Source organism: Rhodamnia argentea, chromosome 2 (genome assembly GCF_020921035.1).
Source record: "Rhodamnia argentea isolate NSW1041297 chromosome 2, ASM2092103v1, whole genome shotgun sequence".
Classification (NCBI taxonomy): Eukaryota; Viridiplantae; Streptophyta; class Magnoliopsida; order Myrtales; family Myrtaceae; genus Rhodamnia; species Rhodamnia argentea.
Genome location: NC_063151.1, coordinates 18,049,813 through 18,119,057, shown reverse-complemented (window position 1 = coordinate 18,119,057; position 69,245 = coordinate 18,049,813). Strand labels below are relative to the sequence as shown.

Here is a 69,245-nt window from a genome sequence, read left to right as displayed (position 1 = left end):
TAAAAACAAGACAAACAACTGTCGTTTTAACAAACAGGTTTAAATAGCAGGTGGAGGAGGTGGTTTTGTAGACGAAGAAGGGGCTTCCTTTGGCTCTTGATCATCCTTCTGCAGATCATCTTCAGCTTGGGTATGATTTCATCTTGAAGTTCTAGCTATAAGGTAGCAATGTCCTAAAAACTTCTAGTTGAGGATATTCACGAGATATTCTTTCATCTCGAATTAGCGTGTAAGTGTTCTAGCTTGTCATCTCAGTACAGAATAGGTGATAATACTAACCCAACATCTTTTGAAAATGATTTAGCTTTGTTTCCACCATCCTCTCAAGAGCATTCATCCTATGAAGTACTTCCATCTCAAGCTTCTCCATCTCTTTCTGGACAACATTCTAAGATGACTTTGTGTCTAGAAGTTCTTCAATAAAGGCATTCTGAGTTTCAGCTGGCATAAGTTTTCTTGCAGGAGTTGTGCTTGTGCCTTTGTCGACTACTTGTGCCTTGCCTTTATTAGAGAAGTCCGGAACCTTTTGTAGTTCAATCTTCCCTTGAATCTAAATAGGGTCTTCATCTAAGCATTAGCAGGCTCAACTACAAGTGGTTTTTTCTCTTTAGAAATCCCTTCTCTAACAACAGTAGTTGATTCCTTCAGCAAAGTTTGCTCCCCCTCAACATTTGCACCATCTTCGGTGGGTAGCATAATTTGATCAGTAGTTTGCTCCTTTGGAGCAGCAGATTCACTTTATTGTGGCTAGCGTTATCACCTAGAGGGCGGGTGAATAGGTGAATACATCATGTTTATCCCAAATCGATGCGGAATTTAAATCAAATAAACTTGCGGCTTGACCATCAGATGATGATCGCACTCAAACGTGGGATGTGCGTTGGATATGCTTGATTATCACAACATAAGTATATAAACAAGTAAGAGCAAGGGATGGAGAAAACTGCATAGAGGGTTTATAGTGATTCGGCTTTATTCAAGCCTATGTTCATTTCTTCAAGCTGGCAGCCAATCGGCTGGATTCTACTAGTGAATTGCTCAAAGGTTACAGCTTAGTGATCTCCCTTGAGATGCAGAACTCCACACCTAATGCTCAATACTCTCATGTATTCCTCTAAGAATTACAGTGAATAGATCAAGGATAAGATAAGAATTGGAGCTCTCTCGATCTTGAAATTTAGAACACTATTCCCTCTTTACACCAACCTTTTTTTCTCTTTGGCTTCGGGATATCTTTTATACTCCTCCACCTCCAACTATCTGTTGCAAGGCCTCTAGTGGATTGCTCTCCAAAACTACCCATTTGGATGAGACAGTATCCAAAAGAAGATTTCTTAGCCGTTGAGGACTGCCAAATGAAAATCTTCCCCGTTGGATCAAATCCCTCATACAATTATGATCCTGGGTGTCCATAGATAGATTTCTCCAATTAGAAATTTGCGCTCATCTCCTTAGATCCGTATCCTTGATTGATCTTTGTCACTGAAAATCTTTAAGAATGATCCAGCTCGATTACTAGCCGTTGTGATGATGTAATATATCAATTAAGTTATCTTTTAAATCTCTCTTGGAACTTTGGTTATTGCACGTGAAATGCTTTTCTCATAGCTTGAGCATCATTCCAACGTCCGAGCTCCCCCACTCAACGTCTAAGCTCCACACAGCATCTGAGTCTCTCAAAGTAACATCTGACCCATCTTTGGACAAATTCAATCCCGTGCATCCCCACACCTTTGGACAATCTGCAAAATAAGTATTTCACGGCATTATCCCAAACTAAGAGTTCATGGATTGTTTTGTTAATTTCAAAATTAGTTAGGGATTTTTCTCAACACACTTTGCCTCTGAACAATTGTTGAGGCTTCATATTCAACTCTCTTATCTTGAGTCTCTACTGTCTAAATAGAAATCACAGCAGCAACTTCCATACCAACTATTACAAACTCATCTGCCTTATTAACCTGCATGGCATTCTCAGACAATTTTGGACTTGGATAAGCACACCAATAGTTGTTGCATTTGCAAGTTCATTTCTCTGTGCATTTCCCAATACCTCATGCTGTTCATGAAAGAATTCATCTTCTTTTCCTTCTGTAGATTCTCCATCTGCAACTTCCTCAACCTACATCTCAATGTACTACTGTTCTTGAGCAAGTTTCCTTTCTTTTTCTATTTTCTCAGTAGAAGTTTCTTTCTCATCATCCACTTTGCCCTATTCATGAGTCTTATGAAGGTTATCTCCTTTGTCTTTAGGATCCTCCTGCTCATGTAAACTCCCGGGAACTCCAACTGCATTTGCTTTCCCCTTATAAAAAATGTTTGATCTGCAAATGAGACTAATGGAGTTGTTTCAGAATCTATGTCCTTTGAAATAACTTCTTCTTCTTCAGAGGTTTCTTCCTCTTCAACATTCTCTTTACCTTTCCTCGCAACTGTCTTTCTTCTCTTAGCAGAACTTTTTGCCTCTTCAGCCTTTTCTTCGAGTTCCACCTGATCTAGCTCTATGTTTTTATTCACCCATCCTTTGTCAGTCAATCTGAACCCTATCTTCTATTTCATGATTTCTCCAGCAACCATGATTTGACTTTGATTTTGAGCCAACTCATTCGGTATCTGCACTTTGTGGTAACTTAGGATTTGAGAGACTAACCCTACATATGGCATCTATCCCTTTGTATTCTGCACAGTTCTGTATATATGCAAGATAACAATATGAGCAAGAGAGAATTCATACCCAGTCGGCAGACCCCACATCAGCTTAGCCTCATATTTCAAAACATCTGTCTTTGAGGAGGCCTTTGATCGCAGACAGTCTATCACAACCTTGTGCATCGCAATGTGCTTTATGCAAAAGTCATTGTATGTAATCTGAGCCTTTGAATCTCTGGAGTAAATTTCTTTTCTAGTCAAGAAGCTATAAGTAGCTTCAACTTGTTTATCGATGGGGTTGAAATCTCTAACTTCAACATCTATCAACTTAGCCAATTCAGTAACATGCAGGTCATATTGAACATCTTCAATGGAGTAATATAGAGAATTAAAGTCTTCAAAGGACAAGGATGAATAGAAATATGCCACCATATCAGGAAAGATGAATCTTCTAGCAGTCACAAAATTTCCCAACTTCATCTCCTTGAGATATTTTCTAATAGAAATGCCAACACTATCAAAGTACTTTATATCAAGTACTCTGTGGGGCATTAGTCCTCTTTCCTTCAGAGACTCGTATCTCTCTAAATGCTTTTGGGACAAAAATAGTTTGCTCTTGAAACTTTTATCCCTGCCAAAACCTCTCCTTTTCTTAAAATCACTCACAATAACATCGTCATCGTCATCACTTCTTCCTCTGATTTCGACATCACTTTCCTCTACAGTACGTTCCTGAATGACAATTCCTTTTGAAGATGTCTTCTTTGGCTTGGGTAACCTTGACACTCCAACTTTCTCCTTACCCTTTTGTGACAGTTTCGGGCACTTCTACTGCAAGCGGTATCACAGTTTGCAAAGGTAGTACTAAAATTTCAAGAAAATATTTCTCATTAGCAAACTTGTGTATATTCAATAGCAACTTAATACTATCCCTTGCTCCAACCACCTTAAGAGAGTCATAGAGATGTTTAACAACAAAAGCCAAAGTAACTCTTTCATCGAACTCAAACTTAGACTAACCTAACTCCCTTTGAGCAACATTTTTCTCATCTTTGTGTTCTAAACCCGAAGTATCAACTGGTGTAGTATCACGAGATCTGGTCCCTTTTATCAGACGGGATGACTTCCTTCGTTACCTTCCACTTTCCTCAACAAATTTCCTTGTACAAGAGGATGATTTTGGAGCCATTAGACAAAAAAGTTTAGAACTTTGAAAGAAATGAAAGAGAATTTTTTGGAGAAAGGAAGGATTATTCTGAATATCGAAAGATTTAGGGCTCATAAAAGTGTAAGAGAGAGAGTTTCATATAAATAGAGGTTTTTGAGAGAGGTGATGGTTTGTGTCTCTTTGAAAATTCGAAAAGAAAAAACTGTAAAACGATTACTTTGTGAATAAAATCAATTTCAAATAAAATATATTAGGGAAATATATTATTAGCATAAATCAAATCAATCAAAAATATATGATAAGATTTTGAGTAAACTTACCTTAATTCCTCTTAATCAAATCATAGATACATATAACTGACCTTTTTTTCTAATCGTCATTCTATGGATTGTGCTTCCAGATTGTGCTTCTAAACACACCTTTCTGTGGATTGCATCAGAACTTTGCTTTTGAAATTTGACAGAGAACCTGTTCTTGAAAATTTCTCAAAGAGAAAGATTAGTAATAGCTAATTCATTTCTAATAAAATTAAAAGTCTCTTTACGTAAAGGTTTAGTAAATATATATGTGAGTTAATTCTTTGTATCAACATACTGAATGTGGACATCTCCATTCTGAATATAATTGTGAATGAAATGATGTTTAATCTCGATATATTTTGCCCTTGAGTGTAGAGTGGGATTCTTAGTGAGATTGATGGCACCTGTATTGTCGCATTTGATTTTCACATTGGCATCTTCAACTCCATAATCTCTTAGTTGTTGTTTTTAACCATAGAATCTGAGCACAACAATTTCCTAGAGATACATATTATGGTCCTACTGTACTAAGAGCAACTGTGCTTTGCTTCTTAGAATATCAAGAAATAAGCATATTACCCATAAGTTGATAGGTTCTAGAAGTACTCTTCTTGTCAATCTTACATCCGGCAAGATCTGCATCTGAATATCCCCTCAGAATGAAATCAAATTCTTTGGAATACCATAGCCCACATTTAGGATATGTTGCAATATACTTGATACTCCTTTTGATAGCTGAGAGATGCGATTCTCTTGGATTCTCTTGGACTAGATTGAAATCTTGCACATAAACAGACACTATATAATATATCAGGTCTTGAAGCTGTGAGATGAAGAAATGAACCAATCATGCTGCAATAAAGCTTAGGATCAACTTCTTTTCCTTGCTTATCTTTGCCAAGATAGGAGGAATGAGACATAGGAGTTTCTGTTCTTGTAGTTCTCCAAAACCAAACTTTTTAGCAATCTCTAGTGCGTACTTCTCCTTATGAATAAAAATTCTTTTCTCTATCCGATGTATCCCAAGTCCAAGGAAGAATTTCAATTCTCCCATCATACTCATTTCGAATTCATCATGCATCACTTTTGTAAACTTCTTGCACGAAAGTTCATTAGAAGAATCCAAAATAATATCATCAACGTAAATTTGAAGAAGAAGTATATCCTTACCTTGCTTCTGAACAAAGAGAGTGATATCAACATTACCTTTGCTAAACTTTCATACATATAGAAAGCAACTCAACCTCTCGTACCAAGCACGTAATGCTTGCTTTAATCCATATAACGCTTTCTTTAGTGCGTAGACTAAACCTTTTCTTCTAGGTTCTTCGAAACTAGGAGGTTGTTCAATGTAAAATTCTTCTTTGATGTATCCATTTAAGAAGGTGGTTTTCACATCCATCTGAAAAAGTTTAAAATCATTGTAACGTACATAAGCAAGAAGTAGCCTAATGGCTTCTAACCCGGCAACCAGTACATAGGTTTCATCGTAGTCTATTCCTTCTTCTTCGGAATAAATTTTAGCCACTAATCTTGCCTTCTTTCTGATAACCTTTTCTTTATCATCTAGGTTGTTTCTGAATACTCATTTTGTACCTATTACTAGACGATTCTTAGATCTTGATACTAGTTCCCATACATCATTAATCTTAAATTGATATAGTTTCTCTTACGTTGCATTGGTCCAATTTTCATCTGCAAATGCTTCTTTAATCCCTTTTGGTTCAGCTTCAGAAACAAAAGCTATGTTACTCATTGCTTGCTTGAAATTCGATCTGGTTTTGATGCCGTCATCCAAGCTTTCCATAATAAGTTCCTTATGGTGACTAGATTTGTGTTTCTAGTTTTTGTTAAACCTTTTATCTTGAGTAACACTTAGATCTTCAGGTTCATGTTGTATTTCCACTGGTGTTTCTAAAGTTTGAAGATCTGTTCTTGATTTTAAACATCTTCAGAAGCAACAATTTCTTCTGAGCCTTTATCCTCTTCAGATTTTCTTAATGGTTCTCAATTTTGAGGAAATATTAGAGCTTGAGCAGATTCAGATTGATCATTATGAAGGTTCTCATCAAATTTAGCATTCACGGATTCTTCAACCACGCGAGATTTTTTGTTGTAGACTCTGTAAGCTTTGCTCGTCATTGAATAACCTAAGAATATACCTTCATCGGACTTTTAGTCAAATTTGTCAATATGATTGTTAAAATTTTTCAAAATAAAGCATTTACATCCAAACACACGAAAGTATGCAACATCAGTTTTTCTTTCTTTGAAAAGCTCATGGGAGGGGGGGGTTTCTCAATAATTGGTCTTAAAAAAATATGATTTAGAATGTAGCAAACTGTTGAGACCGCTTACGCCCAAAAATGAGAAGTAATTTTGCTTTCAATCAGAAGAGTCCTTGCCATATCTTGCAAAGAGCGGTTTTTCCTTTCTTTCACCCCAATTTGTTGAGGTATGTAAGGAGTAGAAAAATTATGATGAATTCCAAACTCATCATAGAAATCTGAAAAACTTTGATTTTCAACTTCCCCCATGGTCTGTTTTTATGTAGGAAATAACATATCATTTTTCATTCCGAACCTTCTTTGTAAATTTTGAAAAGGATGAGAAAACATCATTTTTGTGCGTAAGAAATAAAACCCATATAAATTTCAAGTAATCATCAACAATTACAAGACAGTATTTCTTACTTCCAAGGCTTAAGGTTCCGTTAGGTACAAAGATATCCATATGAAGCAGCTACAAAGCTTGTTTAGTTGTAACTTGATTTATTGATTTAAAAGAGCTTCTTACATGCTTACCAAGAGTACATACTAAACAAAGTTCTGATTTTTCAAACTTTATTTGCGGCAAACCTCGAATCAGCTTCTTTGCAGATAGCTTTGATATGTGCTTGATACTGATATGGCCTAACTTTCTATGCCATAGTTCATATTCATCTTTGATAGAAATAAGACACTTCAAATCTTCAGAATCAACATCAAGGAGATAGATATTTCCGTGTCGTCGGCCACTAAAACTTTGCTTCTTGTCTTTGCTAGTACCCGAGCATTTTAAATCTTGAAAAAAGATGTGACAATCAGAGTTGCAAAGTTGACTTACAAAGATAAGATTGTAATTTAGTCTCTTGATTAAGGAAACATCATTTACTGTTAAATTTTCAATCCTCACAATTCCTTTGCGAATGACTTTTCTTTTGTTATTTCCCCCGAAGGACACACTTCTACTATTGTATTCTATAGATGAGTAAATTTTTATGGATTGCCAATCATGTGACTTGAGCATCCACTATCTAGAAACCATTTGTCCTTTCTCTTCTTTGGTACCTTCAAATAGAGAGTAACTCACTATTTCTTTGGTACTCAAACTTTCCTAGGTCCATCTGAGTTAGTCGTAATTGATAACTTTCTGTTAGCAGGTCTCCATACTTTCATACAATTATCTCCGATGTCATTAGGATCGCCACAGTTTACACAAGGTTGTTGCACATAAGATCTTGTAAACTATTTATGAAAATGCCGTCTGTATGCAGATCTGAAAGGTTTTCTAGAAATTCTATCATTTACTTTGAGAAATCTATTTTTCAGATCACTTTCCTTTTTGAGACCCAAACTAGATTTATCGTTAAGGGGAATATGATTGGAAGTAATATTTTCTAAATTTTTTAGCTCTGAGAAAACTTTTTGAAGTATTTTCAATTTCGACTTTCAAAGAATCATTTTCTCTTGAAATCAAACCACGATTTTCCTTCATTTGATGAAATTCTCTTTGCAAAAATTCAATCTTATCTTTTTGTGAAACATCTTGCTATTTCAAAGAGGAAATTTCCTTGTTTAAAATAGAAACCTTTTTAAGAGCTTCTTTGTAATTTTTGCATAATTCATCAATGTATTCTGCAACTTCATTAGGTAGTTCAGAAGGACATACCTCAATATTTGATTCTGAACTTGAGTCTGAGTCCGATTCTGAATCTGACTTTGCTATGAGGCATATATTTACATAGTCATCCTCATTGTCATCAGAGTCACTCAAAGTTTCTGCCTTCTGCGCCTTCTTGTATTTCTCGTACTTGATCTTATCTTTCTTCAGAAGAGGACAGGTTGAGTTTGATAAGTCCCGCCTTCTTACGGTGAAAACATATCACATCTTTTTTTTTTCCTATTTGTCATTGCTTGAGTGTCCGTGATCATTCTGTTTGAATGATTTCTTCTCTCTGTTCTTCGAGCTATTTTTATAAACTTCTTTATCATGAGTGCAAGCTCCTCATCATCTTCTTCTTCATTATCCGTGACATCCTATAATCCGGCTCGTTTTGAAGCCTTGAATAAATGAAAAGTCTCATCGATATACTTCAGTCGAATCTCACTCGGAACTGATCCCTCTCGAGTAGACTAACCAAATGGGAATGGCTAGCTAGGAAAATCAAGTACGTGGACCTAAGAACTTGGTCATGGACTGACTCTTTGGCCATGGAAATTGTCGAGGGAATATTTTGGACCAATATAGGCCGATCCTAGAATAATTAAGGAACGATTTGGATAATACCCAACGCTTGGATCACGGGTGATTCCGTTCGACCTCGTGTGGGTTCCAAACGTCCATGAATTATTTTCTAACGATCGTGTCCATCGGGACTAGTGATTGACCCTCGCAATTGATTGACAACCAAGGTCGCCATGGCTTGAGTAATTCTTAAACGTGATTTTAATCACGGGTCGATACGCGTAACTCCAAAAAGCCGCCCCGTTAGTTTGAGATACGCTGAAAATTCTATTGATCGAGATTGATCAAGAATCGAGCTTCAGAATTTGACGTCGGACCTTCAGGGGTTTCAATAAATAAAAATTTTGGACGTTTCCTCATCCTGTGTGAAATTCCTTTGCGGTTCGCCCCAAAGAGGTTCAGGAAAAGTATATTTGGACTGGGGATGGGAAAGGACCCATTTGCCCTCGAAAAATACCCCATCTTCCACTTGGAACGAAAGGTATTTTGGTCATTTCCCCTTTTGGCCGAGATTGACTAGCCAATGAGGGGAGATAATTATTTTTTTTCTCTTGATTTTGTGGGCATAATTAATTATTATTAACCTATATTAATTATTATATTGGCCCTCTTCTTCTTCATTATCCAAGAACCCTCTCTCTCTCTCTAGCTCACTTTCTCTCTACCTCACTCTCTCTCTCCCTCTCCCTCACTTGGCCGAACACCCTCTCTCTCACCCTCCATTGCCGAAAATTCTTCAAGCTCTCCCCGGAGTCGCTTTGGATAGCTTGAGGTTCCTAGATCGTCGACAAATCGCCGGCCGTGCAAAGATCGCCGGAACCGTCGCTTGGTTCGGGCTTTTCCTCAACCGTTCAATGGAGGTTTTTGCGAGTTTTTGAGGTAGGGTTGTTTCTAAACCTAAATTAGGTGACTAGGTTGCTAAAAGACCAAGGATTTGTGAGATTTTGATGAAGAAATTGGTGGAAATGAACTTGAATATGTGCTGGCCGAAAATTTGCAGAAATGGAGGAGAGAGAAAGCTTGTTCTTGCATGAATAGTAAAGTCAAGAAGATAATAGTGGTCAAAGTTTAACTATGGTTACTTTATGCCCTAACTAGAGTTACTTTATGCTATTTATTAATCATGGTTAGGTTAGTATTTGACTCTAGTTAATTTTTGAACCATGGTTAGTTATACATTAACTAGGGTTACTTTTATGTGACATAAAGTTGTTATGCCATGGTACCAATTAAATGTGGCATGATTACTATAGTTTAGTACCATAGTCGTAAATTAATTATATGTTAGAAAATTATTATTGTTCGGCCGTGATAAATTTCCACGTTAGTATAATTATAATGGCACGTGATTTATAAATTGCTACGTTAGTATAATATGGTCGCATGGCGTGGATTGGATACTATGATAGTATTAATTGTTCGGGTAGTCTGGATTAATCTTTGGATTAGTGTGAATTAATCGGGTGATCCCGAATTATTAATTCTCTAACGTGAGTAAATCACGTGGTCCCGAACGATTCTAAGAAAATGAGAAGGTCGTATTCAATCAAGTCGTCTGAGGCAAAAGTGAGCCGTATTCGTCCGATTGTCTAAGACCGAGGAAATGTGAGGGTCGTATTCAATCAAGTCGTCCGAGGCCAAAGTGAGCCGTATTCGTTTGATTGTCCGAGACCGAGAAAGTAAGAAAGTCGTGTTCAATTAAGTCGTCCGAGACCATAGTGAGTCGTGTTCGACTAATTGTCCGAGACTTGATCCGGTCGTGTTCCTATGTGTCCGAGACCGAGATCTGTGGGTCATATTCCTATGTGTCCGAGACCCTGGTATATGTATAGAGCCGTGTTCCATAAAGGTCCGAGGCTCAATGTTATGAACTTATTTGATGGCGGTGGAGTAACGTGGTATATTCTGCAGGAACGTGGAATATTTTTTGGAGTAACGTGGAATATTCCGGAGTGACGTGGAATATTTCTAGAGTAACGTGGAATATTCCGGAGGAACGTGAAATATTTTTGGAGTAACGTGGAATATTTTGGAGTGACGTGGAATATTTCTGGAGTAACGTGGAATATTCCGGAGAAACGTGGAATATTTTTGGAGTAACGTAGAAATTTTTGGAGTAATGTGGATATTTATATTATGGCCTGATGTGTTAAAAACGTGCCCTGGAGCACGTAGAATATTTTATTGTCAGATTGACGCGTGGAATGCCGAGAGGGGAGTAACGTAGAATATTTGAGAAGGTGTGAGAATTTTCGGAGAAAGAGTGGAATTTGCTGGAATTTAATTGTGGAATTTTTGGGTGAGAAAGAAAGAGTTGTTGGAAATTGTTGCTCTCCTAGATTGTGTGTGGAGGCACTAGCGGCCTGATTTATGGTTAGAGATTTTCCTACTGAGATTTTATCTCACCCCGTCGTGGGTTCGTTGTTTTTCGGACCCTCCGCCTCAGCCATGAGTGTTCCGCCCCCGCAGTTCGGGATTCCCGGGACATGGATACGCAAGTGACAGAGTATCTTGTCGGGGAAAATCAAGTTTATTATAGATATGCAACTACAGTTTGGGTAGATATCGGAGAGCTATATGGGAAGCCTCGGACCTACGTGGCATGGACTTATCGCCACGGGGACTTGACCACGGGACCATTGAGAGGTTTCGATGTTCCCTTTAATGGAGTCGGGGAGTACGATCCCGCGGATGCTGCACCCCCGGATGGAGAGGTGGTGAACCCCGATGTTGCACCTGAAGTTTTGGCGCCCGACCCCGTAGCCGTGGTACTCGCAGAAGTAGATGGTGAAGTTATGGAGCCTTCGGATGCCGATCGGTCTCCGTAGTTAGATGAGGCCGAGCTGGCAGCCCGATATGGGTTTGTCTTGGGTAGCGAGGACGAGGACGAGGATTAGATGGTTGGCCTCATAGTTTTGTGGCGTGTTGTATTTTGGTTGTATAGCGGGCTTCGACCACGTGTCTTTTGTTATAGGTGGTCACGAGCTTGTACAGTGGCCCCCTGAAGACCTAGGGTTGACAGTTTGTAACAACTATGTATATATGTACATATGTGTGTTTTTACCATCCCAAGTTATCGTAGTTTTGTTGGTTTTCTGTATGGGGATTGTTGTTGCTTCCGCATGTGTTGTTTAATTTTGTTGGCCTGAGGATCCTGGAGAACCGTATGCAAGCGAGGCCAGGTGGGATGTCAACGGTTTGTAAGGTTCGGGTCGTGACATCCTCGTTCGGGAGTGGTATCGAGCAAGGTCAGCTCGATCCAAGTTTGGAAGCGTTATGGAGTGATAAGGAGCGATAACTTTGGGATGGTTAGGTAGAGAGACCTTAGGTGTCTACGCAAACTAATCGCATTATGCAAGGCATTTGAAAATGCGCCCGTGATTTGCTTGATTGATTGTTTTCATGCTAAATTTTGGTTTTGTTTGTTGAATCGTTTACTAGAAACGATTATTAGCCTTGAGCTAATTGCTGTGTTAAGGTGTGTGAAACTGCTAGACTCAAGTGGGTGGTTTAGGTCTCTAATTCCTTGGCGGAATTATTTTGGTTCGGGTGTTGTGAAGAAAGTTGATAGAAATGGAAAATCAAGGTAGAGGTTCCAGAGGAAGTTCTAGAGGAGCATCTAGAGGAGGTTCTAGGAGAGCCTCTAGTTCAAGAACTACAGTTAGAGAAGATCCGAGAGTGGATGGAGTCCTTAGGGCTCTTGAGGAAATAGGAAATCTCATGGGTAGGCACACTCGAGAACGAGCCGCCGCTATTGCCCAAGCCGCCGAGGCTACTGTTGTTGCCCATGGAGGCAATGTTAATCGGGGAAATGACAATGGGAATAGGCAGATGCATCGGCTAGTAGAACAGTTCTTGAAGTTGAAACCGGCAAAATTCACTGGAAAGGGTGACCCAGAAGCTGCACCTCGTTGGATAGAAGATCCGGAGAAGGCATTTGAGGTTTTGGGTTGCACCGAGGAGGAGAAAGTAACCCCGGCAGTGTATCGGCTTCAAGACACGGCCAGTGATTGGTGGAAGGCCACCAAGGGAAGAGTTTTCCCGGAGGGTAAAGTACCGAATTGGACTATCTTCACCGAAGTCTTCAATGGGAAATACTTTTCAGAGACTGCTCAGGAGCGAAAGATGTTAGAATTTCAGCAGCTCCGCTAAAACCATATGACGATAGATCGGTATGAGGCTGAATTCTCGAGATTGTCAAAGTATGCACCGAGGATGGTAGAGAATCCACTGGATAGAGCGAGAAGGTTCCGGGATGGATTGAGGCCGGAACTTCGCAGTCGGTTGATCCCGCTGAACCCGAGAGATTATGACGAGTTGTATGAGCGGGGTCAGATGGTAGAGCGAGACATGAAAGAGAGGGCTGCCGCATCCGGATCGCGGTTTATGCCAGCCGGGGACAACCGCCGGTTTGGCATGAGGCCAATGATGGGAAACCGGCGCTTCGTCCCTCCAGTCGGGAGAAATAATGGGAAGCCGATGTATCAGTCCAACCAGAACCGCCGATTTTGTGGCGTAAGGCACGGGAACGTGCCTTGCCCGAGCAGGAAGGGGGCATACTTCAAATGTGAAAAATTTGATCATCATATAAGGAATTGCTCGGAGCTAGCCCCAGAACAGCGATTTCAGCCCCAAAGACCTCAAGTGAGACCTCAGATTAGAGCTACTCCACAAAATAACCAGAATAGACCGCCGGTGCAAGGGAGAGTGTATGCGGTGGCGCGCAATGAGGCAAAGAATGCACTTGGCGTGATCACAGGTACGGTCTCCTTATGTGATCATGCTGCATATGCTTTATTTGATTCTAGAGCATCCCATTCATTTGTATCTACTCAATTTGTGGAGTTAGTCGGGATTGAGTTAAAACTGCTAGAAGTAATATTGCACGTAACTACGCCCTTAAAGGATAAAGTATTGGTTACCTTAGGGTGTACTAGATGTAAGATAGTCATTGGCGGTAGAGAAGAATTAATAGACCTAGCAGTTTTGACTATGCATGATTATGACGTGATAATTGGAATGGATTGGCTGGGAAAGCAAAGAGCTGTTTTTGACTGTGGTAGTAGGGTGATCCAATTTAATCCTATTGGTCATCCTAGATTTGAGTTTGTGGGAAGTCGAGGAGGAATCTCGATTCCCCTGATCTCGTCACTGGAAGTGACTAAGTTGTTAAATGAAGGATGCCAACGATATTTAGCTGCAGTGGTGGATTCGTCGATTGAAGGATCGAGGCTAGATGATATAGCCGTGGTGCGTGATTATCCCGATGTCTTTCCCCAAGAATTGCCGGGATTACCACCCGAAAGAGAAGTGGAATTTGTGATTGAGTTAGCACCAGGGACAGAACCGATTTCCAAGGAGCCCTACAGAATGTCCCTCTCAGAGTTGAAGGAATTGAAGGTTCGGATGCAAGAATTGCTGGATAAAGGATGTATCCGCCCCGCCGCATCGCCTTGGGGAGCGCCAGTGTTGTTTGTAAGGAAAAAGGATGGGTCATTGCGATTATGCATTGACTACCGGCGATTGAATCAAGTGACCATTAAGAACAAGTATCCATTGCCAAGGATAGATGACTTGTTCGATCAACTGCAAGGCGCTTCAGTATTTTCTAAGATCGATTTGAGGACGGGCTACCACCAGTTGAGGATCAAGAAAGAGGACATACCGAAGACCGCTTTCCATACCAGATATGAGCATTATGAGTTCACGGTCATGCCTTTTGGATTGACCAATGCCCCGGCTGCCTTTATGGATATGATGCATCGGGTGTTCAGAGAATTCTTGGATCGGTTTGTCATCGTGTTTATCGATGATATTCTGGTGTACTCGAGGAGTTTGGAGGAACATGAACATCATCCGAGCATCATTCTACGGACCTTAAGAGAACACGCTCTTTATGCCAAATTTAGCAAGTGTGAATTTTGGCTCGACCGGGTAGCGTTCCTTGGACATATCGTCTCGGGTAATGGAATCTCAGTAGATCCGGCGAAAATTGAGACCGTGGTGAATTAGCCAAGACCGACGTCCGTCACGGAGGTTCGGAGTTTTCTAGGCTTAGCAGGGTATAACCGCCAATTCGTGGAAAAGTTTTCTTCGATAGCTATTCCGCTAATGCAGCTAACGAAGAAGGAAACTCGTTTTGAATGGACAGATAAGTGTGAGAGGAGTTTCTAAGAACTGAAGCATAGGTTGACGACGGCACCAGCTTCGACGATACCATCGGGTCCTGGAGGATTTGAAATTTATAGCGATGCTTCGCTAAAGGGACTTGGATGTGTATTAATGCAACATGGCGGGGTGGTCGCGTATGCGTCGCGACAGCTGAGGCCTCATGAGCAGAACTATCCAATGCATGATCCGGAACTTGCGGCTATTGTTTTTGCGTTGAAGATTTGGAGGCATTATTTGTGGGGAGAAAAGTTTCAGATTTATACGGATCATCAGAGTTTAAAGTATTTGTTCTCCCGAAAAGAGCTGAATATGAGGCAGCGCCGTTGGATGGAGTTATTGAAGGATTATGATTGTGATATTTTATATCACCCAGGAAAAGCGAATAAAGTAGCGGATGCTCTGAGTGGGAAGTCGAGCATGGTGCATTTGATGGTGAAAGAATGGACCTTATTGGAAGAGTTGAGAGATTCAGAGTTTAAGTTGGAAGTTTGCAATCTCTCAAGTCTACCGGCAACTCTGAGGATTGAGCCAGAGATTCGAGCGAGGATTAAAGCGTTGCGATCGATGGATCCCGACATTCAGAAAATTTTGGAGATGGATGCCACCAAGAGGAAACCCGAGTTTCAAGTGGCCGAGGACGGAATCTTGAAATTCCGTGGACGTCTGTGTGTCCCTAATGATGAGGAGCTCAAGGAAAAGATTTTGTCAGAAGCTCATCGGAGTAGTTATAGTGTGCATCTAGGCAGCACTAAAATGTATCAGAATCTGCACCAACATTACTGGTGGAATGGAATGAAGGTGGACGTGGCCAAGCATGTGGCTAAGTGTTTGACGTGCCAGCAAGTAAAGGCACAACATTGCAAGCCTGGAGGTTTGCTTCGACCACCGGAGATTCCCGAGTGGAAATGGGAACACGTTACCATGGACTTTGTCATGGGATTACCGAGGAGTCGAGAGAGGCACGATTCAATTTGGGTAATCGTGGACATATTAACTAAGTCTGCACATTTTTTGGCAAAGCGAAAGGATTTCGCAATGGAAAGGTATGATGAGTTGTATATGCGCCAAATAGTTCGCCTACATGGAGTGCCAAGAACCATTACGTCGGATAGAGACCCCAAGTTTACTGCGACGTTCCGGAAAAGTCTTCAGAATGCGATGGGAACTCAAGTGCGGTTTAGCACCGCCTATCACCCTCGGGACAAACGGACAATCAGAAAGAACAATTCAGACTCTTGAAGATATGTTGAGAGCATGCGTGATAGATTTTAAAGGGGGCTGGGAGGAACAACTGCATTTAGTAGAGTTTGCCTAGAACAATAGCTTCCAGCAGAGTATTGGAATGGTACCATTTGAAGCGTTGTAAGGCAGAGCTTGTAGAACTCCAGTATGTTGGGATGAAGTTGGCGAGAGAAGCATAACGGGACCAGAGCTGGTTCAGCAATCCGTTGAGGCAGTGAAAGTGATCAGAGAAAGGCTAAAGACTGCCCGTAATCGTCAGAAGAGTTATGCGGATAGACGACGTAGACCGTTGGAATTCCAGGTGGGAGATCATGTCTTCCTTAAGGTGTCGCCGATGCGTGGCTTATCTCGGTTTGGGAAGAAGGGAAAATTAAGTCCGAGGTACGTAGGTCCATTTGAAATCCCGGAACGGATTGGGATGTTGGCTTATCGACTTGCCTTGCCGCCGAACTTGTCCCAAGTCCATAACGTTTTCCACGTGTCTATGTTGAGGAAGTACGAGCCGGACCCAACTCATATACTGGATCATGAAGTTGTGGAAGTTGATGAAAGAGTATCGTATGTGGAGAGACCAGTGTGAATAGAAGACGGAAAGGAACAAGTTCTGAGGAACAAGATAATTCCACCGGTGAAGGTTGTATGGGAACATCATGGAACGGAAGGGGCAACCTGGGAAAATGAAGAAACGATGAGGCAACCGCACCCCCATTTGTTTGAATAGATAAGTTTTGTTGTAAATTTCGAGGACGAAATTTTTGTAAGGGGGGAAGAATTGTGACATCCCGTAATCCGGCTCGTTTTGAAGCCTTCAATAAATGAAAAGTTTCATCGATGTACTTCAGTCGAATCTCACTCGAAACCGATCCCTCTCGAGTAGACTAACCAAATGGGAATGGCTAGCTAGGAAAATCAAGTACGTGGACCTAAGAACTTGGTCATGGACTGACTCTTTGGCCATGGAAATTGTCGAGGGAATATTTTGGACCAATATAGGCCGATCCTAGAATAATTAAGGAACGATTTGGATAATACCCAACGCTTGGATCACGGGTGATTCCGTTCGACCTCGTGTGGGTTCCAAACGTCCCCGAATTATTTTCTAACGATCGTGTCCATCGGGACTAGTGATTGACCCTCGCAATTGATTGACAACCAAGGTCGCCATGGCTCGAGTAATTCTTAATCGTGATTTTAATCACGGGTCGATACGCGTAACTCCTAAAAGCCGCCCGTTAGTTTGAGATACGCTGAAAATTCTATTGATTGAGATTGATCACGAATCGAGCTTCAGAATTTGACGTCGGACCTTTAGGGGTTTCAATAAATAAAAATTTTGGACGTTTCCTTATCCCGTGTGAAATTCCTTCGCGGTTCGCCCCAAAGAGGTTCAGGAAAAGTATATTTGGACTGGGGATGGGAAAGGACCCATTTGCCCTCGAAAAATACCCCATTTTTCACTTGGAACGAAGGGTATTTTGGTCATTTCCCCTTTTGGCCGAGATTGACTAGCCAATGAGGGGAGATAATTATTTTTTTTCTCTTGATTTTGTGGGCATAATTAATATTATTAACCTATATTAATTATTATATTGGCCCCTTCTTCTTCATTATCCAAGAACCCTCTCTCTCTCTAGCTCACTTTCTCTCTACCTCACTCTCTCTCTCCCTCTCCCTCACTTGGCCGAACACCCTCTCTCTCACTCTCCATTGCCGAAAATTCTTCGAGCTCTCCCCGGAGTCGCTTTGGATAGCTTGAGGTTCCTAGATCGTCGACAAATCGCTGGCCATGCAAAGATCGACGGAACCGCCGCTTGGTTCGGGCTTTTCCTCAACCGTTCAACGGAGGTTTTTGCGAGTTTTTGAGGTAGGGTTGTTTCTAAACCTAAATTAGGTGACTAGGTTGCTAAAAGACCAAGGATTTGTGAGATTTTGATGAAGAAATTGGTGGAAATGAGCTTGAATATGTGCTGGCCGAAAATTTGCAGAAATGGAGGAGAGAGAAAGCTTGTTCTTGCATGAATAGTAAAGTCAAGAAGATAATAGTGGTCAAAGTTTAACTATGGTTACTTTATGCCCTCACTAAAGTTACTTTATGCTATTTATTAATCATGGTTAGGTTAGTATTTGACTCTAGTTAATTTTCGTACCATGGTTAGTTATACATTAACTAGGGTTACTTTTATGTGACATAAAGTTGTTATGCCATGGTACCAATTAAATGTGGCATGATTACTATAGTTTAGTACTATAGTCGTAAATTAATTATATATTAGAAAATTATTATTGTTCGGCCGTGATAAATTTCCACGTTAGTATAATTATAATGTCACGTGATTTATAAATTGCTACGTTAGCATAATATGGTCGCATGGCGTGGATTGGATACTATGATAGTATTAATTGTTCGGGTAGTCTGGATTAATCTTTGGATTAGTGTGAATTAATCGGGTGATCCCGAATTATTAATTCTCTAACGTGAGTGAATCACGTGGTCCCGAACGATTCTAAGAAAATGAGAAGGTCGTATTCAATCAAGTCGTTCGAGGCCAAAGTGAGCCGTATTCGTCTGATTGTCTAAGACCGAGGAAATGTGAGGGTCGTATTCAATCAAGTCGTCTGAGGCCAAAGTGAGCCGTATTCGTCCGATTGTCCGAGACCAAGAAAGTAAGAAAGTCGTGTTCAATTAAGTCGTCCGAGACTAAAGTGAGTCGTGTTTGACTAATTGTCCGAGACTTGATCCGGTCGTGTTCCTATGTGTCCGAGACCGAGATCCGTGGGTCATATTCCTATGTGTTTGAGACCCTGGTATATGTATAGAGCCGTGTTCCATAAAGGTCCGAGACTCAATGTTATGAACTTATTTGATGGCGGTGGAGTAACGTGGTATATTCTGGAGGAACGTGGAATATTTTTTGGAGTAACGTGGAATATTCCGGAGTGACGTGGAATATTTCCGGAGTAACGTGGAATATTCCGGAGGAACATGAAATATTTTTGGAGTAACGTGGAATATTCCGGAGTGACGTGGAATATTTCTGGAGTAACGTGGAATATTCTGGAGGAACGTGGAATATTTTTGGAGTAACGTAGAAATTTTCGGAGTAATGTGGATATTTATATTATGGCCTGATGTGTTAAAAATGTGCCCTGGAGCCCGTAGAATATTTTATTATCAAACCGACGCGTGGAACGCCGAGAGGGGAGTAACGTAGAATATTTGAGAAGGTGTGAGAATTTTCGGAGAAAGAGTGGAATTTGTTGGAATTTAATTGTGGAATTTTTGGGCGAGAAAGAAAGAGTTGTTGGAAATTGTTGCTCGCCTAGATTGTGTCTGGAGGCACTAGCGGCCTGATTTAGGGTTAGAGATTTTCCTACTGAGATTTTATCTCACCCCGTTGTGGGTTTGTTATTTTTCAGACCCTCCGCCTCAGCCATGAGTGTTCCGCCTCCGAAGTTCGGGATTCCCCGGGACATGGATACGCAAGTGACAGAGTATCCTGTCGGGGAAAATCAAGTTTATTATAGATATACAACTACAGTTTGGGTAGATACCGGAGAGCTATATTGGAAGCCTCGGACCTACGTGGCATGGACTTATCGCCACGAGGACTTGACCACGGGACCATTGAGAGGTTTCGATGTTCCCTTTAATGGAGTCGGGGAGTACGATCTTGCGGATGCTGCACCCCCGGATGGAGAGGTGGTGAACCCCGATGCTGCACTTGAAGTTTTGGCGCCCGACCCCGTAGCCGTGGTACCCGCAGGCGCAGATGGTGAAGTTATGGAGCCTTCGGATGCCGATCGGTCTCTAGAGTTAGATGAGGCCGAGCTGGCAGCCCGATATGGGTTTGTGCTGGGTAGCGAGGACGAGGACGAGGATTAGATGGTTGGCCTCAAAATTTTGTGGCGTGTTGTATTTTGGTTGTATAGCGGGCTTCGACCACGTGTCTTTTGTTGTAGGTGGTCACGGGCTTGTACAATGGCCCCCCGAAGCCCTAGGGTTGACAATTTGTAACAACTATGTATATATGTACATATGTATGTTTTTACCATCCCAAGTTATCGTAGTTTTGTTGGTTTTCTGTATGGGGATTGTTGTTGTTTCCGCATGTGTTGTTTAATTTTGTTGGCCTGAGGATCCTGGAGAAGTGTACGCAAGCGAGGCCAGGTGGGATGTCGACGGTTCGTAAGGTTCGGGTCGTGACATTATCTGAATCAGACAATTCATGGTTAATTTCAGATTTTAATGCAATGGACTTCATACCTTTAGAGTTTCTTGTCTTATTTGCTCGCTTTGTCTCATATGATTTTAGAGTTCCAACAAGCTCATCTACAGACAATGTTTTGATTGTTTGACACTCTTGTGTTGAGGGCTTGATGTAATTCCAGTCATCTATAAGACCTCAAAGAATTTTCCTGACTTGCACGGTTTAGGAACTGGAGCACCTTGCGTTGTGAGTCCACTTGCTAGTATTTGGAATCTGTTAATCATATCTACAATTGATTCGTTTGGCTTCATCTTGATGGCTTCATAGTTGCTCAGCAGAATGCTAAAATTGGTTTCCTTCATCCTATTAGTTCCTTAAAACGTGACATGAAGTCTATCCTATATAGCCTTTGCTGATTCTTCTTCTACAACACGATTATACAATGAAGTAGACAAAGTACAAAGTAATGCATGAATAGCTTTAGAATCAAGTCCTTGTCTTTTAGCCCTTTTAGTATCCGATAATGTTGCTGTAGCATTTGTGGTGGTCTCATTTCCAGTAGAAGGTGTTGCAATGACAGCAGGTACTACTCTAGTGACAACAACATCCCACATTAGATCGTCCGATGCTTTGAAGAACCACTTCATCTTATTGCACCACATGTTGTAATCCTTTCCATCAAAGTATGGTGGTTTGTTGCCACAATGCGAGTCACCTATTCCTAAGAAGTGGTTGCTAGACATAGTAGATCGTTAACTTTGAAGTAAAAATACTTTACAAATATGAGCAACCTCTTTTGATACCAATTGTTGTATCTAGCAATATCACCTAGAATGGGTGAATAAGTGATTCCGAACAATTTTGAAACTTAATGTGGAATTAAAACAGTTTTAAAACACAATCTGAATAGAATCAGCAAGAAAGCATACGAGTGATCTAAATACAATAATATGAGTTCAGGAAAGAGAACATTACATGCAGTGTTTATAGTGGTTCGGCTTGTTAGGCCCACGTCCACTCTCCCACGATGATAGCCGATTGGCTGGATTCCACTAGATGAATCAATAGAGGTTACAAGAGATTATCACTCTCAATCGCTCTTACAAAACCTCTCAAAGATAATATGTGTAACTTTCGAGAATAAGTATGTGAATCTGAATAACTCAAGCACTTTGAAATTACATGTTCTTGTCTCACTCTGCTGGTCACCATAGATATTCTTTTATACTCCTTTGCTTCCAAACTAGCCATTAGACAAGCCATCAAAGGATCATTCTTCAATCATTAATCGGACATCATCAATCACAATTGAAGGAAACTGTATCTAGGAGATATAGTAGCCGTTGGAGTAGAGTCTCGAACTCTTCGATTCAATTGCCCATACAAGTAAATCTTCAGTTTCCAAAAGTAGAGTTGATTCAAATAAACAACAATTCTTATTCTTGAAAGGCAATATCCAATCGTAGATAGTTTCCTGATCTAATTGGAAAATAATCTTGTCAATCAAATATTACAAACTTCCATAAAAGATATTGCTAATATCGGAAACATGCCAATCGTGGGTCTTTAGAATTTGTCTGAAAATTATCTCAGAATTTGAACATTATTCAGAAGCAGTCTTCAAAAGTAGAGACTCTCTAAATATGAACAGACTTTGAACAAGTGACTCGAGCTTCAATAAAATCATTGCTGATGTGTCATATGTATCTTCAAAAGAATAAGTCTTCACAGGCAATAGCCTTCTCCATTTGAACGACTTTAGAAGCAAATATATGATGACTGCACCTTGAGTCCGAACATCGGGTTTGGAAAAATATAAGCTTTTATTCATGTGTTCATCCTGCAATAAAATATTTATAAACATTAAATAGATTCTATCTGAATAAGGATAGTTTTGTCAGAATGAAAATATTTAGAAGGAAGGTTTTCTCAATAAGAACAAAGGAGTTCGAAAGTCTCTCCCACCGGTCAAGATTCTAATCCTTTGGTCGAGTTCGTCACATCATCCTGTCCGCCTCCATGCTCCTCTCGTCGCTCAATCTCGCATCTCCCCTATTGTTGCGTTTCAAGGCTTTTTCTCTGCAGTTTTCTCCTCTATAGTTGCAGTTTCAAGCCCTATTACTACTTTTTTCCTGTTACTGCGATTTTGGTTCTATTAATGCAGTTTTTGATCTATTACTGCAGTTCCAGTACCTATAGCTGCGGTTTTTGCCCTATTACTATGCCGTTGTTTAGTGTTGGAGTTCGTTGGTACTTGGTATTGGAAATTCCCGCTGCTTAAGGACGAATTTGTAGATGTTATAGGAGCTGTTTCGCTGCTCTTTACGTCAAAAAAAGCACTGTTTAGGTGATTACCATTGACGTTTCGGTCCAATTTTTGCTCGGCATCAACAGGTAATGTTCTTACTTTGATTTGATAATTATGCAGCCGTTTGAATTGAACTTGCATATGCCGCGGTTATTCTTGAATCTACGTATTTTTTTTTACCACCTAAAGCATTGATTCTTAAGTTTTGATAGTTGAAAGGAACGATTTTTGCAAGATTAATTACAAAGTTCGAATTTTTTTCAAAACTTTCTTTGGAAAAGGGGGTCACTTGATTTCATTGATTCATGTTTTAGGCACGATTTTCAGAATAATTAAAAAGGCCCCAAATCTAAGCTAGGAAAATCTTTTTGCTAATAGACAATGTCCATGTTAAGCTGGACAATTTTACCCATTGCCATTCGAGTACGATTTTCCAACTTAGTAAAGATGAGAAGTTAACTAATATGATCTACTGCCATTTAGATCCGATTCGCTATCTTCATAAGCCGATTTTAAATTTTGGGCATTATAATTTTTGGAAAAAGATGAAGATGGACATCCATGATTTCTTGCTCTTGATTGTTATCTTATTGTGGATAGAGATTTTCTTTGATCTTGAATGATATCTTTATTTTCGATTGATTCCCATGAATATTAAAATTTCTTAAAAGATTTAGTAAGATATGGTTTCCTTAAAAGCCATATCTAATAATTTTTTTTAGGAAGAAGCCTTATCTTCTTTGTTAATGTGGGATATAATTGAATAAGGAAATCCTTCATGCATTTCTTGTCTTGGCTGAAAGTTCAGAGGAAAAGGAATAAAAATAAGCTCATCTTGTCTTATGTGATTCCATGCATATCTTGAATATCTCACGTCATCTTCATGCCTATTTTCGAATTTTATGTCTGCATATCTTGCATATTTTCTACATATTTTTGAGTATCTTATCTTGCATTCCATGTTTTCAAAAATATCACTTGCATATCTTCGAGTTGTGTTTTATCTCATGCATCTTTTATTACTGAAAATATAAGAAAATATTTAAAAAAATGTGCTCATTTCATATATTGCATTATTTCTTGATGCCATTCATTTTTTCAAGTATCACCCATTTATTTTTCCATTTCTTTGAAAATCATGCATATTACATTGTGGCATAGTCATTGTTCGCATATTATGTATTTGCATGTCCATGTCACACGTTATATTTTGCCATGCCATTTTGCATGTCCTTAGTATCATGTTCAAGATATTCATGCTTGGTTAGTGTAATTGCGTGATTGATTTGTTCGAACCAAGAATTGGACGCTACTTAGTCTAATCATAATTTTTCGCATGTTATATATAATCTTTCCATGTTTATTTTATTTAATTGCATGACTGTTTGCATGTTGCTTTGACTGTTGCATTAATTTGATATTATTTTTGCATGATTAATTTAATCATATAAATTCAACACGTAGGTTAGTCTTTGTATGTCATGTATTGCATTCATCTAAGAAAGTGAAAACATAAAAAAAAAATACCTCATTTGAATTATAAGATTAAACCAATTAGGCTCGAGTTGCCGATTTAGGATATCTCATGGAATTAAGGTACCGAAAGGGCATTAGCTTTAATTAGTTAATATAATCAATTCCCTGAATCTTTAAATCTCTAGTCCGTAAGAATAAATTAGTCCTCCTGCTATTTTATTTAGGTTTCTAACCAACCTACCAAGAATGGTTAGTGGCGACTCTAAAGTAAAATCATTTGAATTAACCTAAGTTGTGATTTGGTAGGGCTTGGAAGAGTCCGTATTAGGTTAGTCTTTAATTAGCCTGATAATCCATTAACCTAAGTGTTAACCGATATTTTAGGTCGCGACAATGGCATGGTAAATATGCATGATGACATCTAAACTATAATGAAAATTGATCCAAAGATTGATAATGGTTAATATAAATTAAAAAAATTAATTCCTCAAATTCTAATTCCAAATTAAGAGTTATCTTAGCATTCAATTCCATTCTAGAACATGATTTGATGTCTTTTTGTAATTTTTTAATCAAATAAAAGAATAATAAACATTGAGTATAATACACCTTGGTATCCGAATTTACCGATTTAATTCGACTCATACCTAATGGTACGGGTTGGATGGGGAATTTTGTTCACGTCGTATCCAGAAGATTGAGTCATATGGTGAATTGAAGTATTAGGTTAAAGTCGTACCCAAATGTTATAGATTAGATGGTGAAATCCAATTTCATGAAATTGTCGATCCGATCCAAAGGGAGATGGATGTGATGAACAATTCCAATGTGCAGATGAGATCGTACTTTGGGGATGGAGTCGGATAGTCATCCTAATGTACATTTTCCTCGGGACTTAGACACAATGAGAGCTTGTATTATACTCAAGGTTCATTAGTAAATTGCTTGAATTAAAAACAAAACAATATAAGATAAAATAAGGTACAAAGTTCGGTTCGCCAAAGGGATTTGAAGTTGGCGAATTTTAAAGGGCAAATTTTCCCTATCCACAATGTTTACATTTTAAAAGATAAGCAATTCACAAAAATATCTTACGAGATATGCAACTTATTCAACAAGATATAACTGGAATCCAAATCAATTAATTTACGCCAGAAAACCTTATAGATAATGTCAAATAATCCAAATTAGGAAGCCAGATAAGATATCCAAAATTCAGAATTTTACCTTATTTTGCGGGATTACTTTCCTAATTCGACCTCAAACCGGCTTGCGATTCGAGCTCGGCTACCGAACCGATGGACTAAGAGGGAGGAGCGCACAACTAGGAGGGTCGGCAAGGATGGCTGTGCGGCTCCGTCAAAGCTGATTTTGCAGAAGGGAATTCATGTATCAACCTACCTAAAAAGAGCGGGGTAAGATGGAGACGGAGGTCACACCAGGTTATCCACCGGGAACAACGGACGCGGAACAAACTGACCAGAGTTGCGAGACAGACCAAAATCGACGTTCATCGGGTTTAGGGGGTTGACCACTCCTAACAGTGGATATCTAGCATTACCAACTGGTCTAACGTTGTCACCCGTATTCGGTAACACATTAATTCTAGGATTTTCAACTGTGTTTGGTATCCGATTTAACCCCATAGCGATCCCATCCACAACTTGTGGAAATCCGCTTACATTAATCGGGTTATTAAAACTACCAACTTCAATTCCATTCTGGTTCTGGCAGTTAGTGGTATCATCCCTTTGAAGTATTCTCACATCCGTAGGAGGAACTGCCTGTGTAGATCCTCGACCCCCGCTTGGGACCATAGGATTTATCGGCACTCCATCCGTGAGCAAGCTTGCTCCTTGGCTAAATGGTGATTGATTGGACGAACTAGGTTTATACACAAATTTCGTTACCATGTCGGTAATCAGAGGCTTAAGGACATAAGTAAGATGGTTCATCACGTGATCGACAAACTTATTTTGATTTTCCTCGAACACACTTTTCATGGTGGCCACCGCACCCACATCCGGTGCTAACTCCTTCCTTTGTTCTTCACTAAGTTCTCTTGGTATATCACATGGAGCTCCACTGAGAGTCACATTGACATTGTCCTGGCTATTATTCGACAATCACTAAGGAGAATGACTCTCGCCAGTGACGCTAGCTTGATTTCAGGTTTTTTGCCATAGCCCTTCCTCAGATCGAATCACAAATGGTCCCACCGGACGTGCCAAAAAGATGTTTCGCTAAAAATATCGGCTACAAAAGATCTTTCATTGACAAGCATAGAGCTCTAGGATTTATTGTTTTAAACGAGCTCTTGCAGCGATTCCGGACATGAAGTAAGTAAATGGAAAAAACGATAAACGGTGCGATAAGTAAAGTGCAGGAAAGGTAAATGCTTAATAAGATAAGTCGTAGAGCAAAAGATAGATTTGTTTGATTGATCGATTGAGGTCCTTTACAAAGAGATGTCGCCGACTATTTATAGGCAAGTACAAAATAAAACTGTTGTCAGCGGTTTCTTCATGTTCGCGTTACCCCAAAACTTTCGAATCTACCTTGGTAATTGCTCTCTTTATCCCTAAGATGGTTCAAATGCATACCCAACTGTTCCATATAACCATTGGTGCCACGTACCGGCATAATTGTGCCATCGACATTTCCCTTGAATCGGGCTCTGGTGCTGTATCTCGTCTGCCAATATTCACATCTTATTGGGCCTTATAACTCCCGTGGGCTTTATGATCAATTAAAGGCCCAAGCCAATTTTTGATGTCAACAATACAACTGTGATAAATTTATCCAAAGTAATTTTTTGATCACGAAAAATTCCCAAACTGGTGCACTTGTGACAAGTTTATTCGAAACTAATTTTTTGACTATTAAAAATCTCAAACTAGTATACATGTGATAAATTTACCACTGTTAATTTCTTTTAAATTGTGTTAATACTACGAATAATCCAAATTGGTATACTTGTGACAAGCATAGGGTAAATAACCTCAAACTGATACACCCGGCACTTGTCATGTGTCATCTAACTCAATAATTTGACAATAAAATTCAAGGAAAACCATTCGAAGGGTAAATTTGTCACATGATGTAGCAGTTTGAGGTTTACGGTGGTGAAAAATTCAACCAAATTCATTTAAAAGGAAATTAATTATGCGGAGAAGTTGATTCAAGGTTGAAGTTGTCTATTGTCAAATAAGTTACCTTGCTGCCCATACTCTAGAAATCAATTAAGCAGAGACGTCAAGTTCGATGAATGAGGCATGTGAGAAGACAATCCAAAAGATTAAGAGAATGTTCATGGTGATTCCATCTAAATGGAGTTGAAGGATCACTATTCAACTTCTTCATGGCATCGTTGAACCGGTAGTTTCAAGATCGAGGAGATTATCCGCGCTTTATGAAGCCATTGATAAGCTTCGCCTTGTTTGCCTTCTTGTAGATTGTGAGCCAAGAGAAAACTCGAAAAATCAAGTAGCAACACCAAGGAGCAGTCGTGAGAAGAAACTGCAACAGATGCAGGAGATGATAAAGAAGCTGAAAATTGAGAAGGCAAAGATGGAGAATATGTCGAAGAAGAGGGGAGAAGACGCTAAGCAGTAGGACAAGGAGCTTGACGTAAAAGAAATAAAGCAAGAGAAGCTTCGATATGAGCTTAAGAGATTGCAAAACAAATGTTGGCCCGAGGAAAAGAGGCTTTTGCCTTGGTGCAAGCATTGGAATAAATTGAAAAATACCAGAAAGCAAAGATTTAAAGAGACTTCAAATATTTGGAAGGCAAAATAGAAGAGAATTTGGTTTAAGCGATATTGTTAGAAATTAAACCAAATTCATTTCAAAGAAAGTTGCCGATTATGCGGAGATATTGTCGAATCAAGATTGAAGCTGTCGATTGTTGATCCATTACCTTGACGTCGATGTTAGTTCGGCTTCCAAGAATGGTGCACGATTTAAATAGTCTTTATAACATGCGTTGCTTTCAAAGAGTCTATTCGTATTTCTTTCTCTAGTTTAACACTTCGTAAATTTTCCGCCAGACCTTCTGTCGGTTTCTTTTGCTTATGTGATTTGCAAACTAAAACCGAGTGAAATAGCATGACAGAAGATATATTGAGTTGATCGACAATTTATTGATCTTTGTCAAAGAAATAGTAAATGTTTATCAACCCGATTAGGCGAATTATATATGCTGTGCAACTCCTTTGTTTTGGTTAAGGCTTTTTCATATCATGAATCCTACATTTGTTTTTTCACTTACAATTTTCGTTTCTTTCTCTTGGTCGGATAGGAGAATTGTTAATATTTTTTATTAAACGGAAGGGTACATATTAGATAGCCTTCGATTCGCGTTCATTTTGTCGCTGGCGAACTGCTGACCCCTTGGGAGGGGCCTCTCAAGTCTTTCGCTGCCAGGGTGCTGTAGAATGATCTCTTGAGCTCGTTGTAATGTCGACAGTGTTGCCACTGATTTGTTTCGTCCATTGTTTAATATGATCATCGGATCCATTTGCTCTATGTACCTTTAAAAAAATTATTTTTATTATTGAAAATATTATTTACTTTTTAAAATAAAAAATATTATTAATTTTTTTACTCCGGCGGCGATGATCGGCGACTAGCAGTGGTGGTAGGTGGCGGCAGTGGCGGTGACATGGTTGGGAGAGAGAGGCGCAGAAAATGAAAAGAGGCCGAAATGAAGGAGATATTGATATCGAGAGATTTCTACTCCTCAAAGAAAAGTAACTTTTTTTAACTCATGAAATTGGCTTAAAAATAACTTCAGAAGTACAAATTTGCTTCAGAAATAGAAATATAATATTGCATAATCAAATCCGTTTTTGCTTTAGAAGTTGTGTTACCAAATGGATTGCTGCTCTATGAGCCTTTCTAGAGGAGAAATTTATTTTCAGAATTGTCAACATGCACGCCATTAAAGTCTCAGTTGAACTGAAAATCATCTGACAGCATTTTGGATTTGACAATGGCCTCCCCTTTGGAAGGTCTCCTCCATGTTTTTCAGGATGTAGTTTCTAGACTTGTTGGTTCATTCTATGAACGCTGCCGTTTGATGTATGGACCGGGGATCCCCATTCAGGAAAATGCTTATGGGCAGAGGACTTAAAAGCAGGGTTCCTGGTCTTAGCACATACGGCATACGAGGGACGTCGTTACATTACAAATTCCGGTGGAATTAATAATCTGGCCGTCAAGAGAGTTGTTTGCCTCGCTGGTCTCTCCTAGTCTGTTTATAAGTGTGACTGTGATTCTCCTCTTTAGATTCTTTTGGACTGCAATTTAGGAGCTGTTAGCTGATCAATGGAAGGCCTCACTTCACTCTTGCAGTGTTCCTACCAAAACATCTTTGTACCATTCTTGCCATTGCTCTTCATTGATTGTTGTTCCTGGGTAGGGAAGGTGCAACCAACTTATAATCTCCCTGCGTCAGATGAAATTTCCTACACAAAATAAGGTCGCACGTCGGGAACGTACCATACCCCCGAGTCAATGGCAAATGCACCTGCGATAGTGAGGGGAAATATCGTAAATCTGAACCAATCACGATGTTTTCATAGTCAAATTTATGACGCAGCAATTCTTGTACATGACGAGTAAAAGTTTATCGAATTTTTTGTCTAGAGATTGTGGTGTTTCAGGTTTATGTCTTATCCAAACAAAAAAATATTGCCGAATGGGTTATATAATTAGAAAAATTCCCTATTCAAATTAGATTTTTTTTACAGAAATAAATTCCAATGTATCAATATGTATATCAACGATTCAAACACTCTTACATATCGAAGAAGATTCAGGTAAAACATGCGCTTCTTCGAGAATTAAAAAAAAAAGTCATTTTAAAATATGTATAATTCTCATTTTACATAGTTAGAAATCGAAATTCTTTCCACAAAATTTATTGATTTTCACTTTTCCTTTAATTATTACCATCGATTCGCTCTAAGTCAACCGGACTTCGGTTTAATCCTAACTGTGGCAAAAAAACAATCTATCAAGCACGATATTAAACAGAACATGAATACAAATGGACATTAGATTTACATAGTTTAGTGGATGTGACCTACTCAATGTGAAGAACAACACAAGGTTCCATTATATATCAAGTGAAACAATGCAAAATATCACCACAATCGAGTCTTTCAAACACTGTTAGTATTTTCCAACCCTAGGTACACCCAGTAATCTCAGTGTTTAGCCTCACACAATTGCTCGTGAAACAATCACTCAATATCACAAAGAAATAGACAAAATATTACCGAAAAAATTTAATCGATTTGAACATTCTCGGATTGCTTCAAGGCGTAATTTCTGAGGAAGCCGCCTCTAACGACTCCCTCCAAAGCATAAGGCATAAAAACCCACTCTACAACATGCCCCTCCTAACAAAAGTGGAATAATTCGTATATGAATCATGCAAAATTCAAATATCATAATTTGAGCCCTCTTCTAACGCTCCAAATTCAAGCACTACTTTCGAGTCCAACCTGCAAAAGGATTCGGATTTGAAGAAGGCGGTCACAAAATCCAATTCGGACTTTCCTTATACAGCCATACTCCTCCGCACATCGATTCAAATGGGTTTTCGATGGTGTTCTCAAACTCTAAACACATTTTAACATATATTACAAAAATGGCTCTGAACTGCGGGGCATATGCTAGCTTGATATATAATGAACATACGTGATTTATTCTCCACCCCGCTACACACTTTACATGTTTGTTTGCAACAGCATAAGCAAAGCTAAACATTTTGATGTAAACCCAATGCAAACAGTTTTTGTCTAATCTTTTGCAGCTGAGTTGCAACACCATTGATGCTCATCCGTCTTCCAGGCACTTCATTGGAACAAGTTACTCCAATGTCATATACCATAACCAAACACTCTTGAAATATGGTATCGCTTTCGGAAAGCCAATGATGACGATTGTTGGGGTTGAAACGACTCTCCCTTTCTAGAAGCAGGATGTGATCCGTAATTTCCAATGCTTGTCCAGGCAAAGCTGCCGCGACAAAACTATGCAGAGTGAAATTGTCTCTGAATTTGTCTTCGGTGGGACTCAATCCGGTGAACATCTCTAGTAAGAGGATGCCGTAATCGTAGACGTCACCTTCTCTCGAGACCTCGCATCCCATTGCATATTCTGCAATGCATTTAGATCATAGTGCATATGAAATTGGGAGCGCCAATCATAAAAAAAGAATGTGGAGCTCAATATCATTAGAATAGAAAGTGGAGAGATTACCTGGTGGCGCGTAACCAATTGTCCCTCTTAGACCCACAGAGCTCATTTGATTAGCTACGGTATCAAGGGACCATCCAAGGATAAACTTTGCCAATCCAAAGTCACCAACATGGGCAACCATCTGAGCATTCAAGAGGACATTGCTTGGCTTTAAATCACAATGAATGATGGGAATGTGGCACTGGTTATGAAGATAATCAAGTGCAGAAGCAACATCAATAGCAATATTTATCCTCCGAATGAAATTCACTTTTTTCGGAGGCTCGTTTCCAAGAGAGGGCGTTGCTTTTTGGTGTAACCACTGTTCCAGGCTTCCGTTGTCCATGAAGTCATATACTATGGCCTTAAAATCATTTCCTTGATAATCAATACCCGAGCAAACTGTCGGTATCTTCAAAAGATTTCGGTGTCCGATGTTCTTTAGTACCTCACACTCAACTATGAAGCTCTTCAGAGCACCGCGGCCCACTAAATGAAGCACCTTCACCGCAACGGTAGTCCCACTGTCCTCAAGTACCCCCTTGTAAACAGAACCAAAGCTTCCAACACCGACTAGATTGGTTGAAGAAAAACCATCGGTTGCTTTTAGGAGTGCTCCATAAGATACGTTCGAACATAAAACAGCAACAGAACTTGAAACTGGTTCTTGTACTCGCCTCTTCCCCCAACAGAGATATAGAATAGCAAGAACTAGAGCACTTCCGAGAAGGCCACAAATAACAACAGCAGACAATTTCAATACATGGACTTCTCGACTCTTGGAGCTACTAGAGACGCATTTAGGAAGCTGAAATTTGGGCAATCCACCACAAAGCTTAGCATTTCCAATAATTGAAACACCGGTAGCATTGTCAAAGACTCCTCCACGTGGCAGCGTGCCTTCAAAATTATTGTAAGACAAATTCAGCACCTTCAAAGAATGAAATGCCTCCAAGAACTGTGGAATCTCCCCAGAAAAATTGTTGTGTGAAAGATCTAGTTCTTCAATGCCTCTTAACGCCCTCATCGATTGAGGAATGGACCCGTGGAAGGAATTTCCCCCAATCCTCAATGATAGCAATGCGACACAATCACCTAAACTATTTGGAATTTCACCCCCTAAAATATTTTCAGAGATGTCCAATGTGGTCAAAAATCTCAAGTTGCCTACTTCCATGGGTAGAACTCCAGTAAGGCGGTTACGAGACAAGTCCAAAAGGATGGCCGGTGATGAAATACCCATAATATTTGGGGGTATGGTACCACCGAGATTATTACTAGAAAGATTGAGAAGGTTCAAAAATTGGCGGTTGGACAATTCTGAAGGGATTTGATCTTGAAAGTTGTTCCCGGCCAAAGATAGTTCATTCAACTTTGTTAGATCTCCTAGAGAAGGTGGAAGTGTTCCTCCCAGGTGGTTGTCATTTAACTGCAGAACTGTCAAATTTCGTAGGTTCCCCAAATTTGAGGGAACAACACCAGAAAACTCGTTTCTCCCAATACTCGGTACTTCGAGGTTCACAAGATTTTCAATTTGTCTGGGAATTTCTCCAAATACTAGATTCTCCGTGGTACTAAATATTGTGAGGGTGATGGATAAGTTACATATGCATTTAGGCAGCTCTCCACCGAAATAGTTGAAAGAAATAAGCAATTCCTCTAACTTCGTGGCGTTTGTCAGAGAGCAAAGGAAATTTAGGTCTTGGGGCTTTCCATACCCGAGCTGATTTTCAAAATTGGTGAACAGTTGAAGCTCGTGCAGATTTTCCAAAGAAGGCATTTTACCTGAAAGCTTGTTCGTTGAAAGTTGAAGTGCCTCTAGCTTAGTGCAATTTGATATTGAAGGAGGAACCTGTCCCTCAAATAGGTTCCCGGCAATGCTAAAAAACTGAAGATTTGGAAGAGTAAAGCCTATGTCTGCAGGAAGACTCCCTCGAATTTGGTTGGTTCCTACATCGAAGATAGTTAAAGAAGAGAGATTGAGAAGTCCAGTTGGAATTCGATCGGACAGTTTGTTTTCTCCCACAGAAAATTTTCGCAATTTCAGCAGGTGGCCTAGGACTGGAGGAATGCTCCCATCCAAGTTATTTCGTGCAAGAGCAAGCAACTCTAGTGAAGACAAGTTCCCAATGGAAGAAGGCACACTCCCAGTAAGATTATTTATAGACAAAGAAAATCTTCGTAGATTCAATAATGAACCGACTTGTGCAGGAATTTTGCCGGTTAGTTGGTTGTAGCCAAGAACGAGGCTGACAAGGTCAGAGCAAGCTGATATGTTTTCAGGAATCTCACCGACCAATGAATTGTCCTTTAGCCATAAGATTCGTAGGTGGTGCAACCGGTTGATTTGCGGAGGGATTTCATGATCGAAGTTGTTGTTTCCAAGCCACAATTCTCTCAAGAAGCTGAGGTTCCCAATATGAGGAGAGATCGACCCAGAGAGTTTCTGTGAGTGTAAGTCCAGTGCCGTGACCCTTTGGTGCCTGCGACCGCACGTGATACCACGCCACTGGCACAACCCCACGCTATCATTCCACGAGCTGAGCATACCGAGAGGATCCTCGATTAATCCAGCCTTAAATGCGAGAAGAGAGAGTTTGTCGGTTTCGTTTGTGGTAGTGGAGATTTGGGTAAAGCACAAAGCAAGCACGATCCCAACAAGGAAATGACACGATTGAAACTCTGCAAAGCTAATGTTTCGACGTTCCATAACTTGAAAACTGAAAAGAAAGAAGAGATATTGGTACGTGCTAACTCAACTGACAGTGAGGAGATTTATAAATTATAAGGAGGTGACCCTATTTGAGGTGGCTGCTAGTGAAGGAGACTTGTCAACCATCAATGACGGACTTATTCAAAAAGCATTAGTAGCCACATCCTTGTTTAAAGCATCAGTGGCCACATCCCTGTGGATGTGGCTACTAATGCTCTTGAGGGAACCTCACTCGTTGATTCCATGAAATGTGCATGCCTCTGAGCCAAACATGACGTTGGTTCGTAGCAGGACGTTGGCGTATTTCGTGTCCTATCTCGTATGCATTACAAGTTCAAAACGTAGTGTTGTTGTATCTAGTTCTTCGAATAACTGGTTACGATGAAGTCACGTACGAATTAAAAACGGACAAAAAAACAAAGGGAAGGGGCATGGACGGGCGACGCCTTGGGCTCGTTTTATTCAAGTCCCAGGTGGACAAGTGGATATGAAAAGGAATGACGTGCTGAGAAGGAGTCCTTAACCAACACAAGAAGCTGAAGGTGGAAAGAAGCTGCTGCAAAACAATTTATCCATTGGAATGAAGAGAAATACAATCTAAAAGGGGCTTTGCTAGCATAATAGTATGTTGTAAGTCATAAATTCTTGAATGAATGGACCTCGTACTAATTTTAGATTGATTATTATTCATGTTTTTCTAGCTTAAAACAAATTATTATACTCACAGTTATCTCAAAACTATTACATAGTCAATTCTCAATCCAGAACTATTATTTGCACCTCCCATTGCGTTTCGAATTTTCTTCTGCCGACAAATTAAACTATGAAGAAGGCCGTTTCATCTCCAGTTGGCTCGTTTTCTTTGATTTGGGCATTGATGTCGACAATTGTGGACTTTTCAAGTATTTTGAAGTTTCCAATGGATGATGGACAACCCATCTAGATGGCTTCCCAATTGTTGACTTGAAGTCAACCAATGCCGTGCTTAACTGGAAAGGCTGATTGATGACCAGGCGTGATTTATTAGCAGGTCATCGTCATTGACGACTATCACTTGACTGACAACAGCTTAATCAGTCATAATCATCTCACGGTTATTTCAATATGAATAGTAACTTTCTAAGGAGGGAAATTGACTTTCGACCTATTTATAATTAATAATTTCTCTACGTGATTAGTACCCTTCGTATAAAAATTAGGTAAGTGATTACACTTAGTGATGAACTCAAAGTGTCACTATGGCAAGAAAGATTTATACTAAGCCGTTCTTTCAACATAGTAAAACAATACCAGCATGTGCCCTCTAACCTAACAAGAATTTATACTTGAAAGCAAAATAAATATGACATTAGATGATTATAACGGTTATCCACTTTATTCCTTAATTTATTCAACATTTTATTTGTATCCATGCCCTTAACTTTTATTGTACATCTACATTTCTCTATAAGAATTTTCATCTGTTAAACAAAATACCGACATGTGAGAAAATCCACGGACTAAACTTACATTTTGGATTTTTATTTAAGTGGTCATCACTATATTAGATCCTACGTAAATAAGTATGAACTACATTTTATACTAAGAGGAATGATTATATGACTTTCTTCAGTTTACTGTGAGATTAACATCATGTTTAAGGCTACAAGAAATATAAATAATAAATAATCAGAAATTATTGTGAGATCCACTTCTTAAAGAATGTGTGGCTCAAAATATGCTATTATTCTCATGGTTGCCCTTGCAAAGCCCTTATAATAATCTGATTTGCTTCTGCGTAAAAATACCCACTAATTTTGTTCACATACAGAACACATAACATTAAGCCAAAACCTTATTTGAAGTTACACAACTAAACTCCTGAGATGGCAAGACTGTGTACTGCCGTACAAGAAAAGGCACATCCATTCTTTCAATGGGCCCAATCAAGAAGACAGAATCCAACCTCTAATAATCTCTCCAAGTCAAAACGACGCCCAATTCTTGCAGTGCCGGATACGGACTAAGTCAAGCCTTCTCTGCATAAATGCGCGTCCATAACGACATTTCGCTAAATTACCAATTTCGAAATTGACAATCTTAACTAGTCTTGTCGCCCGTGCTCTGCACGGGGATTTTGTTGGCCATTGCTTAGAAAAGCAAGACAACCGGAAACAACAACGAAAAATCGTATTGCCATCACTTTCACAGCATCACAAGTGCAATTGTTTAAGATAAATGATGATTTCGACCATAGAAAAAAATAAACGGTACGAACTGTAGTGTAGGTTTTCTTTTATGGACATATGTTGATTGTTTCCCATGGATGTAATTTGATTCTTTAGTTATGCGTTTTGTGTTTGCCACACTATACTAATAGTGACGGTTATTAAGCAGGGGATCGGTAACGCAGTTCATGCGCAGCAAGTGAAAGGGTCATAGGACCATTCCGACATATAAACCACACTAAGAAACTCAGAGCTATCATAAAGTAAAAGGAGAGAAAAATCCTCCCAACCAAAAAAGGATCAAATCATGTACAATCTGCACAGGGAAGGATGAAAAACCGAACGAGTTCAATTCTCCTTCCCCATCTTGAGGGGCCCATTCGGACAGAACAAAACAAATAGTTTAGAGGCCCAATTGCACAAAGAAGGATTTATTGAAGGATGTGATTAAACATTTCGTATCTGTTCAAAGACTTCTGGTGCCTCCTTCTCAATGATTTAGTACCAATTAAAATTGTTAAATGCATTAGAGAATACTTCACGGAGATATCAAATGTTTGTTGGAAGCCGGTCTTTCTCTATTAAGTCAGCATGCGAGGTAATCAATGGGGCATACAATCAAGAACATGATAGTGTATGGTCCACTAATTGGAAGTGGAAGGGACCTCAACATATTAGAACTTTCTTCTGGCCAGTTGCTCATAAACGACTATTGACTAATGGATTGAAGATGTCTTGCAACTTGGGGAGAAATCCATATTGCTTGAAATGTTAGTCTCATGTGGAAATAACTTTACATATTCTAAGGGATTGTCCAATTATCCATACGATATGGCTTGAGTTTATCCCACAACAGTATTCGGGAGAATTCTCCTCAACAAATTTGTCGCAATGGTTGAATTCAAATCTCATAAATAAAAGGGTGATCCAATTTTCATCATGATGTGAACATAATTTTTTAAGTAGGTGTATGGCTTTTTTGGTAATGGAAAAACAAGCCACTTTTCCAGGACAACTTTGTTTTCCTTTTGAATCCAGCAAAAGTAATTGGATCTCACGCAAAGGAAATTACTAAAGCTTCGTATGTGAATAACTCGACGTTCAGAGGATAATGCACTTTTCCTATTTTGATTAGATGGGACACTTTACCTTTCGGGTAGATTAAATTGAATACTGATGGGGCTTTAAAGGCAACTAGGGACTTGCTAGTGTAGGAGGTTATTAATAAACTATAAGGGTGATTGGCTTGGTGGTTTTGCTGCATTCATAGGAATATATTCGTACACACGAGCGAAACTTTTTGCATTGTGGTTGGGACTCAACTTTCCAAAACAACTTTATTTTCATAAGATCATGATTGAAAACGACTCTAAAGCTCTTGTTAGTCCAGAGCTTATGCTTGAGGATGTTAGCCCTAATTTTATTAAAGATATCATAAGATTGTTGCATGCTAGCAATGATTTGCTTAAAGATATCATAAGACCGATGCACTCTCACTGAGTTTAGAGTGCAACATAAGTTTTGGGAAGGAAGTCCCTTTGCTTACTGACTCGCAAATCTTAGAATCGATAAGCACTTGGGTACTTGATTCTTTCCATTACCTCCTAGAAATTTCATGTCTTATTAGTTGATAAAATAGAGATAATAGATTCACGATATTAATTTTTTGCATTCTGCTTTAACCCTTTTTCTATAAAATGAAAAGAAAAGATGTTCATTCCCCTCGTGATGACCTGATGACAAATTGGGCAACAGTATTAAGTTCCAGAGACCTCGGTGAACCATGTGTGACTAGGAATAATATAGAACTTAATAATAATGGAGATAAACACAAAATGAAATCAAGGACGTATTACACAAAAATTCATATGTGGCAATATACAGTCTATCTATCTCATGGAGTATGACCGCCGGCAGCTAAATTGCCGGACCGGCAGCTACCCCCATCCCTTCCTCCTCCCCCCTTCCGTTTGGGGGACTTGGAAAGCCAATTAGAGGCAAGAGTCTCGTTTCGGCGGACTTTCGCTACCCAATCTTGCAGCTTAATTAGCTTCACGTAGACAGTGGGCTAAGGACCCTTCATTTTGTTGAGCTAGAAGGTTCTTCCACTCCCACAAAGAGCTGCCGAAGGGCCATGGGTTCTGATTTACGTTTGATAAGCCAGCATCTACTGATAAACTATCAGTCCGCGAGTGTATGCGCAGATCAGTTCTGGGACTTAGAGTTCTTTCCTCCCGCAGAGTCGACAGAGAACGAAACCTGTGATGATCGTCCCCCGTGAGTCTCGACATAATCCCGCGACCAAACCCTCAGGAGTGCCGTCGAGCCAAGAGCAAATCCAGGTTGAATTTCCAGATTCCTTGCGCCGGTAGCGACCACTGCCCAGGTAAGGCTTTTCCTTTATCTTGCTGACGTTTCACATGCGGGAGTCATTCATTGCAATTGCCGTTTAACAGCGAAGCGTAGTAAACAACTAGCGCCATTTAGGCCAACGATGGTGGAAAACATGGTAAATTATCATTTTTATGATTATTTCAATCAAGTTTATTTTATTCAAGTTCATGAATTAATAAATAATAAAAGAGAGCCTAGAATGAATTTACACTAAAAACATTAAGCTCAGTAAAATAACTTCTTCTTTTTTCTTATGGATTCACGATTAGATTTTTTTTTTTTTTGGCTGGTTAGGTGTATTAATTTTAGGATGGTTGGGTATATGACTTATATATATATATTTTTTTAATAAATTTATATTTTGGCTCCTAATTTATTGAAAAATATTTAAAATTGACAATGTCCGTGTCAAGATGCTGAATCCGCATGTCGCTGACTTGTCTGGAGCGCTCACCATGTTTTTGATTTTTGACACGTATTGACCACGTGCGGTCGCGTGTTGGATCCGTGTTGGTATCTAACATAGGTCCGACATCGATACGAAGGCTCCGGGAGAGTGTCCATGCTTCCTCTACCAGTTTTTGTGTTTGGCTGTGGCGGTCAAGAGAGGATTCGGTTGTAAACCCTCTTGACTGAGTATGTACCCTGTTTATTGTCAGTCCATATCAACCCATCACCTCCTAAACATGGACTTGATAGAGGTGGACATTATCTCTTGAACTATGTTTCATCATATAACTCCTGCAATTCTTGTTCATTTCACCAATTGGTTTCTCTGTCTATCAATTCCGCTACTACACAGGGGTCCTCTCTGTTTACCCTAAAGCTCCTATGGATCTTAATGCTCTCACCATCCCCAACAGCCCATCTACATTCTGATTTAATTGCATCTCTCCCCACTGTTATGCTTTGCCAACCCCAAGAAGGTCTAGAGCCTTTTTATGCCTTCAATAAATCACAATCCGAGAAATAGATCCCTTTCAAGAGCCTGCTCCATAAAGCTGATGGATTTTGTGCAAGTCGCCAACCTTGCTTTCCTTGCATAGATTTGTTAAAGGAAACAAGGTCTTTAAAGCCCAATCCTCCCTCGACTTTCCTATTTTTGAAAGCTTCCCATTTATTCCGCTGCATGCCTGACTTATTGTGAGTGCACTAGGGGCGATGCAAAGAGAGAGAGCTGTCGCGAAAGGGCTTTGCTCCTGTAATTGAAGGAAAACTTTTGCAAAACTATCTCGATTTCTTTCATTGTTCTCGATGTTTGGCATCACTGAATGCTAAAGCACCGCTAACTAATGTTGATATCAACAGTTCCTCATTTGACGCTAAAGCTATTTGCTGTCCGAGCCAAAAAGAAACCAATTCATTGGGCATGAACAACTTATGATCCTGTAAATATGTTACCAAGTCAACAAAAAAACATGTAAAACGAAATGTTGATTACTAGGCCAGTTTTGAGGACGAGTCATCACGCATAGCGTGATGACCCAATTTGCACATTTATGTCACCTGTATGAATAGCAGAAAAAGGCAGAAATCCGGCAGTAAACGCACCGAAAAAGTAGACATATCAGAGAAAGAATGGAACATATGTATGTGCCATTTATGTGGTCCTTTTTCAAGTGTGACGACACAATTTGTACATTTATGTCGCCTATATGAATCGCAGAAAAAGACGGAAATCCGGCGTTAAATGCACCGAAAAAGTGGAAATATCAGAGAAAGAATGGAACATAGGCATGTGACATTTATGTCGTCCTTTTTCACACTGCATCTCTTCAGAGAAGAAGAATTAGATTGGGCCCTTGCATTGCATGGAGAAAGTGACCCTACTAAGGTTGAACGTGGGAACCGCCTCGATAACCAATGCCCAGCTTCAACAATTGAGGTGCAAACACAAAATATGGGCTAAGGCGTCGGGGTTTATGAAACGCATTTTCCGTCCGATGACTAAGTCGGTAATCGTCGATAAGTTTCTAATCAAAATATGCATAAGAATTTGAGATTGTTAAAGTGACCATCATCTGATAAATTACTAGCTAAAAGCTCTCATGTGAGTGTGTCACGTGGCTTAACCTAACGCGAGCTTTACCCACTTTTGTCTATCATCATCAAAGTTTTTTTTTTTTTTTTGATGACCCAGGGAACCCCCGCACGGTCGGCAACCGGGGGTAAACCCAGAGGGGCAACACGTGCTAGCCACCACACACGTGCCACCGGGTAAGTCATCCTGCGACGCCCCTGGGATTCGAACACTCGACCTTTTGCGAGAGGAAGAGTGCGCGAACCCGCGGCGCCACCCAGGTGGGTGGTTATCATCATCAAAGTTAATCACCATTGAACTCAACAAATTAATGAACACATGGATTTCAATGATGTGCTCTACAATTGATGCATATTCGCCTATCTTTAAGTAAAACAAACGCCACATCAAGCGGACCTTATTGATCGCAAAGGACTTCCCGTATATATGTTCGAAATGGCATTCGTCAATCTCACAATGGTCTTCTCTTCCACAATGTTATATGTAACATTACGAGATAAAGTCTGCCAAAGAACACCTAACTCTTGTGTATCTAGCAATTCATAATTAGCTTGCTTTATTGACTCTGTCTTTTCCCCCAAAAAGGGTAAGTGCATGTTTCTCTAGTAATATATAGCCTAGAAATATAAATCTTTCCAACAAAATTCGTTGATTTTCACTTTTTCTTATTATATCGCTATCGATTCGCTTCAAGTCAACCAAGACCAGGTTTAATACCAATTGTTGTGAAAAACAAGCGATCTAGCACGATATTAAATAGAACGCAAAAATAGATCGGGCACTTGATTTACATGGTTTAGTCGATCTAACTTGCTCAATGGGGAGAACAATACAAGGTTCCACCATATATCAAGCGATACAAAGGAATGTACAATCACAACCGAGTCATTCAAACAATGTTAGTGTCTCCAAATCCCAGTTAAACCCAATAATCCCAGTGTTTAGCCTCACATAATTGCTCGTGAAATAATCACTCGATATCACATAGAAATAGACAAAATCTCACCCAAAAAAATTAATTGGTTTGAACATTCTGGAATTGCTCTGCACATTAGGCATGACGACTCACTCTAAAACAAAAGGCATAAGGACACACAATGCAACATTCACCATCATGCAAAACCCAAATATCATAATTTAAGGGCTCTTTTCATGCTCAAAATTCCAACACCACTTTCGACACCAACATGCAAAAGGATTCGGATTTGAAGAGGGGGTCACAAAACCCAATCCGAACCTTTTTGTATACAGTCAGACTTTCTCGCACTTCGAATCGGGTCGGATTTTGTCTCTGTTCTCAAACTCTAGATAAATTTTAACAGATATTACAAAAAGGTCTCTAAATATGAGGAATGACAATTGACTTTAGTGTCTAATGTAGAAACATGATTGATTCTCTATTTTGCTACACATTTTTCATATATGTTTGCACTAGCATAAGCAAACCTAAATATTTAAAAGGAGAGAGAGGTTAAGAAGTTATCATATCACCCACAAGTAGTTCATCTTGTTCATGTAAGCCTATTGCAAAGAGTTTCCGCCTAATCTTTTGCAGTTGACTTGAGACACTATTGCTGCTCATCCGTCTTCCAAGCATTTCATAGGAACAAGCTACTCCAATATTATATATCATAACCAAACACTCTTGGAATATGCTATCGCTTTCGAAAAGCCAATGCTGAGGACTGTTGGGGTTGAAACGACTCTCCCTTTCTAGAAGCATAACGTGATCCGTAATTTCCAATGCTTGTTCAAGCAAAGCTGCCGCGACAAAACTATGGAGAGTGAAATTATCTTTGAATCTGTCGTCGCTTGGACTCAATCCTGTGAACATCTCTAGTAAGAGGATGCCGTAATTGTACACATCACCTTCTCTCGAGACCTCGCATCCCATTGCATATTCTGCCATGCATTTAGATCATAGTGCACATGAAATTGGGAGCACCAATCATAGAAAGAATGTGCAACTCATATCATTTTAATAGAAAGTGGGGAGATTACCTGGTGGAGCGTAACCAATTGTCCCTCTTAGATCCACAAAGCTCATCCGATTAGCTACGGTGTCAAGGGACGATCCAAGGCGGAACTTCGCCAATCCAAAGTCGCCCACATGTGTGACCATCCGAGCATCTAAGAGGACATTGCTAGGCTTTAGATCACAATGAATGATGGGAATATGGCACTGGTGATGAAGATAATCCAGGTCAGAAGCAACATCAATAGCGATATTTATCCTCCGAATGAAATTCACTTTTTTCGGAGGCCCGTTTTCATGAGACGGCGTGGCTTTTTGGTGCAACCACTGCTCTAGGCTTCCATTGTCCATGAAGTCATATACTATGGCCTTAAAATCATTTCCTTGATAATCAACACTTGAGCAAACTGTCAGTATATTCAAAAGATTTCGATGTCTGATGTTCTTTAGTACTTCACACTCAACTATGAAGCTCTTTAGAGCACCGCGACCCACTAAATGAAGCACCTTGACTGCTACCACAACCCCATTGTCCTCAAGTACCCCTTTATAAACAAAGCCAAAGCTTCCAACACCGACTAGATTGGCTGAAGAAAAACCATTAGTTGCTTTTCGGAGTGTTCCATAAGATACGTTTAGAGATAAAACAACAATGGAACTTGAAACTGATTCTTGCACTCGCCTCTTCCGCCAGCAGAGATATAGAATAGCAAGAACCAGAGCACTTCCAAGAAGGCCACAAACAACAACAGCAGACAATTACAATACACAACTTCTTGACTCTTGGAGCTACTGGAGATGCATTTAGGAAGTTGAAATTGGGGCAATCCACCACAAAGCTTAGTGTTCCCGACAATAGAAGTAGCAGTAGCATTCTCAAAGACTCCTCCACGTGGCAACATACCTTGAAAATTATTGTAAGACAAATTCAGTTCTTTCAAAGAACGAAATACCTCCAAAAACTGTGGAATTTCCCCGGAAAGATTGTTGTGTGAAAGATCCAGTTCTTCAATTCCGCTTAACAATCTCATCGATTGAGGAATCGACCCATGAAAGGAATTTCCCCCCATCCTCAATCACACCAATGCAACACAATCGCCTAAACTATTTGGAATTTCACCTCCTAACATGTTTTTTGAGATGTCCAATGCGGTCAAAAATGTCAAATTGCCTACTTCCACAGGTAGAACTCCAGTAAGGCGGTTACGAGACAAGTCCAAAAGTATGGCCAATGATGAAATACCCATAATTTTTGGGGATATGGTACTACTAAAATTGTTACTAGAAAGATCGAGCCGGTTCAAAAAGTGGCAGTTAGACAGTTCTGAAGGGATTTGACCTTGAAATTTGTTCCCACTCAAATTTAGTATAGTCAACTGGGTTAGATTTCCCAGAGAAGATGGGATTGTCCCTTCCAGGTAGTTATCGAACAACCTCAGAATTGACAAATTTCGTAGATTCCCCATATTTGGGGGGAGAACACCTGATAAATTGTTTTGGCGCATATGCAATACTTCGAGGTTCAGAAGATTATCAATCTGTCTAGGAATTTCTCCAAACATTGGATTAAAACTCACATCAAACCCTCTAAGGGTGGTGGATAAATTACCTACGCATTCCGGCAGCACTCCGCTGAAGCTGTTGTAAGCGATAGACAATACCTCTAACTTAGTGGTGTTTGTCAGTGAGCAAACGAAATCCATGTCTTCAGGTTTTCCTTGCCCGAGCTGATTTTCGAAAATGATGAAATATCGAAGCTCGTGCAGATTTTCCAAAGTGGGCATTTTACCTGAAAGTCTGTTTGTTGCAAGTTGAAGTACTTCTAGTTTTGTGCAATTTGATATTGACGGAGGAACTCGTCCCTCAAATAGGTTCGAGGTAATGCTAAAAAACTGAAGATTTGGAAGTGCAAAGCCTATGTCTGCGGGAAGACTCCCTCGAATTTGGTTTTCTCCTATATCGAAGTTAGTCAAGGAAGAGAGATTCAAAACTCCAAATGGAATTTGACCGGACAGTTTGTTTCCTTCCACAAAGAAGTATTGCAATTTCGACAGGTGGCCTAGGGCCGGAGGAATGCTCCCACCCAAGTTATTTCGCGTAAGATAAAGCCTCTCTAGAGAAGATAAGTTCCCAATGGCAGAAGGCATGCTCCCAGTAAGATTATTTGCATACAAAGAAAGAATCCGTAGATTGGATAATAAACTGACTTGGGTAGGAACTTTCCCGGTTAGTTGGTTGAATTGAAGCACAAGGATGACAAGGTCAGAGCAAGCTGTTATGTTTTCGGGGATCTCACCGACCAATGACTTGTAGTCCAGCCGCAGGATTCGTAGGCGGCTCAACCGGCTGATTTGCGGAGGGATTTCATGATCGAAACTGTTGTTTGCAAGCCACAATTCTCTCAAGAAGCTAAGGTTCCCAATATGAGGAGAGATCGACCCAGAGAGTTTCTGCGAACGCAAGTCCAATATCGTGACCCTTTGATGCTTGTGACCACATGTGACACCATACCACTGGCAGAACCCCACGCTATCATTCCATGAGCTGAGCACGCTGAAAGGATCCCTGATTATTCCATCCTTAAATGCGAGCAGGGAGAGTTTGTCGGTTTCGTTTGTGGTGGAGGAGACTAGGGTAAAGCACAACGCAAGCACGATACCAACGAGGAAATGGCATGATTGAAACTCTGCAAAGCTAATGCTTCGAGGCTCCATAACTTGAAAACTAAGAAGAAAGAAGAGAAATCGGGACGTGCTAACTCAGCTGGGCGTGAAGAGATTTATAAATTATAATGAGGTGGCCCATTGTGAGGCACCCACTAATGGAGGAGACATGTCAACCATCAATCATGGACTCAATTTAAAGCATTGCTCCTTGCGGGACCGCACGCGTTGGTTCCATGGAATACGCATGCCTCTGAACCAAACATGACATTAGTTCGTAGCAGGACGTGGTGTAATTCGTGTCCTATCTTGCAAGTATTACAAATTTAAAACGTTGTATTCTTGTATCTAATTCTTCGGTTACGATGAAGTCACGTACGAATTGAAAAGAAGCAAAAAAACACAAGGGGAAAAGGCACGGACGGGCGTTGCCTTGGGCTCGTTTTATACAGGTACCAGTCGACCAGCAGATAAGAAAGGAGTGACATTCCTTAACCAAAACAAGAGTAATCATTCGTGGAATGAACAGGTATCGGGCATCGATCACTCACATGTCGACTCCGCAGAAGGATTTGCAGCTCTCACTGCGTAAAATCGCAACTACTTTTTTCCCATTCATCACCATCGTTCTTACCACATTGACGACAGGTCCTCAATTTGTGAACACTAGACACTGCGCACCATTTACTCTCACCTGATCAACAAATACTTCTCCTGAAGGAGGAAAGAAGCCCCATGAAATATAGTTTTCTCCAAGTGCCCCGTGCGTCCTAAACCCGGCCAGAATTAACAAAACACAACTGGAGAGGGCTCTGAACTGAAAGCTGTTATTCTAAACGGAATTTAATTGGGTCATGGAGTTGGGACATCGGACAAGAAGATCCAGGTTTGCTTTCTGAGGCCACATCGTTCTCACATTGTTTTCCCATTTTCTGTCACCTCTCGCATTCGTTGAAAATTCTGGCTGTACAGTAGGAGAGATTTGCTTGGCCATTTGAAGCGAAACGTGTTGAGCATGGAGCGGGTGTACGCGGGGAGTGCCCGGTTAGGTTGCAGAAGACCGCTCTCACGACCTCACGTTCGTGAAGCTACCCCGTAGGGGGCCCGTGTGGTCAGTGTGGGGCGGCGTCCACCTACGCCCATGCACACGTTCCCGTTCCACTGTGACTTCAACTATTGCTACTCCCTCGATCCGATCGAAACCTTTGCGAAGGTAACATGAAAAATCATGAGAGAAGGAAGGTGCTTGCGGGGGAAGAAGGCATGTCCCTTGCGAAGGATTCAATCCAGCCAACCCCTCCCCTCCTATTGTCAACGAATTCCCACTATGTCCCCCACAACCCAAAACCACCCCCACCGCCCCCCAACTACTTTGGAAAAGAAATTGGAGACTAATGATCAAGCGTGATTGATTAGCGGGTCATTGTCATGAACGACTATCACTCGACTAACATCATCTTAATCAATCATAATCATCTCACAGTTTATTGGTAAGCCTGGTCATTAGTTAGAGACAACATTGTAAGGCATTGTGTTCAGTAATAACAAGTTATATTTCAAAATGTTATGCAACGTCTCAGGGCGTCAGCCGGACTTGCTACTTACGCGTTATGCTTTAATTTGTTATTACATGTATAGTACATAACGCATGCGGAAGACTATCTAAACAAGTGAGGCCAGCATATAACTGCATTCAAAAGGATAGGCATGCCCTTAGGCTGCGTTTGGTCTTCCAAATAAAAGTCAGCATAAGATATGTTTTATCCTATTCTGTGTTTGGTAGCGTCCAGGATGGGATAAAGTCGGATATAGATGGAATATAGCCTAAATAAAAAAAATCCTAGAGAGGAGGGGGGGTTAGACTCGGATAGGATTTCTCTTATCCAAAATATAAACACTATTTTATTCTAAAAACCCTAGACTCTTTTATTTTTCCTTCACTCACGCACCACTCTATAACTAAAGCGGTGCGAGTTGAAGCACCTACTTCACCGTAGCTCTCCAATTCACATCGAAGTTTTACATATGCGGTGAGAGAGTTGGAGCATCATATTTCTTATTCGTGAAGGTAAATAATCGTACTCTCTCTCTCTCTCTCTCTCTCTCTCTCTCTCTCTCTCTCTCTCTCTCTCTCTCTCTCAGACTCATGCACGAAAGCCAAGTGTAGGAATTGAACAAACGTTGTTCTTGACATTAAAAACGATTTCAGTGCGGATTGCTTTTCGGTATTCGGGCAATTTCATTTGGAAGTTCTTATGGATTTCTGGGTGTTTGTCTGTTTTTGCAATGGGGTGTATCCTAGCAAGCGTCTCATGTCTGTTCTTGCTAGGCATCGAAGACTGCTACATGCTTTAGGCATGTGATTTGGCCTATTTCCATCCTAATATCTTTGCAGTTCTATGAAAAGTACGGGATACTGTTGGGTTTTTGTTTATTAATTGTTGACACCTAAATTTTGATTTTTAGAAATTCATTTATTTACTTCATAAAATGAGAATTACATATAGTTCTCACAAAAAATAAATAATTCCCCATGCATTGCATAATTATTTTCTGTCAATCGTGTCATTGTATTCAAAGTGCGAAATCAAGCTTAAATTGATGCCTTGGGGAAAACTCGAACTCACATGTGATTTTTGGCTAAGCATAATGAAGGGTGTGTCGAGAACGGGCAAATTTCCTTAAGTACGAAAATCATGATTAATTTCCAAGGGAACGTACTTGACTTGGCCTCCAACAGTAGACATGCATGAATTGAGTAGCACCCTATACCATCGATTTGGGAGCAAGTTGGACTTAAATCTAGCATGAACAATGCCACTGTTGCAGCGGTATCATGAACCACTCTTCTTCGCCTTGGCCTTGTAGGCATGAGCCATGCGTTTGCCACGGTACCACGTCAGCTCCTCTTGGGTGTTCACTCCTGCAACTTAGATCAATGACGTGTTTAGGTACAAGTTGGACTTTGACCCATTTCAATCACCACATTACAAGTACCACTCAAGCTTAATTAATTAGAGGGCTTTTTTTAATTTAATGGTTAACTTCATCAAATAAAGCTCAAGCGGTCCTGAAATTGTGCGAAACAGCCCACAAGACATAGAAATTCGATCAACCCATAAGAGGTCTCTCTCTTGGCCGAAATTCATTAGATCTAGGGAAATAGGACTCTTCAAGGATCAAAAGTAAGTTGGGATTTATTTAAACTAGGAATCCTATCTCAGCTGGAGATTAGAATTTTTAAGAAGTAGGACTCTTATCTCCACTTGGCCAAAAATAACAGAAAGTTCTTAGGGATTGGGACTCTTACACATCAGAATTTTTAATCCTATGGCTTGCATTTACCAATCTGACGGTCCCTAGTGAGTCCTACACCTACTAGAATTAGTGAGTGTTTGAACTCTATAAATACGAGCTTGAGCTCGAGGATATGGGGGGATGAAAAAAAACTTGGGGAACACAGAGTCTGCTGTCCAGCCGGTGATCAAAGCCAATTATTTGTCGTTTCTCCTTGCTCGGTTTGCTTGCTGTTCAGTACTCTGATCCTTCGCACTTCGAAAGCCGATTTTGTTAAAAAAACTGCATCTTTTTGGGTGTTCTTTCACTAACGACTCAGCGCAGTTTTTTTTCGGGGGTTCATTGTTCATGACCAATCTGCTGCTGATTCGGTGCTGATGAAGGAGTGAATTGGCTGCTGCAAATTCATTCCGTCAAGTTCCCTCAAGTGCGCAACGTTCCTTAGCCGATCCACCCGAAGGTTTGAGCTTGATATTCGAGTTTCGTGCAAAGTTCGATTAACAAAGCCGATATTTTGTTCAAGGTAAATTTTCTATCGTTGAATATTTGCTTGCTCAATGGGTCGACTTGCACACTTCACTGAGTGTTCTTGCGTATCTTGATACATCATGGGATGATTGCCTATTCTGGATTGTGTATTGTGGGGATAAAAGGAAAAATTTTTGTTTTAGATCCCATCTTGCTTGATTGTTTACAGGAGATTAATTTGAATTTTGATTCAAGAACTTAGGCACGTTCTCTCATATTCTCGCAAATTTTGAACTTTGAGAATGGGACTTTACTTGTCTCAAATTGATGATTGAATTCTCATGAAATTGCCGATCTTAATTAACTTGTGAATTGGCTTGCATGGTCTAAAAGTTAACTGCACGTTCGTGAGCTTGAAAGTCAAGATTTCTTTTTTTTTTTTTTTTATCAAGTTGGATAGATTTGGAAAAAATCAGAATTTTGGATTAATTATCTGCACATATGCCCCCCTTTTGGTCGAACTATACATACGAGTGAGTCTTGTTGTGGTCATTATCTATTGCCCTGAGTTGCAACAAAAAAATCAGAATTTTATGGCATGAGCATATTTTTGGATATTTGATTTGAACTTAAGATACTTTGAATGCTGATCATATCTTAAAGATATTGTGCACGTCTTTGGAATATTCAAGATTATCTTGTGGTGAATTGAAACCCTTGAAAATTATGATCATATCTTTTAGGTTTGGATAGTTATCTAAAAAGTCCTTTCTCAAGAGATAATTTTTCTAAGTCTAAAAGATACGTGAATCCTTTGCGGATAGGGGCCTATCCTCTTTAAAATTTCGGCACCTACCCCTAGTTGGCCGAGAAATCTTTTTTATAATTTATTCTAATTCAAATATTTTTATAATCTACCTTGAGTATAATACATGCTCCCTTGTGCCTTGTCCCTCGGAATATGTGTATTGTGGATGACTATCTGACTTTACCCCTGAAGTACGACGTCATCCGCACATGAATTTGTCTAACCTATCCCATAACTTTGGGACCGGACTGACAAATTTCATAATTAGCAATTCACTATCTGATCCCACCCCCGGGGTACGACGTGAATAAATTACCTTCTGACCCCACCTCCCGGGTACGAAGCGAACTCATCGGAAAAATTCGGATTATAAGGTGTATTATGCTCAAGGTTTATTATATTTTTATTTGATTCATTTTTTCATTAAAAAAAATCATAAAAATCATAAAAAAAATCAATCATCATATCTTGACCTTAAATGAATTTTTTTCGGAAATTATATCTTAAGATGACTCTTAATATAAATTGGATTTTGACTAATCAATTTGTGTTAATTGTCGGACCAAAAATCATAAAACCGAAAATTCATTAAAAGGTTATGACATTTCATGTGCATTTCACATAGTCTAATTCATCATGCATTATTATATGTCATTCATGCATTTTCATGTCATCAATATAATCCATATTGCATGCCATGTAGTTCGAAGTTCATGTTCACGTTCCATCAAATTCAATTTTTACAAAAACCATTCATGCAATTTTTTTATATCACATTACGTCAATAAATCATCTTGCATGTCATATAGGTTAGTTTTTATGTTGCACATCATGTAGTCAGAATTCACTTTCCTTTATATGCATCAAAATACATTTTCTCAATATCATCATCATTCACTTCATATAGTTGCATAGCATTCATCTAATCAAGAAAACCCAAAAAAATAAATTGCACATTAATTCATCCATTGAAATCAATTGGAATTGCCAATCAAGAAAATTTTCATAAGAATGGTACCGAAAGGGTGTTAATTGAAAAATTAACATAATCAAGTCCCCGAACCTAAATCTCTGGTTAGCAAAAAATAAAGTATTCTCCCATACTTTATTTAGGTATCTAATCTACCTTCCGAAAAAGATTAGTGGCGGCTCCAAAGATCGAAAATATTTTGATTGAAATCATGCGAACCTAAGTTGCGAATTGGTAGAGCTTGGGAGAGCTCGAGCTAGGTTAATTAATTCATTTGATTAATTTGGTAATCCATTAACCCGAAATTCAATCACGAATTTTTAGGTCGCGACATTAATATAAACTAAAAATTGTGAGATTGTATTATGGCCTGGGTATAGTCTTGTTTGCTACAGTGCAGCAAGCGATGAATTCGTATGCTGTTTTATTTTGATATTGCAGTAAAAGGTAATGGAAAAGGATATTGGCAGTGGGCATATGTTCATTGCAAGAAAAATATGTGAAATCCCTGTAGTTCAAAAGTTGAATATGGAGAGTCTGGAAGGATCAATCTTATTAATTTCTCTGGTGAAGTTAGAGCAAGAGAATTTCCCCATGTAGCCATCTTAGAATTTCATATCTTGTATAGATGTAGCCATCTTAGAATTACATACCTTGTGTCGCTTGGGCATTAAAATAGTTATTTTCAATCATCCGGTCTACACAGGTAGTCATTCAGTTCTGATCCAATGTACATGCATTATGTTGCTCCAATCCTTCTGCAACGCTCAGTTTTTCTCTTTGGATTTTTGCCTGTCACTTTTAGTCTTGCCAAAATATTTTTCCCTTATGGAGTCCTCATCATTTTCTTAATTTAAGTCACCTGTACTTTTTAACTTGCATGAAATTTCCTTGCATAATGTATCTTGGAGGAATTTTAAGTACCATTCTTCTAATTATGGTTTTGTGTCTATCTCTCTCGCTATCCTCTGTCCTTGAATTTATTAAAATTGCAACGAGGAGTTTAGGAATGAAAGGACCGATTTCAGTCAAACTCAAGGAAGGAGAACAAAGAGAGACTGACGTATGTGGACAATAGATGAACAAAAATGCACTTCTAGATGGTCTTGAAGACCTGGTTGCGTAAGGAATGAAAATGATGATGGCTTTAAGAGTGGTTACATGATTATGTTAGAGAAGATATTTGTGGAAATCCTACCCAAGAGACGATAGAAGAGAATGACGGATGATTTGGGATTATTTGTTTTCTAAGGCTGCTATTTTTTGTGAAGTCTGCAGCTTGGTTTAATAGTTTCGTATTATTCAATGAATTAGACGGAATTGGAGCAAGGAGTCTTTTTGCTATAAACAACATCAAACAATGTTCTTTTTGCTATTTATTGAAATCATATGTTTTTTAATGTGTTGTTTCTCGTGAAGTATGGAGTTTTAATCATGTCCTTTATATTGACATGCAGTTTCTACTAAACAATGGAAAAGATAGGATGTGAGATGTCCGACTTTAAATTTGGAGTTCACCAAACGGTGGACAGGACACAATAAAATCTCTGCTTTTCTTTTCCTATCCTATCTAGCCATATCCGAACGAGAAATCTGGATGACCAAACGTGGTCTTAAGGTATGGCTTCATAGGGTTTCACTACCAGCACCACATTCATCAATATTATTCAAAAAATTGATTAAATACTATGACGCCCCCCAATCTCGCCAATCTCGCCACCTACTTGCTAATCGCGCTATATTTTAATATGATATTATATATAATAGAAGATGCATGCGGAAGCTAAATAAACTAAAAACAATCAAGTGGCCATACAAAATTATATAGGTGCATGCATACAAATGGTAGGCACAACGCCTAAGAGGGTATGACCTTATAGGATTCACTAACCTGTACCACACTCCATACAATCAACGGACTCCACCAAATCTCATCTCATTATAAATATATACATTGTACAACTTCAATTGATTACAAAATACTTTCATTAAACAATCGAGACATGATCAGAAATACACAAAGACTACTCTCAACTAACTAGCACTGTCAATGTACTTCATTATTTCCACCCTCGTCCACGGGCTACTTCTCGCCTTGCCATCAACTTGAGCTAGCCAATCTTGAAAAAGGCGTGGACTACTTCTCGCCTTGCCATCAACTTGAGCTAGCCAATCTTGAAAAAGGTCAGATCAACGGGGGTGAGCCGAAGCTCCGCAAGTAAATGTCTAGCCAAACGACCAGATTAGTCATTCGTTCATTCCATCAAGTAGATCTTAATAAGCAACCCAATAGCTGAATACCAAATAGAAGACAACATAAAATATAAGCACGGAAGATTCACAAAACACGAAAAGGGACATGAAGAGCCACTTGAATCTACTAAACCGCCCTTTCACACCTCAAGGCTGAACACTCATAGGATTCTCGCTCCAATTTCGACTTATCCGTAGCCAGATAGTAACTATATAACCATCGAACTTACCTCGCTCGAGTACCGAAACTCACAAATCCTTTCTCTAAACCACATAGCCGAACTACCCTCTATATGGGTCAATTCATCGAGAACCACCGACACCCAAGAAGATCAGCTCATATATTCCACTTATCCAAGACCCGAAGATGTCAATTTAAGCAATAGATAGCACATGTGACCCCATCTTCCTCACCATGCAAACCCGACTACTAATCGGCATACTCATGCCCAAACCAACGATCCGTAATCAAACAAACGAAGAATGAGTAGACTAGTGGTAAGAATAGATATCTACTTGTCTTAGGATTGCATACGAAGAAACGGGAGCAGAAATGTCATCGGGACGAGCTTGGCCTCGATCTTTTTCCTCTCCGATCGTGCGCGATTCCACCACAGAATGACGGCACGAGTGGTAGTAGAGCTAGGCTGAACATCGTGCTAACTGGACTGGGGTCAGGTTGTTGTCTTCGGCACAGGCTGTTGGTTCGTCAGGCGGCAGGGCTAGCGGTGTCATCGGGCAAGAGAAGAGGGAGGGGTGTCAAGTTGAAGTAGGCAGATTGACTGAGGGGCTGGGTGGTGCTGTCCCAGTGAAGAAGAGAGAGAGGGCGAGTCTTTTATAGTAGGTGGGTTCTCAAGTCAGTCCGTTGTGCTTCGCGCTTGATTCTTGTCCTAACTTCGTGCGAATGTTCCATCAACATTTAAAGATAGCTAACAGAAACTAATGATCCGCCATATTCTAATTCGTTTGCGAAATAATTCTCTCCAAATTGTAATCACTAATAACCCAAATTTGACCTTAATCATCCCTCTCGTTAATTAAAGCTGCTAGAAATTTAGGTCGTCACAAATACTTCTTATGCATATATATCATCACGTATGTACATTTTCTTTTAATCATACGAAGAGATACATCGGGAGGACCAAAAAAGGAAAGCTACTCCCAAGTACTATCTACCAGCATCGGCGTGCTCCTACGCCACCCATCTACACCACGCGGTTCCATCATCTGAAGCATCCTGTCATGGCTTCGTTCCTGCTACTAATATGAAACGATTTACAACTACGAGGTGAGCCAAATCTCAGTGAATGGATATCTAACCAATCGACTAAATTATCTATTTGTCATTCTATTGGAACGTATGTCACAAGCAACAAGTACAAAGGTTTCACAATAAAACCATCCCAGAAAATGCGTAAAGAAAAGTTATGGCTAACCGGATGTCAATCAAATCCGACAGTCCACCCATGAGGTTTACTGGCAAGTACATCTGATAATATAAGCCAGCTAGCCAACAACACAATACGCGAAATTCTCAGTTAAATACGACCTGCAAGCCACGAATTTCCATGAATAACTTCCAAGGTTCACGATCGAATACCCATGTAGATCCAACTTCAATTCAAACTAATCTAAAAGACATTCAAGACGATCAGACCATATATTCTAGTCACCAAGATTAAAGGACACTAGATCAAGTAATAGATTTAAAACTCATCACCAAATTCCCCGACATGCAAGTCGATCTGTCCTTCGGCATACCCAAACTCAAATGACAACGTCAAGCCCAATCACTCAACAAAATAGTTAATCCAGTAGATGGGTTAGAGACACCACTCGCCTCGATCCAAAAGCGTAGAAAGATCGAGCCGTTGCCTTGTCGAAACCAAGCCTCAATCTGCTTCCTTCTACGTGCGCACAACCAAAAGAGAGCGAACGACTTGGGGGCGAGACCAAGAGTGACAAAGAGGGAGAGACGATCAAGAATCCTAGCTCGAGGTGTTGTCCTTAAGAGTTTGAGGGAGAGTCGGCGTCAGGTCGGGGTGACAGAGGAGAGAGCACCGAGAAATTGAGAGAGCATATGGAGGATTTCTTACAAAATGGAGAGAGAGAGAGAGAGGAAAGTTGGGGCAATTTATAGGGGAGAGGGCTTTGGGAATGGCTGCCATGTATCCCCCCCCCCACTTGACACGTGTTCTTCAGGCGTTCTCCCATGTGTCTTTGTCCACTATGTATAAATCTCACTTGTTGCTCTGATTCTCTCTCATTATCTAGATCTACGGGATCCAAATTAATTACCGGGTATCCTCGTACTCCCGTAAATAAAAATTTCATTCCTCGGTTAGAGCCCCAATAATCCATCACGCTAAGACTTATTACTCCCCAATTCACATTTATCATAAATCGGAGCCTAATTATGTCCATTCCGCTTATAAATTTAGCCTGGTAAAATCGGGTTATCACATGTTAACAGTAACTTTATAAGGCTTTAATTTGGTTCGCGGAAAATAGTGTTGACACTAAAAATAATTCATCTGTCGACACACGTGCCCGAAGCACGAGGGGAAAATATTAAAGCGAAATATGAGGACATGAGAAGGTCATGCACACAACACTTGAGGACTACCGTGACTATCTATTTGTTAGAGAATGTTGGGACGCTTATCAGTATTGGTATAAATTAATGCGGCATATTCTGTCAAGAAAACACGATGAGGGCAATGAAATAGTTGTGGATTCTGGTGCCAATAATGGGTGATGCCACAAGAACTTGAAGTATCTTTTGGGACATGCAGCAGAATTGGTAGATAGTCATTATTTGAATATCCAGCGGAAGAATGGCCATCGACTATTACACAAGCCTTGATACAACCACCTGAACACTCGGTTGTAAGATTCATGACGAGTAGAGAACATGGGCACGATCGATAAGGGTGAAAGAGAGAGGAATCAAATCGATACAAATCACTAGAGGATTGTCGATGGTTACATGATTCATTGTGTAGACAAGAAATAACTGTCCAAGGACGTGTTCAAGCAATTCAAGAAGAATGGAAAACACGGAAGCAATTGAATGCTTTAAAAGCTACAACCGTCGAAGAGCAGTTATCCATTCATTCATTATAAATACCATCAAGCATACATTAGGAAAGCACCTCAACAAATCAAATAAATTTATCTTCATCTTTACTTTTTACACTACACTTTAAATTCCTTAATTTTAATTTTCAGATTCTCGTCATCAAGTCAAATTTCAGCGTTTATCTTTATCCCGGACACTTTGTTGTCGAGTCAAACTTCGATATAGTGTTGAAGTGTAATTAGGCTTTCTCATTGAGTCAAACTTAGACGAAGTTTGTATGCATTGGTCCGTTTGTACGAATCATACTTTCTATTCCGTCAAGTCAAACTCTGATTCGGTTTATGATTGTATAATTTTATTGAAGATTATTCTACCTATTGATTTCCTGATTTTCTGGATCACTAATGTTTGAAATCACCACAGGACCCTTTTCCTACATTTAAAAATCGAAGAACTAATTTTGATAACCGTCACAGGAGAAATTGCGGCGAAACAAATAGTTTTGTGAAAACATTTTTCTTATTATGGCATTTGGATTGCTTGGAAAAATGAGTCAACGGAAAATGTTGTTTCAATTAATAGAAAATGTTTTCCTACCAAAATATAAATTTAGAATTATAATTTTCTCTTTAAAAAATTGAAAATCATTTTTCAAAACATGGCTAAGTATCGTCGCTTGAACTAGAAACTTCGTGTTTGGGCACAAGAACCGCATTGCTCATTCCCGAACCCTTGGCGCCGAGGCTGGGTCCCTAATGCCCGGGCTCGAGTACATCGAAGCCATGCTCGAGACCTCGACCGCCGTGCCCTAGTCCATCTATGTTGGGCTTGGGACCTAGAGCCCGGGCCGGGGTCTATCAAGGCCATACTCGGTGACCTCGGTGTCCGAGCTCAGGTCCATCGAGACTATACCTTGGGACCTTAGCGCCCATGCCCGAGCTTGGTAAGAGTTATCTTTCGGAGACGAAATTTCTGGAGATGAGAGTGACTCGGACATTAATTGATGCACATTCTCGGCCTGGGTTATCTCAGTTTGGGATATATTTTGAGGAATCAAGGTAGAAAAACCAAACGAGCTCAATTCTCCTTTCCCATCGTTGAAGGACCAATTCAGATGGAACAAAACAAATAATTTAGATACCCAATTGAACAAAGAAAAAAAATTGAAGGATCTGATTGAACATTTCATAGTAGTTCAGAGACTTCCGGTGCCTCTTTCTCAATGATTTATTACATATTTACATTTTTAAATGCACTAGAAAGTACCTCATAGAGATATCAAATATTCATTCCCGTCAAACCTTCTGTGGCCTCTGATGGGGAAGATACTCTTTCGAGGGAGGGTAATAAAAGCAGGTTTTTCTCTCTTAAGTCGACGTGCGAAGTAATCAATGTGGCAGACAATCAAAAATCTGATCGTGTATGGTGTACCATTAGAACTTTCATCGGACTATCTGTTAATAAGCAACTGCTGACTAATGAACTGAACACCTCTCCCAACTTGGGAGGAAATTCATATTGCTTGAGATGGGAGTCTCATGTGGAAAAAACTTTACATGTTCTAAGGGATTGTCCAATTATTTATAGGATATGGCTTGAGTTTGTCCCACAACAATATTTAGGAGAATTCTTCTCAATGAATTTGTCGTAATGGTTGAATCCAAAACTCGCCGATAAAAGGCGATCGAACTTCATCATGATTGGAGCATAATTTTTCAAGTAGCTGTGTGGCTTTTTGTCAATGTACAAATAAATTACTTTTCCATTACAACTTCGTTTTTCCATTGAATACACTATAAGTAATTCAATCATATGCAAATGAAATCATCATATGTGAATACTCGACGTTAAGTGAATCATGCACTTCTCCTATTTTGGCCAGATGGGATCCTCCACTTTTTGATTGGATTAAACAAAACACATATGGGTCTAAAGGCAACCCAAGACTTGCTAGTGCAGAGGTTTTATTAGAAAACGAAAGGGGTGATTGGCTTTGTGGTTTTGCCACATTCGTAGGAATATGTTCGTCGACACAAGCAAGAACTTTGGGCTTTGTGGTTAATACTCAACTTCACAAAATAACTTGATTTTAATAGGATCATAATTGACATTAACTCTAAAGCTATCACTCGGAGCTCATCAATGAGAATGTTGGCCCATCTTTGCTTAAAGTTATCGACGGACTGTTTGATGCGAGTGTGGGGCAGCGAATGTGTTTTGAGTAATAATGGAATGATATGTGATAGATGAAGGATATAATATGATCACCCCCATGACATAAAGGACGTGCTACAAGCCAAGGACAAAGATCGGGATAGCCGAGGTTCAACACCAAGGCTTAAAGGACGAATCACCCGTCAACGATAAAAGACTTTGAGATGGGAGAAACTCACCGCAAAGGCCTAAAAGAAAATCACCAATTGAAGATAAGGGGTTTCTTGGTTCACCACGAAGAAATAGCCTACTTTCCAAGGATGAAGAACGGGGGTTGATAATTGCCCACACAAAGAAAAATTTGATGTACTCCCAATATTCAAGTCTTGTCTCTCTTACAATTAAGATTAGATCTCTTTATTGAGATATGCTAAACAAAATAGTAAAGTCTTGAAATTCCCGAAAATCGAAAGGACTATTGGAAAATTCACCTAATTATGACTCTTGAAAGCAGCACCACAATAAAGACTTAAAAAAAAAAGTGAATTAAGAGACATAATAACCAGAAATAAATGCATTTAACTTCCATAATATGGATTGAAAATCTATAACAAGTCTTGTTAATCAACAACTATGTCGCATAATAGGCAATTTCATCCGTGAACCCACATAATTAAATTGCAGCACAAATAGGCTTTCGCTTGCATAGATAGTGAATGGGTTGGTTTAATCGACAAAACATAAGTTAAACTTAAGTGATGATCGATATAACCTGATGCTCCTGCATCACTTTTGGCCTCTCAATTTGAATTTAAAGTGCAACATATCATTTGGGAGGGAAATCGCCCAACATAGATTTACGACATTAAATTTTTGTATTTGGCTTTGACCCATTTTCATTAAGGCTCTATTTGTTTCACGAAAAATAAGACATTTGTGGAAAAAGTTTTCGGTCATTTTCCTAAAAAAAAAGAGCATATTTTTCGATATTTGGCTAAAACCTAAAAAGAAAAAGGAAAACATTTTTCGTCGTTTGAAAAGGAAAATATTTTTCCGGAATTCCTCTCCTCGAAATTGCAAATTCCCTTCTCAATCCCAAACCCTAGATTTCCTCGCCAGTCAAATCATCCCTTCCTCGGCAAATTCTCTCCCCATGATCCCATTTCCCCTTTGAATTGAGCTGGACCGATTCCCAGATACTTGCCTCCATGCGAGAGAAGATAAATTACTAATTGAGTCTTGTAGAGCCTGAATTTCTGCATACAACATCGTGAGAGCGAAACGAGCTCTCAATCTCGGCACTGACCTCCGTTCAAGTCCTTCCCCGAGCCACAAGTTTAGGGAAATTATCAGAAAAGCGGGCACCAGATGCGGAATCGAGGACCTCACCTTCACCTTACGACCAATCCACACAATGAATAGGGAAAAATACACTAGAAATGCTATAATTTTTGTACGGCATTCATTTGAGTGCCATAACTTTCAAAACGTTTACTTAAATGCCATAACTTTTAAAAATCGTTTACTTGAGTGCCATGTTGACGTGGCAGCCGAAAAACCCGATGTGGCGTAGAAAAAGTTACTGTAGATGCTAGAAAAGTTACCGTAGCACGCTGGAAAGCCGACATGGCACACCGGAAAACCGACGTGGCACGTCGGAAAAGTTACCGTAGCACTCAAGTGAACGATTTTGCTCCGACGTAGCACTCAAGTGAACGATTTTTAAAAGTTATGGCACTTAAGTGAACGTTTTGAAAGTTATGGCACTCAAGTGAACGCCGTACACAAATTATGACACTTCTAGTGTACTTTTCCCCACCGAATAAGAAATAACAACTATCACTACTCCGCAATCCCTATGCACAACACCAAGCTCGATTGCTCCAAGTAGAGCATCTTCCAATCAAGCGTCGCGCAATCAATCTCCAGTTCACCTTTGACCTCATGCCGCGGCCGCCGCTCCTCCTCTACCTACGTTCACCGAGGCACGAAAACGAGGCGAATTGACCTCGCGCGAGCTGCATCGATATTTACTCTAGAGGACAGTGACCGCAGTCAACAACACCGATTCCTCTTTTCACTGGTAGATTCCACGTTGGAGAGACATGAGATTCGAGAAGATTGAGCCCCAAGAGAGAGAGAGAAAGAGAGTGAAGAAAAGGCTCGGAAAAGAGGACAGAATCTGTTGGTGGTGAGTTCTGCGGGGAAAGGAGAAGTGAGAAGGACGTTGGAAATGATTTTCCTTTTTTCATAATCTGAAAATCATTTTCCCTAATTTTAGAAGGATGTTTTTCGTTGACCGGAAAATGTTTTCTTTGGCCGCTCATTTTTCATGTCCCAAACGCAAGAAAATGAGGAAAATATTTTTCGCGAAATAAATAGAGCCTAAAAATAAATTGTTTCCACTCGTGACGGTTGATATCTCCTCTAAATGCACTTGATGACAAATTGAGGAACTGCACTAAGGATGAGAGAACTCAGTAAATCATGTGTGACTAGCAAATATATGACTTAACAATAATGAAGATATATCTGCTCCTTCGAAAGCACACACTAGAATCAAAAGTAAAAATTTATTGACAGTGTACTCGATCAAACGGGTGATTTTCTCCCCTACTATAGATCTCATACTACCCACAGGGGATGTGCTAATTAAAAGAAGAAGAGGATGAAAAAGTAACCGAGGGACAGAGCAGAGAGGGAGTTTCGGAATTTTCACAAGTGGGACCCCACAGCACACGTGGCGCCATTTGAGTGGGGTGGGCTCTTGCTGGCTTGGCAAAACTGGCGTACCCAATAATTTCTCATGGTCGGGGTCTCTCTCCTTAAACCCTACTCGCATCGCTCGTACGAAGCTCCACCCCCCTAAGTTCAGAGCGGAGACATCGTCGTCTCCTCATTTTGGGGACGCTCCATCAATCGATTCCCGAGCTTTTCACCCGATGGCCTTCGCTTCTCTATCCAAATCTCACCGATGGAAACCGGCACTTGCCCCACGCATCCCAGGAATCTCCCTGAACTCTCAGCTTCTTCGTTTCTGTAGCTCGACGGAGCAACCGATCCCGGGGGTCGATGCTAAACCTTCAGAGAGCGCTTCCTCACACCCGCAACCTGAGCCCACGACCCACTCCGACGCCTCAAACGCTTGGGAAGCTCAAGAAAGGCCAAGGCAGAGGACCCCGCGAGGTAAGGCTCGGAACCCAGAAAAGTTAGAGGACATAATATGTAGAATGATGGCTAATAGAGCATGGACGACCCGCCTACAGAATTCGATCCGGGCTCTGGTCCCCGAATTCGATCACTCCCTTGTTTACAATGTCTTGCACGGGGCTCGCAACTCGGAGCACGCGCTCCAGTTCTTCCGGTGGGTTGAGCGGGCCGGCCTGTTTCGTCATGACCGGGAGACCCACTTGAAGATAATCGAAGTTTTGGGCAGAGCTTCGAAGCTCAATCACGCTAGGTGCATTCTCTTGGATATGCCTAAGAAGGGTGTTGAGTGGGATGAGGACTTGTTCATTGTGATGATAGAGAGCTACGGCAAAGCGGGCATTGTTCAAGAGGCTGTGAAGATGTTTATGAAGATGAAAGAATTGGGTGTCAGTAGGACCATCAACAGCTACGATGCCGTGTTTAAAGTGATTCTCAGGCGCGGTCGATATATGATGGCGAAACGGCTCTTTAATGCAATGCTGAACGAAGGGATTGAGCCGACTCGTCATACTTACAATATCATGATCTGGGGGTTCTTTTTGTCTATGAGACTGCGTACTGCACTACGGTTCTTTGAGGATATGAGGAGCAGGGGTATTTCACCTGATGTCGTGACGTATAATACAATGATTAATGGTTATTATAGGTTCAAAAAGATGGACGAGGCAGAGAAGTTATTTGTGGAGATGAAGGGAAAAGATATAGCGCCTACTGTTATTAGCTATACAACCATGATTAAAGGGTATGTTTCAGTTGGGCGTGTCGATGAAGGGTTGAGATTGCTTGACGAGATGAAGTCATATGGTATCAAGCCAAATGATGTCACCTATTCGACTCTTTTACCGGGGCTTTGTGAGGTAGAGAAAATGGCTGAAGCACAGTCCATCTTGAAAGAGATGGTGGAGAGATACATGGCTCCGAGAGACAATGCAATATTCTTGAGATTATTGACTTGTCAGTGCAAATCAGGTGATATGGATGCAGCTGTTGACGTACTCAAGGCAATGATTAGATTGAGCATTCCAACAGAAGCAGGCCATTATGGTGTCCTAATAGAGAACTTTTGCAAAAATAATGCCTACGCTAGAGCAATTAAGTTGCTTGATAAACTTATTGAGAAGGAAGTCATATTGAGGCCACAGAATACTTTGGAGATGGGACCTGAAGCATATAGCCCAATGATTCAATATCTTTGCAGTCACGGGCAAACAGGAAAAGCTGAAATCTTTTTCCGACAGTTGATGAAAAAGGGTGTCCAAGATTCAGTGGCCTTCAACAGCATAATTTGTGGTCATTCAAAAGAAGGAAATCCAGATGCTGCCTTTGAAATCTTGAAGATAATGGATAGAAGAGGGGTTCCAAGAGATGCAGATTCTTATAAGTTGCTCATCGAGAGCTACCTAAGGAAAGGTGAACCGGCCGATGCAAAAACGGCTCTTGATAGTATGATAGAAAGTGGATACGTTCCGGATTCATCTGTCTATAGGTCAGTGATGCAGAGTCTGTTTGAAGATGGTAGAGTTCAAACAGCGAGCAGGGTAATGAACAGTATGGTGGAGAAGCGGGTGCTTGAGAATATGGATTTGGTCGCTAAGATTCTGGAAGCTCTCCTAATGAGAGGTCATGTTGAGGAAGCCATTGGGAGGATCGACTTGCTAATGCAGAACGGTTGTTCACCTGACTTTGATAATCTTCTCTCTGTTCTTTCAGAGAAAGGGAAGACAATTGCTGCTCTTAAGCTTCTAGATTTTGGTTTGGAGAGAGACTGTACCATCGACTTCTCGAGTTATGATAAGGTTCTGGATGCTCTTCTAGCATCAGGGAAGACTCTCAATGCCTTCTCAATTTTATGCAAAATCATGGAGAAAGGAGGGGTTTCAGATTGGAGGAGCTGTGGTGATCTGATCAGGACCCTTAACCAGGAGGGGTATACAAATCAAGCAGATGTTCTTTCTAGAATGATTAAAGGAGTTGAGGAAACTGGCATTTCCAAGAAAGGGAAAAAGCAAGCAAAGGTTGCAATTTAATTTCAATTGCCATGCATTTTGGTCCGGTCAACTTTTTTTCGAGGACTGTTAATGTGGATTCTCCCATCCAGTGGAAGTTGTAAGCTGCCCATCCTGAATGCTAGACTCTCACTGTTAAGTTCGTCGGAGTTCAATTCTGATCTTTAAAATTGCAACTTAGCACTGACCCTGTTTACCGTTAAGGCTGCTTCTTTGTGAGTCTTCTAATAACATATTTTTTGAGCCATTCCTTTCTGATTAGACGAATAGCTTTGGGGCTTAAAAGATTTGGATCTTTGGTTGGGTTAGTAAACTGTCTTGGTGTAAGCTTCCGGTTGCAGCCATCCAATGAATTTATCCCTTTTGCACATGCGGTTGCTACTTCTCGTTTTCTTTTTTCGAAATCATTGTTGTCAGCAAATCAAACTAACGCAAGTGTGCCTATTTATTTCATTTTCATTCAATCAGAGTTTAACTGTATTCCTCTCAAAATTTCAGTTGAACTGTGGCATTAATTTTCTAAGATGATTAGTGATTCTAATAACTGGCTTAGCGCACTAATTTCTCAAGTTCATGTAGTTTAGATTAGTTGAGCTATGCGTGTTCTGTCGGTTGTTTCCGCAGCTTCATTATCGATTTGAAACCGATGGTGTTTAAGCTGGTGCCTTTTTGATCGAACTGTTGAATTAATAACAAAAAGAGAATGCAGGAGGGGAAACTGAAAGAAGGGATGAACCCACTTAGTTGGTGCAATTTAGCAAAATTGCTGCAGTTCGTGTATGATCTGAATCAGATTGCCTCATATTCCTGCACTGTAGTCAGCAAATTGGTTTCGTGATGCCTTTTAGTAATGACTCTCTTTCCAATTTACTTTCTTTTGGATGGCGGTCCTCATGTTAATGTGAATTTTTAACTCCTGATGCAGTGTTTTTCTCATGCTCCAGTGTAAAACCCCCGTATTTTCTGCTTCTCTCAGAACCTGCATTAGCTTGCATAGGCCTTTACATTTTGGCTGTCACGGAGAAAAACTTGTTTCTGCATGATAATGTAACCGTGATATTTTTCCGGGGGGTCCTGAACGAGCTCCTTACAGGAGCTGGGTGATGGGCCCAGAAAAGGCCCACCCTGGGAAGAGGACCCAATAAACCCCCATATCCCAGAGGTGGGGATCGAACCACACATCTCCCCATTACCAGAAGGAATGGTGGCCACTAGGGTTAACCCAACCGTGACTTATTTTGATGGCCCGACACCAATTGTAAGGATGGCATAGAAGGCCGATGCAGCATGTGTTTTTAGTGTCTCTCATGTGCCACTTGCTTTCTTTTCATCAAACAGCATCATCTGTTGATCACTGAGCTTTAAAACTTACTTTGCAGCTCAGTGGGAGCGCTTGATTTACTGTATACATAAGCAAAAAATGTTCATCTACTTATGCCTCATCCATATGACTGTTAGGCATTCCTTTACAGAACAATGCTATCTCTCTGTTCCACCGACTCTTTTCCCTCTGATCACTATTTATTTAGTTCGCACATCTTTCAGTTCACCCTGGAGCTCTAAGTCCTTTTGACAGGTTGACATAACTATTAGAACCCTGGTAAGAATGGTTTGGAATCATCTTGATTGGGTCCTACAGCATTAGTTGTGGTTTTTGTTGTTCACTTTTCGCTTTAGTATGGTTTTGGTCACTCGTGCAGATGCTTACTTATATTTATAGGACTGATCATCCCTCTATAACTTTACTCCTAGTAAAAGCGTCTAGCATTCTCGCTGACAACTCTTGTTGAGGAAAACTGCGTGCCATTGCCACACAAATGTACTATTCTTGCCTCAGAATGTGTACGTATATTCTCATTTGCTTGCGATAGACAAGAATTCTATATCAGCATTAAATGTAGGATAGACCCTACATCGTGTACTGTATACTCAGTCATCCTTAAGGGTCTCAAATGGCACTTTGATGGAAACAGAAAACTATTGGTGGTTGCTGCCAGATGATATTTTCTTGTCTCTCCTTTTCTTATGGGGATCCTACTGCTATGAATACCTCAACAGAATGAATGTTCTTAGCTGATGTGATTTTGTTCATCGTATTGCTAACTGTAACATTCCATCTTTACCAGCTATCTGTATCCATCTGTCATGTGTAGATTCGCCCAAGCCTCTCCTTGTGAGGAGCATTGGACTTGAGTTCATTTAAATGATGGTTCAGCAGAACAATATCTGGCTCTGCTGGCGAGTGGCTTCTCTGGAACTGGTTACATTAGCTAGAGCTGTGTTCAGTTTCAAATTTCGTGAAGCATTAATCGGGATTCACAACTATTACAAGCGGCTTTGTCTCTTGTTTGCAGATGTTCTGATGTGATGTTGGGTCGACTTAGAAGAAGCTTTTATGAAATCGAGGTTGTGCTTTGTTAGTTGAGATGGTCATCTATTTTGGTAGCTCATAAGTCTCAAATGTCTTCTCGGTATAATTTTGCCCATAAAACATTCCGCAGAAGGGTCTGGATTTCTGGGGTCGACTTTTAGATCTTCCATGTACACAAGCGAGCTGTAGATGGGGCGCACCGGCTATGGCAAGACAAGCCATGGGAGGTTTCTTAGTCACAATTGCTGCATAACCATTTGTTTTTTCGGCAAGAATAGTATCAGTATGGCGTCTAGGGGGACTCCAACGCCGAGATCTCCATGCTTGAAGCACTCTGATGCAACCTCTTAAAGCCTGGGGTTCTCCTCTGTATTGGTGTCTTTGACGGTTAGTACTAACTTGTAATGTCGTCCTCCATAGTGAAGTCTCTTCATCCGCACAGGCAGGTACAGGGCAGGTTGATGCAAAATAAAAGATGAGGTGAAATTCACACTTATGAATCTCGATTAATTGAATCTCTCGCTCCGGATATTATCTCGAGACGTTCCATATATGAGCCTCTTCAAATTGGACTTAATTGCTATTGATTCGATGATCCCTAAATGACGTGGTCAGCGAGAATTAATCATTGGGGACAGATAGACCGGTAAAATAGCAGTAGTTGTGGATATGATTCTCAATCAACAAGGTCACAATGTAATAGTCATACTTCACATACGTTGCGTTTTAGATCGAGTTATTGGGCAAAATATTCTATGGTTCGTCTTCACTGAGCTCGCAGCTTCTATATTGCCAAGCTTTCGAGACCTTTGTCCTGGAGTTTGCATATGTCTTTCTTTTTTTCACTCTCTTTCCGGTTCATGTTAGTCCTGAAGGTGGCTCGGGTGAAGATGATCTGATCTATCACTTGATGGTCCTTTCTCAGTTCTCACAGTTTTATTTACCTAGTGGGAATTAGAATTCTAAATAATGTGGCCATTTCGTTAAGGGTTAATATCACGAAAAACCTCAAATTGACACACATGTAATAAATTTACTTTAAATTAAATTTTTAACCATCAAAAACCTTAAATTAGTTCACATAACAAATTTACTATCTGTTAGTTTTTATTAATTTGGGCTAATACCACAAAAAATTTTAAACCGATACACTAATGGCAAATGGAGGGTAAAAATCCGACATTGGTACACCCGTCAATTGTCACAGTTCATTCAATTCTGCAATTTGACAATAAAATTTAGCGGCAATTAATAGAGGGTAAATTTGTAAGATATGCATCAGTTTGGAAATTTTAGCAGTCAAATAATTAGTTTTGGATAAATTTGTCACGGTGTATCGGTTTTTTGTGATATTAACCCTTTTGTTAAAATTAGTTAAATGGGGATTGCAGTTGTTTTTGCATTTTATATTCCTTTAACCAAAGGAAGAAACAAAAACGAAAAATTTTATTGTTGAAAGGCCAAAGGCAGATTTATTTTCAACTTGACGAAGGAACATGGTCTTTTTATTCTTCTCATGAAGTTTGGCATTTTTGCATCTTTTGATATTTTTCAAATTGTTTTATCAATAATTCCTTTTCATTCAATTGGATTCCTATATTATCTACATGTATATATTATAGGGAAAAGTGGCAAAAAAGTCCTAAACTTATTGCATTTGTGTCAATTCAATTCTAAACATTTTGTATTTCTGTCAATTCAGTCCTAAATCTTTTGCATCTACGCCTATTGAGTCAATTCAGACAATTTTAGTTGGAAATCGCTGACGTGGACGTCGATTGTCCTACGTAGCACGGCTGGCGTTGACGTGGACATTTTTAATATTATATTGATATTTTTGATATTTTTAATTATATTTTAAAAAATATTTTAAAAAAACAAAAAAAGCTTAAAAATATTATTAAAAATATTCGAATAATATTAAAAATGTAAACATCATCACCAATCATGCCACGTAGGACAATCGACGTCTCCTTCAGCGATTTCAAGCCAAAATTGGTTGGATTGACTTAATTGGCATAAATGCAAAAGATTTAAGACTGAATTAGCACAAAGGTAAAAGGTTTATGACCGAATTGACATATAAAATGTTTATGACTGAATTGGCACAAAAAAAAAATTTAGGACTAAATGGGCACCGAATTTTTTTTTTTTTACACTTCTCCTATATATTATATACTTGTTCAAGTTGCTTCTTTTATCAAATTTGTACATGGAATGATAAGGGAAGTTACCAAAACTGTCCTAAACCCGTTATAAATGTGTCAATTCAGTCCTAAATCTTTTTTTTTCTGCTAATTGAATCATAATTTTTTTGCATTTGTGCCAATTCAATTTATTTGGTTGGTCGGTATTGACATGGATAATTTTAAATAATATTTTAAAATTTTTTAAAATTTTTTGAATTATTTAATTAATTTTTCTTTTTCTTTTCATTTTTTTTGTTCTTCTTTCTTTGCTTCTGTTTGTGGCCGGTGGGGCTCGCTGAAGCTCATCGACCACCGTGCAAGGGCTACGAAGCCCTTGCCTAGCCTCTAGCGTGCAAGGCCTCGAGAGAAGATGGCTTCACCAGTGGCTAGCAAGTCGTGGGCGAGGCCAGCATTGCCCAAATCTAGGTCTATGGGTTGATGGGTTGCGATGCTCGAGGCGATGGGTTGCGAGATTGAGTCGATGGGTCGCAAGGTGTGGCCGGCGGTAAGGCCAGCCTATCTAGTAACTCCCCGGCCATGAGCGAAGGCAACCATGGCCTCGATAGCTATAGTGAGGCCGCCTTCACTCACGGCCGATGAGGCCATGGTAAGCTACTCTCGCCCGGATCTAGATGAGGCAACCTTGCTCGGTAACGACCTAGGAACTATATCCCATTATTCTACATTTGTTTAATTTATTTATTATTTTCTGCCAACCTTTATTCGTTATTTGTGAAAATGTTAGTAGCTAACCTAATTTAATAGACATAGCAGCTTCCAAGATATTTTACAAACCTACTTAGATTTTATATATGCATCAAGCATATCTTACAATATTCATTACCTTCCCTTAAAAATGTACAATCAAAATTTAGAAATGTCACCTCGACTACCGCTACTCGACATCTCCTTTTTTCTCTAGACTATTAGAACTTCTTTCTCATCTTAACTCGGGCACTCTCCTAAGGTGTCACTTTGCCTTGAAAACCCGACAGTTCATTGAAATTGCACAGAGGACCCATGAGCATTTCTCTACCTACTCTTCAATGTTAGTTTCTACATTCACAAGTTCCCGCTGGGAATATTTCATGTGAGTCGGATATCCAAACAGTGGGGCACGAGGTGGATACATCTTAGTTTCCTAAAAAATAATGGGATGAGCGAAC

General features: G+C 39.9%; 4 protein-coding genes across 7 annotated transcripts; 2 read left to right on the top strand and 2 right to left on the bottom strand.

Annotated features, from left to right (window-relative positions):
• Nucleotides 1–12,342: 12,342 nt before the first annotated feature.
• LOC125313658 lies at nucleotides 12,343–12,774 on the top strand. The gene has a single exon (XM_048273464.1). The coding sequence runs from the start codon at nucleotides 12,343–12,345 to the stop codon at nucleotides 12,772–12,774; it is 432 nt and encodes a 143-aa protein (XP_048129421.1).
• Nucleotides 12,775–25,460: 12,686 nt separating this feature from the next.
• LOC115747891 (probable LRR receptor-like serine/threonine-protein kinase At3g47570) lies at nucleotides 25,461–33,826 on the bottom strand. Its single transcript, XM_030684221.2, has 3 exons — nucleotides 31,300–33,826; nucleotides 30,828–31,197; nucleotides 25,461–26,139 (listed from the first exon to the last, which is right to left on the bottom strand). The coding sequence occupies exons 1-3, from the start codon at nucleotides 33,824–33,826 to the stop codon at nucleotides 25,461–25,463; spliced, it is 3,576 nt and encodes a 1,191-aa protein (XP_030540081.2).
• Nucleotides 33,827–43,684: 9,858 nt separating this feature from the next.
• LOC115747889 (LRR receptor-like serine/threonine-protein kinase EFR) lies at nucleotides 43,685–45,322 on the bottom strand. The gene has a single exon (XM_030684219.1). It carries the CDS (start codon nucleotides 45,320–45,322, stop codon nucleotides 43,685–43,687), a length of 1,638 nt encoding a protein of 545 aa, XP_030540079.1.
• Nucleotides 45,323–61,113: 15,791 nt separating this feature from the next.
• LOC115747903 (pentatricopeptide repeat-containing protein At2g37230) lies at nucleotides 61,114–66,362 on the top strand. 4 transcript variants are annotated; one of them, XR_007197524.1, is made up of 3 exons: nucleotides 61,115–63,528; nucleotides 65,758–65,925; nucleotides 66,021–66,362. XR_007197524.1 is itself a non-coding variant. In XM_048274574.1 (2 exons), exons 1-2 carry the CDS (start codon nucleotides 61,246–61,248, stop codon nucleotides 64,790–64,792), a joined length of 2,463 nt encoding a protein of 820 aa, XP_048130531.1. In that variant the 5' UTR covers nucleotides 61,114–61,245; the 3' UTR covers nucleotides 64,793–65,343. The 4 variants fall into 4 exon arrangements, 3 of the variants coding, with proteins under 3 accessions (XP_048130531.1, XP_030540090.2, XP_048130532.1); XM_048274574.1 differs by lacking the exons at nucleotides 65,758–65,925; nucleotides 66,021–66,362 and adding an exon at nucleotides 64,613–65,343 and having other exon boundaries at nucleotides 61,114–63,528; XM_030684230.2 differs by lacking the exon at nucleotides 66,021–66,362 and having other exon boundaries at nucleotides 65,758–65,939.
• The last annotated feature ends 2,883 nt before the right edge of the window (nucleotides 66,363–69,245 follow it).

Coding starts and splice junctions, on each gene's coding strand:
- LOC125313658 (XM_048273464.1), top strand. CDS start 12,343: ATGGGTAGGCACACTCGAGAACGAGCCGCCGCTATTGCCCAAGCCGCC.
- LOC115747891 (XM_030684221.2), bottom strand. CDS start 33,826: ATGCTCAGCTCGTGGAATGATAGCGTGGGGTTGTGCCAGTGGCGTGGT. Junction 31,198..31,299: donor AATTGGTTACGCGCCACCAG/GTAATCTCTCCA, acceptor AATGCATTGCAG/AATATGCAATGGGATGCGAG. Junction 26,140..30,827: donor CAAAAGATTAGACAAAAACT/GTTTGCATTGGG, acceptor GTCGAATAATAG/CCAGGACAATGTCAATGTGA.
- LOC115747889 (XM_030684219.1), bottom strand. CDS start 45,322: ATGGAGCCTCGAAGCATTAGCTTTGCAGAGTTTCAATCATGCCATTTC.
- LOC115747903 (XM_048274574.1), top strand. CDS start 61,246: ATGGCCTTCGCTTCTCTATCCAAATCTCACCGATGGAAACCGGCACTT. Junction 63,529..64,612: donor AAGGGAAAAAGCAAGCAAAG/GTTGCAATTTAA, acceptor AGCTCCTTACAG/GAGCTGGGTGATGGGCCCAG.